The sequence below is a fragment of the Sarcophilus harrisii genome, chromosome 1 (assembly GCF_902635505.1).
Source record: "Sarcophilus harrisii chromosome 1, mSarHar1.11, whole genome shotgun sequence".
Lineage (NCBI taxonomy): Eukaryota > Metazoa > Chordata > Mammalia > Dasyuromorphia > Dasyuridae > Sarcophilus > Sarcophilus harrisii.
Genome location: NC_045426.1, coordinates 328,653,127 through 328,725,215, shown reverse-complemented (window position 1 = coordinate 328,725,215; position 72,089 = coordinate 328,653,127). Strand labels below are relative to the sequence as shown.

Genomic DNA, 72,089 nt, shown 5'->3' with positions numbered 1-72,089 from the left:
AAGAAATTGAAATGCATTTCCTTATTATGAATGATATTACACAAATGCAAAATACTAAAGTAAGGTGCACAAAAATACTTTTTCTAAGTATTTATATGAACTTCATAAGAATGTCCTTTTTTTTTTAACAAAATAGTGAAACTGAAAATCTTGGATTGTTTATTTATATATATATATATATATTTAAAATTTTAGTTTTTATTTTCAAAATATATGCACAGTTTTCAACATTCACCCTTTCAAAACCTTTTTCCCTCCCTTCCCTCCATCCCCTCTCTTAGACAGCAAATAATCCAATATATATTAAACATGTGCATTTCTTCTAAATATATTTCTACAATTATCATGCTGCACAAGAAAAATCAGATCAAAGAGGAAAAAAATGAGAAAGGAAACAGAAATTAAGCAAACAACAACAAAAAAGGTGAAAATACTATGTTGTAATTCACATTCAGTCCCCACAGTCCTCTCTCTGGATTCAGATGGCTCTCTCATCACAAGTCTATTGGAATTGGCTTCAATCACCTCGTTGTTGAAGAGTCACATCAAAATTCATCATCACATGATCTTTTTGCTGTGTACAATGTTCTTGTACATTGGTTGTACTCACTTTACTTAGCATCAGTTCATGTAAGTCTCTCCAGGCCTTTCTGAAATCATCCTGCTGATTGGTTCTTATAAAAGAATAATATTCCATAACATTAAATACAATAACTTATTCAGCCATTTTCCAATTGATGGGCATTCACTCATTTTCCAGTTTCTTGGCACTACGAAAAGGGCTGCCACAAACATTTTTGCCCATGTCAGCCCTTTTCCCTTTTTTATGATCTTTTTGAGACACTAGCCTAGCAGAGACGCTGCTGGATCAAAGGGTATCTACAGTTTGATAGCCCTTTGAACATAGTTCCAAATTGCTCTCCAGAATGGTTGGATCAATTTATAACTCTACCAACAATGCATTAATTTCCCAGTTTTCCCACATCATCTCCAACATTTATCATTATTTTTTTCTTGTCATTTTAGCTAATTTGAGCGATATGTGGTACCCTAAAGTTGTCTTAATTTGCATTTCTCTGACCAATAGTGATGTAGAGCATTTTTTGTATGACTAGAAATGGTTTTAATTTCTTTTTCTGAAAATTATCTGTTTGTATCCTTTGACTATCTGTCAACTGGAGAATGGCTTGAATTATTATAAATTTGAATCAATTCTCCATATATTTTAGAAATGAGGCCTTTATCAGAACCCTTGGATATAAAAATTTTTTTCCTGTTTTCTGCTTCCCTTCTAATCTTATCTGCATTTGTTCTGTTTGTACAAAAACTTTTTAACTTAATATAATCAAAATTATCTATTTTTTAAATTTATTTGCTTTTATTACACATTGCTTTATGAATCAAAAATTTTCCATTTTGCATTTCATAATGTACTCTAGTTCTTCTTTGGCCACAAATTGCTTCTTTCTCCACAGATCTGAGAGGTAGACTATTCTTTGTCCTTCTAATTCGCTTATAGTCTCTCTACTTATGTCTAAATCATGAACCCATTTCAACCTTATCTTAGTAAAGGGTTTTAGGTGTTGAGTTGTTTATTTTTTAAAGTGGTCTTCTTTGGAGATATTAAATTGGATCAACATTTATTTTTATATCCTTTCTGTGTTAGCAACTCCTTAAAAATCATCTATTCATTTAGTTTTTATTTGTGTGAAGAACAAAATATAAATCTAGAGCTGTATTTATACAATTTATTTTAACAATATTTTTCTATTTTGATTAACATATAATATATTATCTGAGTTCATTATTCAAGAGCCAAATCTGCCACATCTTCTTCAGAATATCCTGAAGAGTTGGGAATGTCTCTTCTCTAGAATTAGAAGCCATCAGTGGAGCTATCACTACTATAATAGCACCACAGAACATTCCACCCCTTAATATTAACAAGCTTTTACAAAGGGATATTTACTTTGAACATGCAGCAGCAACAAAAGTACAGACATTTTCCCCCCATAATACCTTGAGGTGTATCATCTTTCCTATGCTACCTTGGTCTCTGCAAAACATGGCTAAAATGTAGCACCATTTCTACATAGTATTGATGTCACCAACATCAAGTAGCACCATTACTAGATAAATTCTCATCTTAGTTACCACTATATTGTGTCTGAAAGGTCATTCCCGGTTTCTTGGTACAATCAGTGCTAGGCTAACTGCAAAACCCAACATAGATTCAGACTCTCAGCAGCCTAGACCATGGATGATTCACAGAAAATTTCTCCCCTAACCTGTCAAGACTCACAAAGTTGGAATATTCAGATCCATTTCAAGGCAGAAGACAGACCTATTTTCACAGGGACACATGTTGGCCTTAGAAGGGAGAAGGCTTGGGCCTTGTCTCTCCTTGGATACTATCAGTAGAGGGGTCAAGTCAAAAGCAGAACTCACCAAGAGAGAACAACCAACAAGATGGCCTTTTAAAGGCATCCTGAGTTCTGACTACACAGCCAATTGAAAAGTCTTCTCCTAATCATGTTACAGAATGTCTACACATGCTCCACCGTCTGTCCAAGGCACTTCCATTATATTTCATCACAACTCTCCCATAAATATGTTCCCCAGACTATTCCACAGGGGGAGTGTCTATCAGCCAAGCATACTAATGCATTCTATACATGTGCCAGTCTTAGAAAAGTAGAAAGGGGGTGGAATTTAAAATTCTCCATGATCAACAATTCAATATTCATTAAATGAGGAATATAGGCAGTCTCAAAAAGTCATACCCAAAATTTTATAAAGGAAATTATTTCAAGTTAGAATTAAAGGGTTTCAAAGAGATTGGTTTTATAATAAGGGTAATCCACTAGGTACCGATATTCAGGATCCTGAACAGGGAACCAATGGATTATAAATGTGAGGTAGGGTGAAGTTAGGGGAGTAGAGGAGCTGACGAGCTAGTAACAAATAATTTTTCACATCTATTCTTTTTTTCATGCCTACTTTTCCCTTGGACTATTAAAAGAATATCTTACCAAACCTCCCTTGTTTCAGTATCTCTGCCTTTCAAGCCATCTTTTATAAAGCTACCAGATCAATCAGTAAACATTTGTTAAGTACCTTTTATAGGTCAAGCACTTTGCTGATTAATTTTCTTAATAGATAGTTCTTACTGTTGCTCCCATAGTCAAAAACTTTCTGTGGCAATTTCCTTGCCTATTAAATTAAGTCAAATACCTTACCTGCTTATTTAAGCCTCTTTACCACAGAGCTGTACCATATACCTTCCTTACTTTATTTTTCCAGAACTCCATTACATATGCCCTATGGTCCAGGCAAATAATAATATTTTCTAAACTCTTAAACTGTTCTATTTTCATGCCTTTTTTTCCCACACATTCCATCTCTGTGGGAAAACCTTTCTCCCATATCCACATGTTGAGATAGATCTTCACATTATTCAAAGTCTAACTCAAATGTCATGTCTTCCATGAAAATGTCCACAGTCATTTTGGCAATAGAATGATCAGAGAATCATAGTTGTTAAGGACCTGTTCCAATTGCCAGTGTAGAGTATGATGCAGTAGAAATAACATAGGACCTAAGTTCAAATACTGATCTACTACTTACTAACTATATGACCTTGGACAAATCATCCATGAAATTAGGACTTGAATGCTATAACCTTCAAAAATCCTTCTCAACTCTGGATCTATGATTCTATCCTTTAACATATTTCTAATATATAGTTATTCAGTCACTATTTAAATACTTCCTGTGATGGGGAACTTACCACTAACAAATTATTCCACTGAATTCTTAGACAGCTGCTAGGAAGTATTTTTCTTATATTGAACTTGCAAACACTACGAAATTAATAAGCACCTGTTATGTGCTGTGGCACTAGGTACTGTCCTGGGTACTATGTTTATAACAACAAAATGAGATATTTCCTGCCCTCAAGGAGCTTACACTCTAATAGGGTATTCAAGATATAGAGAAGAATGGGGACCAAAGAAGAGAGTTATGAATTATAGTCACTGGATTGTGAGTGAAATTATAGTGCAAGTGAATGTCGCACCCTTTTCAAGAAAAATGATCCATAGAAAGAGAAAGAGGTAGAAAGTATAAGAAATATGGGAAGATGGGATACATAAACAAAGTAGGGAAGATGGTAAGTTTCACAGATAGGTCTTTGTATGATAATGGAGGGAATGATTTGATGATTTTATTCTGTGTTATACACAAGTTATTTATATCCTGACCTTTTTACTAGCAAAAGCAAAAACAAAAACAAAACCCTTCAGTGGACAAAAATCTGATCAGAAAGTAGCCCAAGTGAGCATCAAAGAAATTATGATATTAGAAGTATGAAGAAAAACCTGAATCTTTGGAGCTTTCAGCAGAGGAGAGGAGGGCTTTGGTACTAATGACATAATACAAAAGTCCACCAAAAAACATAGAGGTAATTCTTGGAAATTTTCCTATGAAGAAAAACACAGATCTCTAAGATTCTGACTGCTCTTCCTCCTTATGAAGGACAGATTTAGCTCAGCTTGAGGAGGAAAAGCTGTGCAAGAGAGGAGGAGGGCTAACAGCTTACTTCTTGGCTGCCAACGTGGAAGCATTAAATGTTCACAGCCAAAAGTAAAGCTGTTGTTTTTCTGGTCCAAATATTCAGCTAGAAATAAAGTTCTAAGCAACTATAATGATGTCTTTGACTTTCTTCTTTTAATAAAAATAAAGCAGTAAGTTAAATTATATTTGTCATGAAAGCAAAAGTTATTAAAACAAATTGAGTCTCCATGGGATTGGAAAGTGATTTATAGCAAAAGGTATTTGCTTTTCTAGATGAAGAGGTATCCATAGGTATCAGGGTTGGGGACCAATCTTATTTAACATCTTTATAACAGGAAATGTATAATATAATCTCCAAATTGTGTGCTTAATTTTTTTCCAGAAAGGTAGCAGAACATACTGAATTAGGCAACAGGAGACTTAGGGCTTAGTTTTGGTTCTAATTAGAGATGTAACTTAGACAAGTCATTCACCTCTAGACTTGGCTTCCAAATTGAACAGTCTGTGCCAAGCAAATGGAGATAAGTTACAAGAAGAACTTGCAAGGTTGTATGTGAGCAGCAATTGAGAGATGAGTTTCACTGTGGGTAAGTGCAAAGTAATATACTTGGGGAAATATAATCCAAACTATGTTTACGAGGTGATGGAATTAGAGCTCTCAGTTACCACCCATAAAAGGTACCTGGGAGTCATCATAGAATATTTCTTGAACCAAATGAACAGCTTTAAAATGGTTTGTTATTAAGGATTCTGAACAATTTTTTTTTTATTCACACTATCTTCATTAAGAAAAAAAAAATATATTGTCATTACACCTTTGTGATTCTAAACTCAATTATGGCTTGTGTACCTGAAGAAAGAAATCTGGAGAACGGTAATATCTTCAAAAAATGACAAAAATAATCCAGAATTGTAGCGCTGCACTATCAGAAAACAAAGATCAGCTGTTCAAACTGACAAGAGGCATATGCTCAGAGAATTATGCTCAAAGGCATAATTCTTTGTACATAAAATAAAGCACAATTAACTATCTTCAAATATTTGAAAAACTTCCAAGGGAAAGATTCATTATACTTCATCATGGTATAGTAGAAAAATCCTGGATTTGGAGTCCAGACCCCATTCAAATTCTAGCTTTGATATTTACTGACTATGTGATCTTGAACAAATAATTTCCACTCTCTAGGTCTCAGCTACAAAATGATGGGGTTAGGCTGAATAATTTCCAAGGGGCTTCCTAGCTGTAAATCTTTTAGGATGATCCCTAAAGATAGAACTTTGATCAGAAAATGAAAATTATAGAGAGGTAGATTTTAGCTCAGTATAATGAAAAACTTACTAATAGAAGGGGCTCCCCTGTAAGATAGTAAATTTCCCCATCAGTGGAGGTCTTTAAGAAGAGGTTGGATGGTGGATTATTAGGTTACTGTGAAGGTACTTCATGCTATACGAGGGGTTGGAATATTCTAGGGTCCTTTCATTAATTCTCTCACTGCAGGAATATAGGAGCAAACATGAAGTACATTATTATATATTCTTTGATCTTCATCCAATTCATTAATAAGAATATTGGATAGAACCAAAAATAATAGCCTGTGCATATCATTAGAGACATCCATTCTTATTAATATCAATATCCTCTCAATATGGTTGCTTCATCACTATCATTTATTCCACTATCATCCAGTGTACCATTCTCCATATTGCCTAAAAATACAGTGAAGTAACAAGGTGTGGTAGAAAGAATGGACCTGAAATCAAGAGATCTAAGTTTAAATTACAACTCTAATACTTAATAGCTGAATGATCATGGATAAATTCCTTTCTTTCTTTGAGCTTAGTTCTTCCTCTATGAAATAAAAACAACATAAATGATGTGTTTATGTACATGTGTATACATATATATACACATTATTATTTGTCATTATATGTATATACATATACATATGTAGGTATACATATATTGTGTGCACACAAACACACATATACACACATACACACACACATAGTTGCCAACCTTAAAACTCCTAAATAGATATTGTTCAATATAACATGAAAGATTGGTTAAAATGAAGAAATATCTATAGGATTCTCTCAATCTTAACAGCTTAGGAAGCTTATAGAAACAGAAAATGAAGTTAGTTTGGTGTGTGTTTTTCACCAACATAAATTATTCCATTCACTCTAAAAGAGCTGGAGTAGTAGATAAATAATTTTCTATTAGTGTATATGTAGAAACACATATGTGTATGCATATGTGTTTATGCATATATGTAGATATATTTTGTATATGTAAATTGTGTGTATATAACATAATGATACATAGTATAATATATAGTACAATAGAAATAAGTACAAGCAATTGACTTTAGAACAAATTCAAGTAACTGGTATTATCCTGCAAGGAAAGCTAAAATGCAGGACAATATAAGATTTGCAATATATGTTAAAGATAAATTTTATAAGTTTTTTAAGGTATTTAGGGTAAAAAAAATTAAAGTATGAATAAGATCATTTATTGGAATGGATGGTATAATTAGAATGGAAAGGGGAGGAGCAGCTCTGTTTTTGCTTCTCCTACACCAAGCAAAATTATTTTCAGCCCAGGACTGGGTAGTTGTTGCCAAGAATACAGCTATGAATGACCTTGTAATTCAGCATCATCACTGTGAAGCATTTTGCTATATGCTGTATCTTAGGACCTTCAGCTGATTGCAGTACATCCCACCACCTGGGATTTTTCTCAGAATCATGCACAAACAGAAGAGAGGAACACAAATACATGGAAAAGCACCAGGTAACCTGACTCCACTAACCACTGCTTTGCCATGAAAGGATCTCATCTGTTTCTCTTATTCCTTCCTGTGAAATGTCAGTTCTACAGCAAAAGAATCAGTTGAAGAAATATCAATCAAGGGCTCTTACTTAGTTTTGCTTTTTTGGACTGACTATCAGGAGTGTCCTGGAGGTAGCTCAAACTGACATGGGAGAACCAATTATTAATTTTCGAGGTGAGCATCGACCCCTTGAAAAACAATAATTTCTACAAATGGTGGCTTAATTTATTGTTTCATGGATTATCTAGACTAAAGAAAGTGGTAGAAGAAATGCTAACAATGAAGATTCAACTTAAAGTACATCATGCATATTTTTTTTTTCTTTCAGAGAGCCAGGACATCATAGTAATAGATGATCTAATGGGGAGAAGTACTGGTATACTCTTCACAGTTACTGGAAATAGCTGTTACCTTCCTGCCTCACAGATCAATAGTTCTGCCTTCTTGAATTGTGGTAATATCACAAGTTGATGAACTTGACTTTGATTCCTGACAAAATTCAAGAATTCATTTTTAAAGAAATGGACTGTGAACAGTTAGAAAAAGGAAGTAGTGATCATACTAAGAAATGAGTAAGATAATTTACACACATAAAAAAAATCTCATTTCCTTTTTTTACAGGTTTCTAGATTAAAACAGCTGGAAAATTCCATTAACAGAATATTTCTGGATTCTATCAAGGTATTTGAAAAAAACTGCTAATGTTACCCTTGTCAACAAGATGGTGAGATATTAACTAGATGATATTACAGTTAGGTGAATTCAATATTGGTTGAATGACAAGACCCAAAGAATTGTGAGGGATAGATAGATCTAAAACTCAAGAGTGGTCTCTATGAAATGCCACAGGGGTCTGTCCATGGCCTTGGTATTTAATATATTATCATTAAAGAAGTGGATAAAAACATAGATAGAGAACATACTTAGAGCTGCAGATGATATGGATTGGGACGAGACACATTGGTCAAAAGAAGTGACATTCAAAAATATTTCAATTGACTAGAACAGTGGACCGTATCCAAAAGATTAAATGAATTAAAGACAAATGTATGGTCCTATAATTAGGATCAAAAATCATTTTCAGTAGTATATAATGAAGAATATGTGGCTAGATAAAAAAAATCATGTTAAAAAACTGGGTTATTAAGAGACAGCAAAGTCAGTATGAGACAATGGTGTGATATGATACCACAAAAAGCTATGATGACCTTATGTTACATGAATGAATAAATAAATACTTATTAAGCACTTACTATGTGCAAAGCACTGGTGGGTTAAGCAATTGGGACACAAATAGAAAAATGTGACAGTCCCTGCTCTCAAGAAGTTCACATTCTAATAGGGAGAAAGACATATAGGACATAGTAGATCTGCAAGGCAGATGCAAATGTTCTTGAGGTTCATTAGGAAGACAGATATTAATGTTCTGGTGTTCTAGATGGCAAGGAAGATCAGGCTGATGCACAAACATATATTCTTTACTGTTTCTTTGATTGATAAGATCATATCTGTCTGATGTCGAACCTTCTTGTTAAGGACTTTGGTGGTGAGAACTTTCTTTTCCAGGTGGTCAGTAGCTGAGGCTGTGGAGGCGGCAGGGGCTGAAACACCAGCAGAAACAGTTCCCTGACAGATCTCCATAGGAGATCTCCTCTGCTGGACAATGAAAGCAGAGGTCAGACTGGGAGATGGGTCAGTGGCCCAAGGGAGTCCTTCTTTTCCCAGGGATCTGGATCCTAGGCCACTTTCATAGAGATCATGGTGGTGGTTAGGATAATCCACTCATGCTGTCTCTAGTACCTAGAATAAGTACTATTTTAGTTTTGTTACACTGTGCCCTGGTTGAACTATATCTGAAATACTTGTTTCAATATTTTGTGGCATTTTTAGGATATATAATGACAAATTGAATACAAATAGAGGACAACCAGGATGATAAGATAACTGAAAACTGTGAAGACCGTGTATTTTTAAAATCAGCAGGAGTCCGGAGTTCAGATTAGGGGAAAATCGTCAATCTTTATTCTCAGTGAAGAAGGATCGGAGGCGGAAGAGAATCGGCAATAGCAATGTGTGCAGCTGAGTCAAGAAGCTAGCTAGACCCGCAGCCACACGACCAGCAGCCTGGAGAATGGAACCCAGGCCCAATCTCTCCCAGCTTCTCTTCCTGTTCCTCTCTCTGCCTCCACCCACCAAAATCGTCATTTCCTGTACAACACATCAGGACTTGCACAGAGAGTGGGCAGGGACCATTCTTTATCCAATCATGTATATTAATAGAGTATAGCCCAATTACTATTTAGCCTCATGTACTTGGGACCTAAGTGCATAAACTCAAACTTCAGCCCATTACAGAAAACCATGTCATATGAAGATCAATGTCATACAATCTTCATAGTCCTTAGCATTTAGTATATTATCTTATATTTAGTCATATTTGACTATTTCATTTATCATTTTGTTTTGTTTTGTTTTGCTGAGGCAACTGGGGTCAAGTGACCTGCCCAGGGTCACACAACTAGGAAGTGTCAAGTGTCTGAGAGCAGATTTGAACTCAGGTCCTCCTGATTTCAGGGCTGGTACTCTATCCACTGCGCCACCTAGCTACCCCTCATTTATCATTATTAATATCCTTTAAATATAGTGTATGTATATATAAATAAATATGTGTATGCATAAATATAAACATGCATGTATACATAAATACATATATATTATAGATAAATAAAATAAAATCGATATGTATACATATATACACATGTATGTATAAATTTATAGAATTAATAGGCTGCCATAGAAGTTATTAAGAAGTTCCCCATCTCTATAGATCCTCTAGGAGAAGTGTGATCACTTATCAGGGATATTGAAGAGTTAGTAACTTCTTCATAGTAGAATCAAACTAGAAGACCCCTGAGTCCATTCTAATAACTCCAAGATTCTATGATGATCCTAGTTGAATCTATCCCTTTCTTTTCTAAGTACTCCCAAATTATATCCTTAAGTTTTTCTCAGGAAGCAATTTCAATCTTGGGGTAGTCTAGAATCTACCAATTTGATAACTTTTGGAAACTGGGACAACTCTTAGCTACTTTTCCTTGTTGTCCACTATTCCTAAATAGACACAAATAATGATCTTACATTCCCCATTTGCAAGTTCTTCCTGCACTATATAGCATGTAACTTACCAGGCCTGGGTGTTTGAACTGATTTAAAGTTGCTGGCTAATATCTTACTTACTATACTACTTAATAAACCACTAACTTACAGTGGTCTTTGATATTATTTCCAGATTGAAGATCATTCTTCTTGACAGAGGAAATGGAAGCAAGTTGGCATTGAATATTTTCACTTTTTACCTGTTATATGTTAATATTGTTTCATCTGATTAGTTTTGATGAAATTATACTTCCTTCCCTTTTTTTTTCCCTCACAAACAAATGTTTAGTAAATACTTTTTCTTCAGTCTTCATTTTAAATAATTGCTCCCTAGGAAGGAAAGGATACATTTAGAAATATAAATACTTCAAAGCAAAAATATATTAATCAATCTATATTTATTATCTTTTTAACATTTATTAAATGTATACTGTGTGCCAGGCTTGTGCTAAACTATTTTCAGAGGCAAACTAATATTAGACTATAGGCCCCAAAGGGAGGCCTTTCTTTTCCTTCTTTCTCCAAACAAAAGCAAAATGTTCATTTTATTGTCTTTAACTTTTGGAGGAAGCGTCAACTTATTCAAGCTTTCTCTTGTCATAAGACCATTTTACTCTTTTCTATTTATCCTTATCTAGGTGTCTGTCTTGTCCAAATTTTGTACCTACCCTTCTAAAGTGTGAGTTTGTCAGATTACTATTTAGTCATTCTTGGCAACATCAAGATTATCAAATGGTAGCAAGTTACCTTCTAACCATTTAGAATCATTAGAACATAAGAACATTTAGAATTTAGAATTTAGCTCCAGTCAAAATAAGTGGGTCCCAATAAATTTTCTTGACTTAATAGAGGAGATAATTTTCGTTGCTAATAAGGTAGCACCATCTTGATTTAAAACAGGTTTATCCCTTAGAAATGAGTCACCTCCAGCCAACTTATCTAAAAGCTGACAGAGCTTAGAATTTAGAAAATATAATGTCTCAAATCCTCAAGAGAACAGAGATTGGCAGGCTTATATCCTAGGTATAAAAACTATGAACAAAATCATATGATCTAACCATACTGGAAGTAACAGAAGAGGTATAAGTGACTACCCAGATCTGCTAAACAGCCTTGATCTTTCTCTCTTCCCTCTCCTTCCTATTAGGCCAAGAGGAGAAGGGTCTTCTTTCTCTTCCTTAGGAGTAAAAACCCATTCCTCTTCCTCTTTCTATCTTCCTGGTAGGCAGATAAGCGGAAAACTTTGTAATTCCCCTCTGCCCTTCTGGGCAAAGGATAGTACTCCCCTTGGCTCCTCCCCTTCTCTCCAGTAACTGCATGGGAAGTCCCTTTGGGCCTGACAGACATTGGTAATTCTTATCTATTCTTATTAAAGAGATGCTTGTATGTCTTCTATTTTTAGATCATAATTAACTGTTTTATTATAAACTTGCAGAAATAATTTTGATAGGTTTGTATATTTTCAGTTATAAAATGACCCAATAAAACCTGGGCTTATTAGTCCCTATTTGATATTGCCCTTCCTCCAAATTCCCTGCCCTTCACTCATAATCATATGAAGTCAAGTTTAACCCATCAAATATCCTATGGTCAGTTACTAAAAAAAGAACCATAGAGGAAGACCCTTAACAGATTTGAGGTACAATAGTTCTGTCACTCACAGAGACTAGCTCTTCTACAGTCACATTTTTTTCTTTAGAAACCTCCTCCTTTTTTCTTCTTTGTGAAGAAGCACATTATGATTAGCTTGCCAGATTTTTTTTTTTTTTTAGAATCTTGCATCCCTCTAACAAATTTAACATACATTTGTTGAATTCTTATAACATGTAGGTCAAAGAATAAATCATGGAAACAATAACTATGTAAAAGTAACAATAAAACAATATACAATTTCTGGGATGAAACTAAAGTAATGTTCAAGGGAAAGTCATATCTAATAACAAAAATATTTTAAAATATAGAAAAAGAGAGGATCGATGAACTGAATGTAGAATTTTTTAATAATTAAAAAATAAGCAAATAAACAACTCTAAAATTAACACAAATGAGGAATTAAGAAAAATTAGAAGGGAAATAAATAAATTCGAAGGAAAAGCCCTTAGAAACAGTAAGCAAAATTAAAAGCTGGTTTATTTTTTAAAAACTAATAAAACTGATAAATTTTAGCTGATGTAATTAAAGAGAGTAAAAATCAAATTAATACAATAGCAAATGAGCAAAGTAAAATCACAACAAAATCAGAAGAAATAAGAGAATAATCAGAACATTTTACACAGTTATATGCTAACAGAACTGAGAACACAAAAGCAAGAGGTATACTTCAAAAATATAAAATATTCAAACTAGCAGAAGACCAGATAGAAAACTTAAATTACAAATAGATATAGTTGTAGAGGAACTACAAAAGAAGAGGGGGCCATGAGGGAACCCTGGTCCCGATGGATTCATAGGAGAATTCTATCAAACTTAAAAACCACTTATACTCATCCTTTACAAATTATCCTGAAAGACTGAGAAAACAACCTTCCAGAATCTTTTGCTAAGGCAAATATAGTCCTAATACCTAAGCCAGGGAAAGATAAAAAAATTATTCACTATGATCAAGTGGGATTAATGCCAGGATAATTCAACATTAGGAAAATAATCAACATAATTGATCATATTAAAAACCAAAATATCTAAAACCATGTTATCAAAATCATGTTATCATCTCAATAGATAGAGAAAAGGGTTTTGGTAAAGTACAATAGTTTTTTTTTTTATTCTAAAACTGTTATAAATTATAGAAATAGAGGGAACTTTTGTTAATATTTTTTAAAAAGCATCTCTCCAAAAACAAAAGCAAGCATTATATGCAATGGGGATACACTAGAACCTTTCCCAAAAAATACTAATGTGAAGCAAGGTCCATTCTTCACTCCATTATTTGATATAATTCTGGAACTATAGCAACAGCAATAAAACAATAAAAAGAAATCAAAAGTAGAGAATCAGGAAAATATTAAGTGAAACAATGAAGAGCTTTAGCAAAGTTTCAGATTACAAAATAAATCCTCAGAAATCAAAGGCATTTCTATCTAATAATTACAAAATATAAGAAGTAATAATAGAAAGGGAAATAACTAATCTATGAAATATCTGGTGTTTGACCTACCAAAGTACACAAAATTCTTATGTAGATTCTGTTAAATAGGTGGAAGAATATTCAATGTTTGTGGCTAGGCTGTGCCAATATAATAAAAATGATAGTACTTAATTTGTATAAATTAATAAATAAATTTAAAATTTTGTAATTCAATATCAATCAAATTACCAAGGAGATTCTTTATAGAACTTGTCAGAATAATAAAATGCATCCAGAAAAACTAAAGATCTAAAGTATCAAAGAAAATTATGAAAATGATTAAGGAAAAAAGAGGGAAATAGCACTTCCAGACCTCAAGCTATTTTAAAAAGTGGCAGTTATTGGGCACTGGTTAAAAAACAGAGAAAGAAGAGCAGACAAAAAAAAAAAAATCAAGAAAAACAGAAGTCTATAACTTGATGTTTGAACAAATTTAAAACATAAATTACCTAAGGGGGGGGGGAAAGCCTCCTTACTTGATCAAAATTGTTAAAAAATACTTGAAATCAGTCTGGCAGAAATTAGATTTAGATCAACATCCTACACCACTTTTAATAATATATTCTAAATTAATATGCCACCTTAATACTATAGCTCACACTATAAAAAATTTAGAACAGAAGCAAACCATGCATCTCTCACAAATGTGGGTAGGAGAGATATACTTTATTAAACAAGAGATAGAGGTAATTACAAAGTTGAAATAGTTGCCTTTGGTTACTTGATTCTGAAAAATTTCTGAGATGAAATTAAGTCACTTATGAGAAAAAGGGAGCTGGTTGAATGGGGGAAAAAATCTCAGTATCAAATTTCTCTGGCAAGGTTTTGGTATCCAAGATATATAAACAAGATATATGACTATTAACCAATCCTCAATAGATAATTCCTCAAGACTAATAACTAAGATATATGACTAATAAACATTCCCCAATGGATAAGTGGGAAAAGAATATAAACAAACAGTTTTCACAAGAAGAATTATTAAATATGCATAGGAAATAATGGTCAAAATCATTACAAATTGGGTAGAAATACAATTTTTTTTAAACCCAAGGTTTTCCCTCACACTCTGTAAATGACCAAAGCAACAAAAAATTTCAATACCCTATGATGGAGAGGTTATGGAGTGACAGGCAAATTAATATATTGTTGGTGGAGCTATAAAATACTATGACCATTTTGGAGCAATTTGGAATAATGAAAACAAAATGACTAAAATTTTCAAACCCTTTTGAACCAGAGACTCCATAATTAGGCTTATGTCACAAGGAAGATATCAGGAAGGAGATGGAGGAAATAAAGAGAAAATGAAAGAAAAAGGAATATGCAATGTATAATCTTAATAAAACAGTGAATTCTCCAAGGAATAAAATAGTCCAGATGGAAGACAAGATTGCATAGGAGGTAGAACAAAGAATTAAATAAAGTTTTTTTAAAAAAACAGTATAACTGGCGAAGTATTTGAAATTTCTATAAATGCGAGTAACAGAATTGGAGGGCAGAACTCAGTAAGACAATCTAAGGAATTTTGGTCTCCTGGAAAAATATGAAGAAGGAGTCTTGCATTGGTTTCTGGGTTTTCAGTGTCTGTTTCTATGGTGTATATTATCACTCTAATTTTCCTACCTCAGTCCAATTCCTGACAAAGTAAAAGTTAAAGAAATACAAACAGAATTTATATCACCTCAAAAATATAATACAACACTCAGTCCAAAAGTATACAAAGATAAGCCCCATCTGCCACACCAACTTTCTCATCTGTCCCCACTCCCACCTGGATGCTTTCTGTTATCCTTGGCATTTTATAAAAGTTTCAGCTCATTCTTTCTACTTTTTCCCATTCCAGACTCTGTCTTATAGGTCTATACCATTCATTTGCACTTGTCTTTGCTCCTTGTTCCACAGGATTGGAAGGGAAAAGGAATAAGCACTTGTATGGCACCTACTACAAGCCAGACACTGTGTTAAGCACTTTACAAATATTATCTCATTTAATCCTCTCAACAATCCTGTGAGATTTCTTCTGTCTATGTCAACATGATATACTGCAATGTACACTGGCCCATTACTCTAAAGATCTGAGTTCTAGCTTTACCTCTCAAAGAACTTAGCTATGTAATCTTTGGCAAATCACTAAATCATTCTGGGTCTCAGCTCCATCATTTATAATAGGAGGAGAGGTTGACTTGATGACATGAACAGCCCCAGCCAGCTCTAAATCTATGCTCCCTAAGGTTTTTTTTACAACACAAATATTTTATGGGTCTATGCTTTTTGTAAGTATGAATTTGGAACATTCCTTTTCTATCTCTAGCACTACCTTGAGGTATCTGTTTCAATTGCAGACAAAAGAATTGATTAGCATCTAAAAATTGTGTCTTGATGTTATCACTATTCATCCCTAACCCTAACCCTCCCCCCCTTCTCTCTCTCTCTTTCTCTCCTTCCTCCCTCCATAAACAGGCATTCTTTCCTATCTGCTGTGTTTGAACAAGGAAGAGACAAGCAGAATGAGGGCTTGAGCCAATGGCACTCAAAAAAAGATTCCCCAACATCTCTGGAGTAGTCCTAAAATCCTGAGAAGGAAATGTAGTCAGCCAGCTTCATACTCTGGGGACTAGACTTGTCAGGGAAAGTGAAAGTTAAGATAAGGATCCCAGATAGAAATCTATGAGATTGATAGATAGACAGACAAGACAGCCTGGAACACAGTTAATCCAGACCTGCTTGCTGAATGACTTATTTTTATAAAACTTAATGTTTTCTTCTTGAAGCATCCCTGACAATTTTTAGGATCTAGATTTCTACTACAATTGGACTCTTCCACTTCCAGAAAGAGCTAAAACTCAAATAGGTGTGTTTGTATAGATATCCACAAAGAGAGGTCCCAAAGGCATATCTTGGATTTGGGTCAACAAATTCAGATATCTAGCCACTTTGATAGAAATAAATATGAATTCTGCCATAAGACGGTTATATGCAAATTCAGACAAACCTACAAGTTTGGAATATTAAGAATAATGAATTGACTTTAATCACTGGGGCAACTTACTAATACATAAACTTCACATTCAAATGGTAGTTTCTTTTCCCCTCGTATATATAATACAAAAAAGAAACCTTACCATGGGGCCCAAAGAAAAAAGAAAAACAAAGAAAAGGAAAAAAAAAAAAAAAAGATAAGGGGAGTATATTCAAGGAGATCCCATATAATTAAGAAATGTTCACCTTTGCCAAGACTAACAGTTGTTATTGGTTTCCCCACAAGATGGGGCAGTGCGTACATTTTAACAGACTCCTGCTAATTAAATCTTCCATATGGATCTGATACTTTTTCTATGTTAAAAAGACAACTATACCCAGCTCAATTCCCTCCATATTTTGATTGGAACAAGTTATTTTGGAGGATTTAGGAAAAGCCTAGTCAAAATTCCCTCTAATCTTTGCTCACCGTCCAGTAGGACCTGCTTCTATACCTAACTCAATCACTTTGGACTTTGAGAGACTAGCCCATAACTTTTCTCTTGAGCTTTCTAGCCTGAAAATGATCCTAGCAGAAGACAGGTCTCACTTACTCTGAGGGCAATGTCTTATCACTTTCAAAGCTGTAACTGGTGCTGTTTATGCTTCTTTGAGGAAATGAAGTTTACATGACTAGATTCATGGCAAGAAAGAAAATGTTAAAACTGGTTGTATTGGAGGCTCACCAGCCCTGGAGTCAGATGGACCTGAATTCATATTTGACCTCAGACACTAACTAGCTGTGTGACCCTGGACAAGTCACTTAACCACAATTGCCTAAAAAAAAAAAATTGGCTTCTCCAACTTGAAATGACTTCTTTATTTTTGTGAATTCACAGCCAGATTACTGAGCCTAACATTCTAAACCATTCATCCTCTGGGCCTACTTCATCCTTTCAATCTTAGACCACCTTTTTATCCTCCATTCTTAGCAGATTAGTCTTCTGACTATCTCCCAATCCATCTCCCTGTTCCCCTCTACATGCTTTTGTTCAGGCTATTTCTTTAGTTGTATAGTTTTCTCTGAACTACTTCTCCAATACCATTCAGGGTCAAGTGCAATTCAAGTCCCAGCACCTCCTCCAAGAAGTTGTCCCTTGATAAATCTAGCCCATCATAATAATCCTTCATTCACTGAGCATTTTTCCAGCACTGTCTGTTTCTATACCATATTAACATCCCTTACTATATTTTCTAACTATTTAACATGTATAATTCTTATCCTTCCAAAAAGATGTTAAGTATTTTAAGGACAGAGACCATATCTTAAATGTTCTTTGTTATCTTTTAAATCTTCTGGTGTGGGCACATACACAACAGCTGAGTGAATGCTCAGTTTACTAGAAGGAATAGAGAGTATTCCATTTACCTGATCTCGAATGATAGTTACATACATGAATGAATGGCAAGTTCTAAAATCAAAGGAAAATAATAGTAGAAAGATCTTTGTAATTGGAACTCCCTGGTTGAGTTGAAATCCTGACTGTGGCATTAGTAAAAACATTTTCCTTTCCTAGATTTTGATTTCTTCATCAGCAAAATGGTAGGATTGGACTAATTGACATTTAGGGTTTTATTAGACTGTAATCTCCTAGAGTGTAGAGACTGTACCTGGCACATAGATGGCTAGTTGACTCATTGGGACAGCTAGATGGCACAGTAGATAGAGCACTAGACTTGTAGTTAGGAAAATTCATCTTCATGAGTTCAAATCTGGGCTCAGACACTAACCAACTGTGTGACCTTGGGCAAGTCAGGCAAACCCTTGTTTACCTGAGTAGTGTCATCTCTAAAAATGAGCTGGAGAAGGGAATGGCAAACTAATACTTTTGCCAAGAAAATCGCAAGTGTCACAAATGGTTAACATGACTGAAAAATTTCTGAGCAACAACAAAATTGACTATGGACTATTTTGTGATTCTAGTAGAGGCAATCAAATTTTTTTTTAAAAATCCAGCAACAATTAAGATCTATATATTTGAGCTACCCAGAGAATGCTTAGAGTCCTAAACCTTGGTCATGTTATTAGCTTATCACAGAGCTTGGCAGTTACTTCTCATGAAATGTGCAATGTGAAAATGAACTCTATATCATCCCTTATAATAAAATAAATTAGGTCCCTCCTTCCTCTGGCATGCATCATTCTATATGGGTATTAAATACCAAGACACACTATAACCATAAATAATTCTTGGAAACCTTCTGGGTGATGTCTCTCACAAAGGATGTAGAATCAGCCCCTTCAGTGATATGTCCAGTTAGCTGGAATTTAGGGCAGTCAAGAGTTATGCAAATGTGAGAACAATTACACATTTTTCCCACACTTAAGAAAAAACATGTACCTCCAAGGGAGGGAGGAATAAGGAGAGAAAGAGAGATTCAGATAACTCAGTCATGCAGCTGAAGTGAGAAAACTCAGAATTCAGTTTGGCACGATCTTCATTTTCACTGAAAAACAGAAATCAGGCCAAATATCCAGGATGTTTCAGAATTTTTTTTTTTTTTTTACTTGTAAATCCTTGACAGTAAGAGTATAATCCCAAAGAGATTTCTGCTTTTCTAAAGGTAACTCAATTAAGTCTGGCATTCTGTAGGAGAAAAATCACACCAAAAATCTGGCATTGTCAAACTGTCCATGAGTCATTGTCCATTGGCCAATTTGTGACCCAAAAATATTTTCCCAGTAAGAAAAGTAATAAATCCTATATGAACCACTTCAACAATTCTCAAAAGAATAGTGAAGACCCATAAAAAAATATGAGGCCATAAAAATAACTATTTTTCTTTAAGACAGAAAAATTTTTGAAGTCCAAGGACATTAAAAAAAGTATTCAAAAATTTGAAACATAACAAAACAATTATGCTTCATTTCCACATTAAGGGAGAAAAAGAGAGAAAGGGATAGAAATGAAAGAAAAATGAGAAGGAAAGAACAGAGCAGATGGATAATGACATAAAGGTGAGAAAAGAGAGAAACTCGGCAGACTCCAAAATGAGTTTACCAGGCATCATGGGGACATAATGATAAGAGGGCCAAACCATTCTGAATTCAAATCCTACCTTAGACACTAGCTATTTTACCCTGGTTAACTCATTTCACTCTGTGTAACATACTTTAGCCTCAACTTGTTTTTCTGAGCAATAACAATGGAAAATAATTGCGACTACCTCAGAGGGCTATAGTGAAGATAAGATGAAATAATAGTGCTTTACAAATACAATCAGTATTGGGAATACAGGCAGTGGCTAACTACTTGAGGTGATAAGAAGTCTGAATTTGTTATCAAGAAGATGAGGGAGGGTTCAAGCATTGCCTCTGACATATGCTAGCTGTGTAACTCTGGATAATTAAATGAACAGCTCCTAGCCTCATCTGCTCATTAGTAAAATTGGTGATAATAATATCTGTAGATTTATCTCACAAGGTTACTATGATAATTAATTGGTGTAATAATATAAGGTATTTAAAGCACTTTAAAATTGTACAACTCCACTGTAAATGTTGGGCATTCTTATAAATTTCAGAGTATGAAGGCAAGACTAGGAGAGGTGAAACAAGACAAGGCATTAATGACAGAGTCGAAAGGCTCACGGTCAGGGTGGAACTCTGAATCTCACAAGCCCAGTGGGAACTAATTCTGATAGAGAAGGTCAGAATAAAGCCATAGATCAGGATCCATAGAAGACCAAATACACACATTTTGGGAACCCCTCACCTCTCTGGCTCATTGTCTTCATTCAGAAGATCAGAAGCATCAGCTTTTGACACCTCAAACAGTAAGAAGCACAGCATAATGGATAGAGAGCTAAACTCAAAAGTCAGAAAGACCTCTATTAAAGTCCAGCCTCTGATACATACTGGCTGAGACCCCAGGCAAACTCTTTACGCTCTTAGTGCTCTAGACAACTCTCAGATTCCCAAATACAAGTTGCAGAGAAAATACCATTCAGCATTAGCAGAGGAAACTTCTTCATAAGGAAATTTCCTATAACAATGAAACCACAGACTTAGTCCATATCCCTAACTTCCAAAATGTAGCCACTAACTCCATTACAAGCACAGGAGTTCATAAGGTCAGAACATTTTTTAAAAGTGTTTATAAGTTTATACAAAGATTTTTTATTCTATATGTACTTGTATACTGGCCAATAAAGGTTCAGTCCTGGGGATATAAGTGTTTGGGGATATACTTTTGGAAGTGTCTGATGAAGTAAAATGATGAAGGTCTGGCTTTCCACTTAATAGCATGGACAGGTGATTGTTTCTAGCTCATTTATACATGGGAGAAAGGGCTTTTTGACTTGTGTCTGAGCCAGAACTGAGCATGCATATAAAAAGCACCACAATGTCTGAACAAGTTGTGGTATATAATTGTAATGGAATATTATTGTGCTATGAGAAATAACAAGCAGGGTGATTTCAGAAAAAAACTGGAAGGATTTATATAAGCTGATAAAAAGTTAAATAAGCAAAAGCAGGAAAACATTGCCACAGTAATAGCAATATTGTACAGTGAAGACCTATGAATGACTTGGCTATTCTCAGCAATTTAATGATCCAAGATAATTCAAAAGGATTCATAATAAAAAAAAAATGCTATTGTCAGAGAAAGAACTGATCTTGTCTAATTACAGACTGAAGCATACTATTTTTCTTTATTTCTGCTTGCATTTTCTTGCATAAAATGACTAATAAGGAAGTGTTTTACATAATTACACATATATAATCTATATCAGATTATTTAGCATCTCAAGGAAGAAGAGGAAGATAATTTGGATTCCAAAACTTAAAAAAAAAAAGTTAGATTATTTTCACATGTAATTGAGGAATATACATAACAGCAGAATAGGAGCTTAAACCGATAGTATTAAGAAAAAGATACCCCAATCCCTCAGGGGTAGTCCTAAAACTCTGAGGAAGAGATGTAACCAGCTTCATACTCTGGGGACTGGATTTGCCAGTGAGGCTGGAAGTTGAAATATGGATCCCCAGAGCTTAAAAAGGTGAATCAATCAAACAATAAACATTCAATAAGCTCCATCTCTCTGCTGAGCACTGGGTTAAAAGCTGGGGATACAAAACAGAAGTAAAGGACCCTCCCTGCTTTCAAGGAATTTACAATTAATGGAAGAAACAACATGTAAACTAATATGTACAAAACAAGCTCTATCTATCTAATAATTGGGGAATAATTAACAAAGGTAAGGCATTAGAATTGAGAGGGTAAGGAAAGGTTTCCTATAAAAGACAGGGTTTTAGACAGATTACATGGATAAAGACTTCATATATAATCAAAATTGTCTATTCTGCCTTTTGGAATCCCTTCAATTCCTATTATAGTTCTTCCTATAATTATCATTAATAAATGAACTTGTATCCTCTTGTAATTCTTTTGTGATATAACCTTTTTATGTTTAGATTGATTATTTATTTGAAGTCTATTGTGGTATATACTTTAAAATGTACTGGGCTATGGCATTTACTTGTTTCTATATCTTGCTTGTTTAGTCTATTCTATTAATTTTTCTATTTTTAAAAAATATCAAATCACTTAGAGGATTACTGCTTTATAACTTGAGATATGACAATTCTATGTCCTCTTTTTTCCTGCATTTTTCATAATTTCTCTTATAAATTTGACCTTTTGTTTCCATAAGTGATGTATTATTATTTTGTCTGGATCTATAAAGTCATCCCTTGGTAGTTTGATTAGTATAGCCATAAATCTACAGATTTAGGATAACTCATCATTTTTATTATATTGGCCCAGCCCAGCCATGAACAATGACCATGACTCCAATTATTTGTCTCTTTTATTTCTATAAAGTGTTTTATGGCTATGTTTATATGTCTGGGTGGGTTAACTCCCAAATATTTTGTGCATTTAGTAGTAATTTTTAATGGAATTTCTTTTTTTATCATTTCTGCCCTGGGTTGTTGTTGTTGTTTTTTTTGTTTTTTTTGTTTTTTTTTTTTTAGTAATGGACAGAAATGCTTACAATTTTTATATATTTTATATTCTTCCAACATACCAAAGTTCAACCCAATTACTTTATTCACTAATTCTCTGGGGTTTTCTAGGTAAATCATCATATCATTTACAAATGAATAATTTTCCTTTCTCTGTGCCAATATATATTCCATCTTATTTCTTTCTCTTGTTTTACTATTATAACTAAGCTGTCTACTAACACTATGTAAAAAATAACAGTGGAAAACAAAAGCTTTATAACCCCTTAAGGGATATAAGTATATCCCTTATAGAAAGGAATACTAGGCCATATTTTTACAGTCCAGAGATTTAAATAATCCCAAGGTTGTAGTCAGAGTTCTATTATAAGCCTCATTTTCAAAGATATTATACCTCCAAAGTTTGAGGCAAGAACATCAGAACTATCTGGATGGATTACAGCCATAAAGATCCTGGAATCTACCTGTGTATCAGACCTTAGGTTTAGATAGGAACTAGGCAGGCCAAAGCGACAAGGTCAGACAAATTTTCAGGATCTGATATAGTCAATACATCTGAATACAAAAAGATAAGAGTAGTTTGTTCAGGGGCCAACCACATAGGGAGGTTAATTTAAGTGTAGATGCCAAACAAGAGATCCATAAGGGAAGGAATAAAGGGGCATGAGTTCCAAAAGTAAAAATGACCATATGGCTGATTCAAGATTCAGGCTCTTCAATAAGGCTAGCATAACACTGATGATTATTGAAGGGCTAAGCAACAGGTTATTAGTGACAGTTTAGATTTTTTTTGTTGATTTGAAGGCAAAGGGTATACTTGTCATATGAAACACTGCAGGGACTTAGATTTTGGGGAATAAGGGCACAGAGTTAGAACTAGCAGTAAAATTGAATTATTGATTTAGGACTCCTTAAATTTCCCCTCCCTAAACTCCTTGATCTGGTTGAAGCTACAAGTGGGTGGTTAAGGAGACACACCTGTGAAGGTTAGGGAACTCTCTATCCTTAATGGTTAAGTCTGACATGAAGCTTGAGATCAATATGCAGAATATTTCCCCATATTCAAAGAGAGAGATCCTTAACTCTGAGAATTATCTACATATTGATCTGGTGACAGCATCAAACATGTAAGTACCATTTTTGCCCTTTTCCTGTATTAATTCTACTGGTTTGTTTATTTCAACTTAGTAATGTTATGTTACATTTACAAGTTATGAGTCTTTTGTATATCTAGTCAATCAGATCTGTTAGAATCCTTACAAAGTGATAAGTCAGTTGCCTAATTTAGCATGGTACTTAGCAAATTCTCTGACTCACTAAGGTATTTAAGTACTCATTGGAGTTCACAAGTATGGGAGATTCACAAAGTTAATTTTGTAACTTTGTGAATTCACACCTCCCTTAATCCCTCCCTCAGAGGAGGAGTCAACCTTTAAGAGATCATATATAAGAAGCTGACAGAGGCTCAGTCAGAAGTTAGTTTGGAAGATTGACAGAGAGGAGAGCATTCTGGGAGGAAGCCCACAAGCCCACTCTTGGAGATGGAGTCAGATTCATTCCATCTTCCACCTTTGTGCTGGCTGGAGGCTGAAGAAAGCAGAGGCAGAAGCAAAGGACAAAGCTGCAAGAGCTCTTAGAACCAAGGAGAGAGAGGCCTCTAAGAAAGCTAACCAGGCTTGGAAAGAGATAAAAAATAAACGTTTGGATTTTATCAGCTGGCTGTATTTGAAGTGATTATTACTTTTAATTGAAACTAAGGCTGCCTCCAGGAAACCTCCCCAAGAAACCTGCTCCCAGAGAGAACCATTATATCTTATTTATTTATTTACTTATTTTTAAATAACTTTTTATTGACAGAACCCATGCCAGAGTAATTTTTCACAACACTATCCCTTGCACTCACTTCTGTTCCAATTTTTCCCCTCCCTCCCTCCCCCAGATGGCAAGTAGTCCTATACATGTTAAATAGGTTACAGTATATCTTAGATACAATATATGTGTGTGCAGAACCAAATAGTTCTCTTGTTGCTCAGGGAGAATTGGATTCAGAAGGTATAAATAACCCGGGAAGAAAAACCAAAATGCAAGCAGTTTATATTCATTTCCTAGTGTTTTTTCTTTGGGTGTAGCTGCTTCTGTCCATCACTGATCAATTGAAACTGAATTATATCTTCTCTTTGTCGAAGAAATCCACTTCCATCAGAATACATCCTCATACGGTATCGTTGTTGAGGTATATAATGATCTCCTGGGAGAACCATTATATTTTAAAGAAGAGAACACCACAAGACCTATTTTGTTTCCAGTTCTTTGCTAAAATAAAGAGCTACTATAAATAATTTGGAACATTTAAGACCCTTTAAGAAAATCATTGACTTACTTGAGGTATGTATATAGCAGCAGGATCTCTAAGTTAAAGGTCATTTATTAGTATAACTCTAAATATTTCCAAAACAGTTTAATCCATAGGTCTACAAAGAGTGCACCATTTCATCATCTTTCTGCATCCCTTCTAACCTTAATTTTCCTTATCTTTCCTCATCCCTTAAGATAATTGTTGGGGTATTAGGCAAAAATCTAGGATTGCTTTGACTTGTTTAACTTATTATTAACAATTTAAAGCAATGTTTCATGTAGCTGTTAATAGTTTGCATTTTTTTAGAACAGTTTGTTAATTTTACCACTTATCCATTAGAGAATGGCTTTTTATATTACTATTATATTATTATATATTACTAAATTAGTAAATTACTAATAATTATAAATTACTAAACATTACTATTTAGATCTTAAAATATTTCTACCTTGTGGTCCACAGGACACTCCTCTTACAAAGGGGCCTTGGATATATGCTCATACAGACCCCAGCATTCAATTCTAGGGGAGTTTGACCTATAAAAAAGAATCAGGCTTTTCTCATACTCTGACTTTTATGACCCAACTCAAGATACCCAGGGAAAAGCTCTTAAAACTTAGTTTTGGCTTCTAAAAACTTTTCCCAAAGGAATTAATAATGTAGCTATAGGACAGCTATTTATTTCCTGCACAGCAAAATACAAAAGACTTGAAAGCATTTATTGATAAATATTTAAAATCTGAAAAACCTATAATAAAGAATCTATAGGAACCTATAAACAGATCTAGAAACAACATGCTATCTATTTCTGGAAAACGAACAGTTATAGGAATCACTTCTGCTAAAAACACCTGAACCTCTCAATGACTGGATCTCTTGAGCTTATGAAATAGCTGACAAGACTGGAAACATCTATGTCAGAATTCCTATGTTCTGGAAGAAAAACACAAAATAAAATAGGTGGCTAGGGACTTGACATACAGTCTCAGACAAAATACATGTACTTGCTATCTGAGCACACTACTTCCTTAGCTGTGGAAAAGGGGAAGAGGGAGGAAAATCCTCCTACCCTCTTATAGAAGTCTAAAGAAATATTCAGTCTTGCCATGCTTGATATAAAGGAAGAGAGCAAGAATGGAAATTTTTTCTCTTTTGTGCTTCCTGAAGTCAGCACCTTTTATTGCTCAGGCACTAATCATCCGAGAAATTTCCAATAATTGGGACCATTGATTGGGGCTAATAAGGGATTGCAGTGTCATTCCAAAGCACCAGTCCTTCCTTGCTGAACACCCCATGGAAGACCATGCATGCCTAATTCATAAAAAGTACCCTTTTTCAGCAGATAAGGAGATCTATTCACCTCCATTACACATTTAATATTCTTTAGATGATCTATAAATATTAGGGTAATGAGTATCATCCTCTTTTGAAGAAACTGAGGGAGGCTGTTGAAGAGCATAAAGATTAAGTAAGATCTGAGAGCTTTTGCTTTTCTTTTTACAAGAAAGATCTAAAAAATGTTTGTCTTCAGACAGCTGTTGGCAAGATCCAGTAAGTTTCAGGATCACAAAGTTAATTGAAGAGAAGAAAGAGCAAGTGTTTTGAAGCAAAAATAAGTATAATCAATCTTTAAACACAGCAAAAAGTTGTTCCATTCTAGGAAAGACACCTTAGGAGTTTAACTACATTCAAGATGAGTAAATTGAATTAAGAGAAATAGTAATTAAATCTGAAAAGGAGAGGTTTTAGAAAAAGCAATGTTAAGTGAAATTAAAACCAGTAATACTGAAAAATAGGTAGGAGTAGAAAAGGACTATAAAGGAGAAATAAAAGGAAACAAAGCCCTGCTGGAAATTTCAAAGCAGAGATTAAGAATGGAAAGAACAGAAGAATACAAAGTGGGGGTAGGAGAGAAAAGAAAAGTATATGGAACCCATTTTCATAAAAGAATAAGATATTTCAGTTCTGATGGCTCTGTGCCCAAAAGCCACAAAGCTCAGGGTACAGCAGACAGGAGAGGTAGGAGGAAGTGGGACATGCTAGGTGACTTTAACTTATTCTAGTCAATATTCTATTATAGTTCTCTGTAGTGTGCTTTCTAGAGCCCCCAAATTGGGGTGCCAAAATGTACTATGCTTTCTAGAGCCCCCACACTGGGATGTCAAAATATACCATCCGGACTAGCTCTCTGGAGGATCAGGGACCAGCTCAAGTCCTTGGTCTTAGTGGAGAAGGCGGGAGACTCACAAGGATGGTCAAAGATGGAGTCCTTTTTTTATTTAAAGTCCTCTCAACCCCTAAATATCTTAGTATGATTACAACATTACAGCACACTGAGCATGTGCCAACTATAGAACCATTATATCACCACATCATCACATCACACTGCGCAAGTGTTAACCATTAAGCACTCTGCTATTGATATGTAAATTCCTCTTCAAGTAGAACACAGGTTATCACACCCTCCCTGACTTTTCGGGAAGGCTGAGAGATATTAAGGGAGATGGGGAGCCAAAATAGACATTGTCAACAGATTCCCTCTGGGCTGAAAGGTCTTATACCTCACCCAGAGTTCCCTCACTGTCTGCGGCCCTCTACAATTCTCCCTTTTGCCATCATAAGGTGAAGGTAACCCCGAGTCTCAAAAGTCATCACAGCCAACTACTCTTCAGGAGATCCTTACCAATATGTAAGAGACAACAGAATCTATCACCAGGTAATAAATTTTTAGTGAATTTAAGACAATCTAGTTAGGTGTGGAAGGTCTACCATCAGCACTGGTGGAATTGAGATTTCTTGAAGCATTGAGGAATACTCCTGTGTCTACTAATTGCCTGGCTAAGGGCCTGCATGTCCAGCAGACTTAAGAGAACTTGATAAAGCAGTATAGCATAAAAGAAAGCTCATTGAATGAGTTAGGCAACCAGGGTTCTAGTCATATCTTTGTAAATGACTTTCTAGGCCTCTGACTAGATGGTTTCTAAGACTCCTTGCAGATATAAATTTCCATGATGCTTATTTGAAAAATTTTGATTCTTCACATCCTGGTTAATTCATACAAGTGAGATAGTGAAAGGAGGGAATATGCAGACATCCTGGGAGCCCAAGAGGTAAATGGGAGTTACTTGCATCAGTTAGTACTTGGGAACTCATGATGCATTCTACTTCCATACAGCTAGTGGTTATATCTTCTTTCATCTGTACTATGAAAATCTGAGGTGCTTTTTGGGTCGGCATTAGTCACTGAGAGAACAGAATTCCTTTGTATATATGTAGCATGAAATAATATGTAAATGGACCTGAGACATCAAGGGTTAAGTAGCCATAAAAGTTGACCAGACTACCCAGACTCAGATCACCTATATCCAGCAAACAGGGAAATATACTATATTCATAATAAAATTTCTATCAATATCCTCTAACAGATAAATAGAAAAAATGAAAAAAATACATTTAAGTACATTCTACATGTAAATATCTTATGGAAGGATATGAAATAGAATTATAGATGAAAAGATGAAAAGATTTCAGTGGAAAACCCACGGATCCATAAATAACAAAACTCCCTCCCCCCCGCCCCAGCCAAGACAAAATGTATATTGTGCTTTTAGTCCATACTTACAAACTCATGTTAGGCTGTTTTCATAATTAGCCTTTCTTCCATCTTTTATAGCTCTTCTAAAAATTTGAGCTCATATGATTTTTGCTTCCTACTCTTTTTTACTGAGACCATTCATAAATTCTGTCACAATTTCTGAGTTCATGGGCTCTCCAGTTCCTCAAGTCAATCTATTTTTTTTTATACTTTCCAAAACCTCCTAAAATCTAGTGTATCCATTTTCCCTATTATGAAGTCATAACCTCATCCCTTTAAGGTTCCTACTTCTATTATCAACTACTATTTCTTCTTTGCTTGACAAAATAAATGTTTTCTCTATCGCTTCCTCTGCCTTTCAAGAATAAAGTATTAATAGATTAAGTGAAGAAAACTGACCTACAATTATTATTATAGCAGTCAGTACTCCAAAATTTTTATGCTGATAGAGGTATCTAAATTATGTTTCACAATCTACATTAGGTAAATATTATTCATATCTTCCACTTGGCTGGAAAAATCTCAAAACAATTACTATTTTGGACTCTCTTTTACCTAGGTACTTTCTGTGTTTGCACTGTAAGGTTTATGCTTTTCTGCTGCAGAAAATATATTGTTAACACATGATGCACTCTTTTTAGATGTTTCATTCAAAGTATATTCTTCTGTCATTATGAATCCCATTTAGAAAGGCTCACTGACATATTTCCGAGAACATAATCTATGCATAAAGTTGCTTGCCCCAAAAATCCAGAGTATAACCAGAAATCAAGTGGTAAAGATGATAGCCTTTGAGTTAACATAAAGTCATTACAAAGTACTTGTACTAAACCACCAGCAAATAGTCAGATACACAATAGTGATAAGAAGTCAGGTCAAGACACTGATAAATTGTTGGAACTGTGAATGGATCCAACCATTCTGGAGAGCAATTTGGAACTATGCTCAAAAAGTTATCAAACTCTACATACCCTTTGATCCAGCAGTGTTACTACTGAGCTTATATCCCAAAAAGATCTTAAAGGAGGGAAAGGGACCTGTATGTGCAAAAATGTTTGTGGTGGTTCTTTTAGTAGTGGCTAGAGACTGGAAAATGAATGGATGCCCATCAATTGGAGAATGGCTGAATAAGTTAAGGTATATGAATGTTAAGGAATATTATTGTTCTGTAAGAAATGACCAGCAGGATGATTTCAGAGAGCTCTGGAGAGACTTACATGAACTGATGCTGAGTGAAATGAGTAGGACCAGATCATTATAAACTTCAACAACAATACTATATGATGATCAATTCTGACAGACATGGCTCTCTTCAACAATGAGATGAACCAAATCAGTTCCATTTGTTCAATAATGAAGATAACCAGCTAAACCCAGTGAAAGAGCTCTGGGAAATGAGTATGAACCACAACATAAGTATTTCTACTCCTGTTTTTGTCCACTTGCATTTTTGATTTCCTTCTCAGGTTGTTTTTACTTTATTTCTAAGTTTGATTTTTCTTGTGCAGCAAAATAACTGTATAGATATGTATACATATATTGTATTTACCTTATACTTTAACATATTTAACACGTATTGGTCTACCTGCCATCTAGGGGAAGGAGTGGGAAGGAGGGGAAAAGTTGGAACAGAAGATTTTGCAAGGGTCAATGCTGAAAAATTATCCATGCATATATCTTGTAAATAAAAAGCTATAATAAAAAAAAAAAAAAGTCAGGTCAGAGATTGCTGACTGGGGAGTCATAAGTAAAATGATAGCTGAAGGAATGACCAGTCCTTTGAAGGAAACACTAAAGAGGGAAAAAATGGAATAGATCAAGTGTTGAAGAGCACATCTAGTAAATAAAGGTAGGTAGCAAAGATTATGGAAAAAAAAATTTAAGTCAAGAGTTTATTTGGGGGCAGCTAGGTGGCACAATAGATAAAGAGTACCAGCCCTGAAGTCAGGAGGACCCGAGTTCAAATCTAGTCACAGACACTTAAGACCTAGCTGTGTGACAAGTCACTTAACCCCAACTGCCTCAGCAAAAAAAGAAAAAAAAAGGAAAAAGAGTATATTTGATTCTTTTGGCTTTAGTCAATGAAATTACATATGAGACTTAATTGGTCTGGGGAACTAAAGCTTAAAGCACTGCTGTTTCTTCCAGGTTGCCTGAATTCTACTATCCAGAACTGAAGGAATCAGGTGCTCCTCAATCAATATCTGTTTTTCTTCTATCTCAGTAAATACACTCAATTGCATCACTGCTTTATTCTTTCTTAATTCCCTTTCTATGCTATTGTAAAGTAAACCTCTTTTTGCTACATGATGGTCTCTCTACAAGTATCTCATTTCATTTCAATCCTAAACTTGAACCACTGGACTGGCCTACTTAGTGAGACTAGCCGAGAACCCTATACCTTTATCAATAAAATATTGTGCTAACTTAACTCAAAAAGGTTACAGTATACGTGATAAACAACATTAAAATTTCAGTGATTTGCTGAGCATGAATTCAATACTTCCTATAGTTTTAGACAGAGTAAGAATAAGTTTTGATTTTTTTTTACTAAATTATTTTAAACAATGATTTGTATTATATAAACACAAATTACTTCAGTCACTATCAACATTGTACTATCATCAAGTCTAAGACAGAACAGAGAAAATACCATTCTGAGTTCAGAGTAGTTCTAACATCTCCTTGTCTTTTAATGAATTCCTCCAAATGCCCCTTAATCCAAGAAGAAATATGGAGGAGAGAATTTAAAAGCCCAGGTTATAGTAATGGAATTCAAAACAGTACTAATAACTAAGTAAAAATATATTGACATGAGGTTAATGATCCCTGAAACTATTATCTCTGCCTTGGAAAACCACATGAAAAGGTCAGCACAAATCAACTAATTTTCTTTTTTTCTTTTTTTGCTGAGGCAATTGGGGTTAAGTGACTTGCCCAGGGTCACACAGCTAGCAAGAATTAAGTATCTGAGACCACATTTGAACTCAGGTACTCCTGTCTCCAGAGCTGGTGCTCTATTCACTGCACCACGTAGCAGTCCCAAAACAGGAAATCTTCAATGTCCAACAGAAGTTTCAGTTCAATCTAACAAAATTTTCCTGGTACAACCATCGAATAAAGGCACTGTCATGACTCAGATACAAAAATTTACAATATGTGAAACAATACTATATTGGGGAAGAGAAATCACAAGACAGAATAAAAGTTCCATTTGTACTTGTCATTTTATTATGCCTGATCTGTAAATCTTTAGGCAGATGAAAACTGTGACAGGATGGGCTTCAGAAAACAGAGTTAGGATATAAAGAAAATTTTAAAGTTCATTATAGACAAATTAAAAAAGGTCTTGAAAATCAACTTGTAATTTTTTTTAAGTTCCTTATAAAACAGTAAGCTTTCAAAAAAGGTCTCTCTTCATGCATATAAAGTCCACCATGCTTTTGGTCCAGAATACAATTGCTGACAGAAAGATGGATGCAGCCGAGTCTATGAACGTGTGTACTTGCCCCAGATATGCAACATAAACACTGAAGCAATGAACAGAAGACTCATTACCAATACTGGAACAGGACCACTGAAAAGAAAAAAGAAAAAAGTAATGATTAACTTTAGCAGTATAAAAAACATTTATCAGTTACCAGGAAAAAATATTTTAAAACTAAGAATCTTAATAACTACATCTTTGGGGAAAACAACAAACAACCAAAGCTCTTTAAGTAAATGTAATTTTAAAAAATTGCCAAATTAAAATGCTACCTTGAGCCTGGCAGTTCTAATTTATAAAATCAGAAAAAAATTAATTCTATGAATGCTTCATTCCCATGTAATATTTTAATTTCAACATAGTGTCATCATTAAATTTTCTTAAACCAGCTATCAGTATAAAATAATGACTGAAACATATAGTTAATAAAATGCTAAAAAATTTTATAAACAGTTATTTTAGACATATTTTATTTAATTTCACCACACACATTTAACATAAAAAAAAGAAGAGTAAGTATCATCAAGGCAAAATAATTAGCAGGATTAAAATATACAGCATAACAATGAACTATATTTACAATATGGGATGAGTTTCAAATACATTATAGCCAACAGATTAGAAAGAGATGAAATATGATGATCTAAAGAGGGGTCAAACTGGAGGATTCACATGCCCCACTGCCTAATGAGATAAATCTTATTATACATATATCCATGATTACAGTTCTATTGCTATGTTTGTGAAAGTATTAGATTATTTAATCCAAACCTCATCCTCACAGACACATTATTTAGAAGTCAAAATTGTATTATTCAGAACATTCCATAGTTCAAATTGCTATTCTCAGGATATTAGATGTTAATTCATCTGGATCAGTCTAATTCTAAATGTGTTTTTCAACTCTTAGCCATTTACCAAAACTGATAGATAGGATGTCAGACTTTAGAGGTATAAGTGACCTTCAGGGTGATCTATTTCACTTCTCTCATCTTCTAGAAAAGGAAGCTTAAGACCCAGAAAACTGAAGTGACTTGTGTTTTAAGTTACTCAAATTTGGATTCTGCAATTATAAATCCAGCATTCTTTTCACTATCCCATGAAAAACACTGAATCTCTAGGTTGAACAGGCTTGTAGATGTTGTCTAATCCCTCTATTACCTAAAAGTATGAACCTTCTGTATAAAAGAGTATGTAATAATTCATGCTCTATCTGAAGGCCTTTTAATGACCAGGCTTCATTTATTCTCAAAGCAGTCCATTCAATTTCTATTATGTTGTTTTTCTGTATATTGTACCAAAATCTTGTTTCCTAAAGTTTTTATCCATTGGACTGCAGAATTGGAGACCATACAAACAAAAAACAAAAAACAAAAAACAAAAAAAAAAACCCTCAATTCTCTTCCACTGCCAATATTTGAAGACAATAAGATTTACTGATACATTTCCAAACTACCTTTCCCCTTGCTAAATATTTCTACTTGCCTCAAACAATTAGAATACAGCGCGAATTCCAATCCTTAACTATCCTGATTGTTCTGCTATGGAAAAGAATGCATTAACTTGTGAGCACTTTTCCTAAAATATGTCACTTCAACTAGATGTAAGACTCTAGACATAATCTGATTAGAAGAAAATGCTGTTGAATTATTACTTTCCTTTTCCTGACACTATGCTCCTATTAATGCAGTTTATGATATTAGATTGTGGCTACTCATTGGATTGCCTCAAATTAAACCTAACCTCTGTTCTAACATCTCCCATATTTATTAGTTGAACCAAAGTAGAAGACTGTGTTTCTTGTTAAGTTTCGTATTATTACATCTGGCCCGTCAAGTTTGTTAACCAGCATGCTGGCTTCTCCCTCAATACCCTACATTTGTGTCCCCTATATTACCTGCTAAGTTAGCCATTTATGTGTTCTTCCACATCACAAATAAAAACACTGCACAAAACAAGAGGCAGTAACTGACAGATATGTCTGAACCATTAACTGCTGACCAGCCTGGAGGGTGAGTCCTACCTCATCAACTCTTATAATACTTAAAATCAGGATTCCCTAATACAAATTCATTTCGATTCACATAAGGAATGAGTAGAGAACAGGCCAATTTCTTTCTTCAGATACAACATGAAGGTCAGCAAAAAGTCTAAGCATTCACAAGGTAGTAAATTTTCCCCCCCTGAGGCAATTGGGGCAAAGTGACTTGCCCAGGGTCCACAGCTAGGAAGTCTTGTGTCTGAGACCACATTTGAATTCAGGTCCTCCTAACTGCAGAGCTGGTGCTCTATCCAGTGTGCCACCTAGCTGCTGCCAAGGTAGGAAAATTTCAGAGGTGCAATTTGAACTCCTTTTTTTTTGACAGTTCTTAATGAATCTACTTCTTTATCTAAATTTATTTACTATACATGGAAGAAAAGCATAAGCAGTGAAATTCTAGCATCAAAAGCAAAAAAGCAGCAAATGTAAGAAAAGTGGAACTTAGCTTATATTCACTTTTTTTGTTTTTTTAACTTACACTTTGAGCCCAGGGGAATCTTCAGTGTAGAATCTCCACATACCCCCTGTGCCTGCTGAAGTAGTACGGCCTGCACTCCTGGTCCCACAGCTGGCATTTTTCCTACCCAAAAAGTAAATAAACAAATAAATAAAATTCAGTAGCATGTATTCTCCCCTCCACCCCCCAAAATAAACTTACAACATTTTAGCAAAAATAAGTCTCCATTTTGTTCTTTTGACAGCAAGGGGGTTGAACAACTGGTCAGAAGGAGATACAGGAGTCTCCCTAGCTGGCACAAGGCGGAGTAGGGGAAAGGGCAGGACTCTTATTATTTTGTCCAGACTCGGATCTATATCAAAATCCTATGTGTCAGTCCCACGGTGAGGAGGAACAGTAGCATACTAGAGTTTGCAGCTGCAGAAGAGCAGGGACCTTTGTCACAATACCAGGGCACAAACAGGTCATTTACAGACCAAAGCACAAGGCAAGAATAATAAACACTCCTTTCTTTAGATCACACCAACTTAGAGGAACTGAAAATTTACAGGTCTCTAGAAGTATCTCTGAAAATAGCTATACAAAACTGCTAACACTTGGGATATCCAGACAACAGAGCCCCAGTTTAACAAAGAATTTAAGAAGTTAAGAAATAGAATGGAAAAATAAGTAAACAACAGGAAAAAAAAAATCTGACCATAGAAAGTTACTACAGTGATAAAGAAAATCAAAACATATGTTCAAGGAGGCAGAGCCAAGATGGCAGAGTAAAGGCAAGAATTTGCCCAACCTCTCCTCTAAACAGCTCTAAATCCTTTTAAATAATGACTCTAAACAAATTTTAGAGCATCAGAATAGCCAAAAATACATAGAACATTTTCCAACAGAAGGCAACTTGGAGAGTCAGCAGAAAAGGTCTGTGACAACACAAGTGTGCAGTCCTGGGGCAGAGCCTGCCGGCCCATCTCTGAATAAGCAGCAGTGCTGGAGGCTTTGGGACCTCTCTGCCTGGAGAACCGGGGAAGTCTCAGAAGGTCAGTGGAGGGGGTCTGTGGCAACAAAGTGGGAGTCTGGTGTGCAGGCCCAGCACATTAGATCTTACAGTGGGGCATGGACACTTCTAACAACTCCAGGACAGAAAAGAGTACTTGAGGTCAGATTTCTAGAAGGATCTCTGAAAATAGCTGCATAAAACCCCGAAGCTTGGGAAAGTGCACTCCCCACTCCCCTCCAAACAGCCCTATTATAAACAATGAGTTAAAAGTAAATGATGGGCTAGGAAAACAAGAAAAAAAAAAAAAAAAACCCTTTCTGACCATTGAAAGTTATTATAGTGACAAGGAAGATCAAAACACACACTGAAAAGATAATGACAAAGTCAAAGTTCCATCTAAAGGTTCTAAGAAAAATAAGAACTGGGCTCAGGCCCAACTGAGAGGTGCAAAAGGAAATACAAAAAGCTAATAAGGAAAATGTCTTAAAAAGCAAAATTGGTCAATTGGGAAAGGAGGTACAAAAGCTCACTGAGGAAAATAATTTCTTAAAAAAATAGAATTGAGCAAATGGAAACTAATGACTTTATGAGAAATCAAGTAAAATCTAATAAAACAAAATAAAAAGGAAAAAAAGGAAGAAATGGGGGGAAAAAAGTGAAATATCTCACTGGAAAAGCAACTGACTTGGAAAATAGATCCAGGAGAAATAATTTGCAACCAAGAATCATCAACTCAACAAAATGAGTATAATCCTTCAAAGGAAAAGGTGGTGGTCATTCAATGAAACAGGATTTTCAAACAATTCTTGATAAAAAGACCAGAGATGAATGGAAAATCTGATTTTCAAATAGAGGACTCTGGAGAAGCATAAGGAGATAATCAGTAAAGTGATATCATAAGGGAATTAATAAGGTTTATCAGTTTACATTCTTTTAACTCATTAGAACATTTTCATTATTATGACAGTTAGAAGGAGAACATATAGCCAGAGAACACAGGTGAGTTGAATATGAAGGGATAATATCTTTTTAAAAAAATAATGAAATTAAAGGATGAGAGAAAAATGTACAGAGAGAAAGGGAAATGGAGAAGTAGAATAGTACAAATTATCTGCCATAAAAAAAGAGGCAAAAAAAAAAAAAAAAAAAAAAAAAGCTTTTACAGTAGAGGAAAAGAAGGGAAAGAGGAATGAGTGAACCTTACTGTCCTCAGAACTGGCTCAAATAGGAAATAATATACATATTCACTAGGGGTATAGAAATGTACCTTACCCTGAAGGAAAACTGAAGGGGAATGGGATATGGGAAGGGGGGAGGGGAGGAGGTGATAAAAAAGGCTTATTAAGTGAGGGAGTGTTTAGTAGCAAAACATTTTTGAGAAGAGACAAGATGAAAGGAGAGAGAGAATAAATGAAGGGAAATACAATTAGCAATAGTAATTGTAAAAAACATTTTCAAAGCAAGCTTCTCTGATAAGGCCTCATTGCTCAAACATAGAGAGAACCAAGTCAAATTTATAAAAAAAAAATTAAGAACTATGCCCCAGTTGTTAAATGATGAAAAGATATGGTCTGTGCCCAAATGGCTACAAATTATTTCATGGATATCCTTTGACCTAACAATACCACTACTAGGCATAAATACCAAAAGAAAAAACAGAAAAGGAAAAAAGAAAAAAAAAAGAAAAATGACCTGTATATACAAAAAAAAAAATTATAGCAGCCCCCCCCCCCCCCCAAAAAAAATAAACAAACAAAAATTAGAAATTGTGAGAAAGCCCACCAATTAGGGGATGGCTCAATAAACTTTTGTATGTTTTTTGATGGATTATCATTATTCTCTGGGAAATGATGAGGACAGTCTCAGGAAAAACAAAAACAAAACCTGGAAAGTCCTCCATGAACAAAGTGAAATATACTGTATACATAGTAATTGCAATGTTCTATGATGACCAGGTGAAAATGACTTTGTAATTCTTAGTAGTACATGTATCCACAACTATTCTGAAGGAAGCATTCTCTATTTTTCTCTTATACATTAAAAAGAAAAAAATATGAAATGGTTTCAGACCATGGAAGAGCTCAAAATATGAAAATAAGTAAGAGCAATAGAAGAAAATTGGGTCGAAATAAGTGATGTAAAAAAAAAATTATGAAAAGACTCAAAACTTGGTAAGACACACACAAAAAAAAGAGTGAAGAAAGTAACATTAAAAAAAAAAAACAGACTGGGTCAAAAAGCAAAACTAGGAGAAGAATGCCTTGAAAAGCAGAATTGGGAAAAAGGAAAAAAGAAACACAAAAATACTCCTTAAAAAATAGAATTGGCCAAAGGAAAATGAAGTACAAAAGCTCATTCCTTAAAAATCAGAATGGAGCAAATAGAAGCTAATGATTTTTAATGAGAAATCAAAAAAACAATACAAACAAAACCAAAAGAATGAAAATATAAAATGTGAAATGTGAAAACCAAATGTGAAGTATCTCACTGGAAAAACAAATGACAGATCCAGGAGCGATTATTAATTAATTTTTTGGATGATGAATCATAAACAAATTTATTTTAAACAGGTCTTTAGCATACATATAATTTTACTATTTATTAAAGATGAAAGCATGTGAATGAGATGAATATGCTTGTTTTTATATAAAGAATTAAAACTTGCTATAATATTTGACCCCCTTTTACTGTTCGAAAATTTTTTGTAGCCCCCATGTTCAGTTAAACAACTCCATATGAGGTTGTGATCCACAGTTTAAGAAGCTTTGTACTACAGAAAATCTTTTTTTTTTTTAAAGTAAGGATATGGTATTTTCACTAAGTATTTATTTCTTTTTCTTTTTTCTTTTTTTAATAGCCTTTTATTTACATGATATATACATGGGTAATTTTACAGCATTAACAATTGCCAAACCTCTTGTTCCAATTTTTCACCTCTTACCCTGCCCCCACCCCCTCCCCTAGATGGCAGGATGACCAGTAGATGTTAAATATACTAAAATATAGGCATAAAATATAGGGATTGGGAATTCAATGTAATGGTTTTTAGTCATCTCCCAGAGTTCTTTTTCTGGGCATAGCTAGTTCAGTTCATTACTGCTCCATTAGAAATGATTTGGTTGATCTCATTGCTGAGGATGGCCTGATCCATCAGAACTGGTCATCATATAGTATTGTTGTTGAAGTATATAATGATCTCCTGGTCCTGCTCATTTCACTCAGCATCAGTTTATGTAAGTAACTACAGGCCTTTCTGAAATCATCCTGCTGGTCATTTCTTACCAAACAATAATATTCTACAATATCCATATACCATAATTTATTCAACCATTCTCCAACTGATGGACATCCATTCAGTTTCCAGTTTTTAGCCACTACAAAAAGGGCTGCCACAAACATTCGTGCACATACAGGTCCCTTTCCCTTCTTTATAATCTCTTTGGGATATAATCCCAGTGTACTACAGAAAATCTTGCGAACCAGAAGTACCACTAAGAGGCTCTTGTAATAGTTCAAATTAGAAGTTACGAGACAAAATTTAGAATTAAGAGGGGTGGCTGCTTGAGTGGAGAGAAGGGAGTGGATGTGGGATGCATTTTGGAGGTTGGATCAGTAGAATTTGGCAGCTCACTGAATATTATAGTAGTGAGGAAAAGAAAATCATGCATCCTTTTGAAGATGCCGGAGTGTGAAACCTTCAATAGAAGGCCAAGAAAAACTTGGAGGGTGATTTTAGTATTGGGTTTTACACATGTTCAATTTGAGATGTATTTGATACATTGGAAATATCTATTAGTTAGTATTTAGGGACAGGAGCCAGGAAGGGTAATTTAAAAAGAACCTTTACACCATGTTTCAAAAAAATTATCAAAGAAAATTCTTCTGGTATTCTAGAAGCAGAGGATAAAAAAAGATATTGAAAGAATCTAATGATTAGCCATTGAAAGAAATCCAAAAATGAAAATTCCAAGGAATATATATCCAAATTCTAGAACTTCAAGGTCCAAAAGAAAATACTGCAAGCAGCCAAAAAAGAAACAATTCAACTATCATTCAGACATAGTCAGGATAACACAAGATTTTGGAGTTTCTGTATTAAAGGACTGGAGGTCTTGGCATTTGATATTCCAGAGTGCAGAAGAGCTAGAATTACAACCAAAACTGAATACAATTTTTTGGGGGGAAATAGATACTCAATGAAACAAAGAGCTTTCAAGCATTTCTAATGGAAAGACCAGAGCTGAATAGAAAAACTGACTTTCAAATATCAGACTCAAGAAAACCATTAAAAAGGTAAACAGGAAAAAAGAAGTACTAAGGAACTTAAGATTAAGTAGTTTACATTCCTGCATGGGAAGATGATACAACCCACAAAAACGTCCTCATTATTGGGGTGGCAGAATTTATGGAGAAGGCACAAAAGAGTGACTTGGGTATGAAAGAATGATATCTATATCTATATCTATATATGAAAAAGGAATGCTTTGGGAGAAAGGGTAAAGAAGAGGAAGAATGATGGAGATTAATTCACATAAAAGAGGCAAGAAAAAACTTTTATAGTAGAAGGGGAGAAAAGATAGGTAGGGGGAAGGTGGAATAAGGCAGAGAGTAAGTGAACCTTACTCTCATAAAAATTAGCTGAAAGAAGAAATATTTTTCAATAACCAAAAATATCTCTTACCCTACAGGAAAACAGAAGGAGCTAAGAGAAGAGGAAACAGAAAGGCAGAGTGAGAGGGAGAGGATAGAAAAAGCAAAGCACTTTTGAGGAAGGACAGGGTGAAAGGAGAAAGAGAACAGAATACAGGGGAGAGGGATAGAATGGAGAAAAATGATCAGCAATGATAACTATGAAAAAAAATTTGAAGTTTCTCTGATATAGCCTTCATTTCTCAAATATATAGAGAAATGAGTCAAATTTATAAAATAAGAGCCATTCCCCCAACTGATAAATGATGAAAAGATACTAAGTTTTCAGATGAAGTAAGCAAAGCCATGTGAAAAAAAAAATGCTCTAAATCACCATTAATTGGAGAAGTACAAATTTTAAAAATTCTGAGATACTAACCTCATACCTATTAGATTGGATAGTAGAACAAGAAAGAAACAATAAAACAAAAAAATAAAAACAAATCTGTATATTTATGTAGATCAATTTGAATTATGTCCAAAAGGCTATAAAACTAAGAATGGCACTATCCCCAAAGAAATAAAAAACAAAAAGGGAAAAGACCGACCAAAAATATTTATAACGGCTCTTTTCTAGAACAAATTTAGGGGATGCCCATCAACTGAGGGAGGGCTGAATTGTGGTATTTGATTATAATGAAATACTATTTTGCATTGATATGATGAGTAGATGCTTTCAGAAAAACTTAAAACTTTCATGAGCTGATGAAAAGTGAAATGTACTATGTACAAAATAAAAGCAATATCAGAAGATAATCGGCTATAAGTGACTTAGACAACTATGAAGGACTTAAGATAAAAAATGCTATCCATCACCAGAGAAAGAACTGATTGTGTTTGAATATAGATTGAAGCTTAATTTTTAAATTTATTTTTCTTCAGTTTTTTTTAAAATCTATTTTCCTATACAACATGACTACAATGGACATGTTCTGCATTATTAAAAATGAATGATCTGTATCAAGCTAATGAATAACTGTAACAAACTGCTTGCCTTATCAAGGAGAAGGGAAGAGAGGACAGAACTAGGAACTCAAAGTTTCAAAAATGAATGTTAAAAATTATTTTAGATGTAACTGGGGGAAAATAAAATACTTTATAAAGAGAGGGAGAGAAAGGATTTGAGAGAGAAAGAGAACATAGGAATACTGATGTACTACTAGTGAACATGAGAACTGTGGAATTATGTTCCAAGCCATCAAATGATATATAACTGGTAATACAAATAAGAGGTCTATACTTCAAAACAGTGAAAGAAAAAGGAAAAGGATCCCTATACACAAAAATACTTATAGACCCCCTTTTTTTTTGGGGGGGGGGGTGAGGGAAGCACAAAGAAAACTGGAAATTAAGTGAGATGTCCATGAATCTAAGAATGACTGAATAAATCATATTACATGAATGTAATAAAATTCTATTTTGAGGAAGGGGAAAGTTTCAGAGAAACCTGGGAAGACTTGTATGAACTGATCTAGAAGGAAGGGAACAGAATGAGAACATTTTATGTAAAGACAAACAATTCTGAAAGACTTAACAACTCTGATCAACACAAGTCTAGCCATAATTCCAGAAGGCCATTAACCTTATTACCCATTTCCTCAGAGAGGTGAACAATCATCTTTGGACATGGCCAATGTAATAATTTGCGTGGGCAATAATTAGAATAAAATGTAATATTCTATATGAAAAGAGATTATGATCTGAAATACAATGGTGGTTCTGTTGTTGGGGAAAGGGGACAATGTTGTAGAGGTCAAGTCCTCAAATATATATTACTACCACTCACACAGCTCTCTCTCCTTTCTGTTGATTACTATGGCTTCCTATAGTTTTTAACACAAAATTCAAATAATTTTTTATTGTTTTATCATTATTTTTACAGAGATAGACCTTGTAAACCATATTCAGCAAGACTAGTTTCTAGAGGAAAGGGGGTATATTACATAAAAATTCCCACAAGAAATCTGAATGAAAAAGTCACCAAAAAACCAAGTCATTATTTTAGACTTACATCAATGTAAGTCTAAAACTTACAACACTTGAGACAGTGATGGGCCCAGAATAAGTATTCGATTAAAAAAATTTAAGGCAGCCATAATTTAAGGTTCTTAAATAACACTTTTAAAAATTCGAGGGTATGAAAGTGGTTATGATTTTCATAATTACTGACATGTGTAATGAATATACTAATAATTGAGACTTCTCAGAACTGTCTTTTCTGGGTGGGCTTCAGTCTTATAATGCAGCTTGAAGTCATCGGATCAATTCTTGACAATGCTCTCCTGTGTATGCTTAGAGAAGTGAATAAAAAGATAGCAGAACTTGTTCCTGTCACAGAATTCTGGTATTGTCCCCTACCAAGTAACAACTCTCAAGATTTGAAACAATTACTTAAGATCTATTCCAACAGGACTGGAGATCACACACATTTTCCTACACCTGTAGCTTTGTCATGGAAACCACTCAAGCCCTGAAAATGATTTTATTGTAATCCACATTTTTCCTCCCTTCCCATTTATGATTTATGTATAAAATCTCTTTTTTCCTGCAACAGCAAAGGTCTCTAACCTAGGAGACCTTCCAGTTTGCAAACTGTATTCCTCATTCTCAAAGTGATTAAACTGTTATTTGATCTCTACAACCTGTCTTTTGGCCTGCTTTGTGGACCTCCAACTATTCAGTTTAAAGATCAAGGTAGTAAAATTTTTGTTTACAAAGATGATCTTAAGAAATGAGGCATAATTGCCCATTTACCATTCTCTTCATTAATTCTCCAGATTAGAAACAATCAGGTCAAGTTTCTGTGGCAAGCACTGATCTAAGTACAGGAGGTAAAAAGAAAGGCTAAAAAGAACCCCTTCTTTGATCATATCATTCCTCAGCTAATCTGCTTCCTATTGCCCCCAGAAAAATAAACAACAAATACCTAAATCTGATATTTAAGGATTTCCAGATACTATGGCTCCAACTTACCTTTCCACTCTTATTTCATGACTCTCCTTCATGCTTCATATGCAAATTATTACTTTACCAGTCCTTTTTTTTTTTTTACCAAATTTTTTACCAAAATTATTACTTTACCAAACCTTTTTTTAATAAAAGCCCTTCTCCCACACATTTGGAATGTCCTCTCTCTCCTTATTTCTACCTCTCCATCAGATAACCACTCTCCTCTGGGAAGCCTTTCCTACTAATCCTCATCCCTGATTAGTACTCTCTTCTTCCTTGAATTACATTGTATTCATTAATCTTGGTGCATGTTGTTTTGCCTCGGTCCAAGCCCAAGTAAAATATAAACTCCTTAAAGACGGAAATGATTTCCTCTTTATCTGTTCTTCCACCTTTCTAAAACATTACCTGCAAAATATTAAATATTTGATGAATCGAACAGTTTCAAATCGGGTCTCCTTTGGTTTCTTTCTCCATGGAAGCACAATTCTAATGCCTTCAGCGTACTGGTTGTTTCCAACATATCCCACCTACAGCTTGTCTGTACACAGTTGCTTGTGGTCTCTCCTGCAGGGCAGGGGCTGTATTTTGCCTTTCTCCATGCCTCCATCGATTAGCGGGGTCCGCACGCCCCCAGACGTCTACACACAGTTCTAGGCATGTAATAAGGACTTAATAAATATTCACTGACTGACAAACTCGTGCCATCTCTTCTATGTGAGCATTTGATACGTATACCCAGAGTTTAGGACAGTGTCTGGCACACAGTAGGCGCTTAATAAATAGTGGCTAATTATAAAAAATAGGCGCAGTAGCACAACGTGTTGTAAATAGCAGAGCTTAATAATAAACTATCCACGGACCTAGCGTTAAGTAATTAGGACACAGCCCTCGACTTCTCGGAGCTGATAATTAAGCACAGACACGAGAGCGATTCTGCTTCAACATCTACTGGCCTAAAATCGTTGAGGCCCAGGGGTGAGACAGGCCTCGCTGCTTACCTTTGTCTGACTGTAGACCCCGCGGCCCTGGCGGCCACAGCTTTGCTGGGAGACCGGCCCGAGGCGCCCACGTTGGTACCGCTGGGAGTAGGGCCCGGCTGTGGACGGAGAGAACAAGACCGTGGAGCGCCACGTAGACAAGTCCCAGCCCAGCACCACCGTCTGCCCCCAACCCAGGGAATCCCACCCGGAGGCTTCTCAGCAACCCCGGATTCTTCAAATGCTAGCAATGACACCCAAGCCAAGTGGAACCGGACCGAGGGGAGAGCTCTTACCATCACTGGAGCTGAGGAGGGAGCAGACCCGGCAGCAAAACGCCCAACTTGTGCGGCGGTTACCGTCACCAAAAGACTCAGCCGCGGCTTGGCTTTTCAGCCGGAGGGGCGACCGCTTCCTGTGGTGCTTTTTCAAGTGCCTGATTCAAAATAGGCAAAAATCTCAGAAAAGAATAAAAATGCTTGGCGTTCTGATATGTGTTTTCTCCACTAAACAAGAAGGAGTATATGAAAATTAGTTACACCTCTGAAAAACCAGACAACTAAAAAAAACAGGCTTGAGGATTTCCGGCAATGTGAGAGACATCACAAACTTTTAGCTAACGTGTCCAAATTCATTCAGGCCCCAAGAGGGGCGGAGCTATTCTCTCCGAAGATGGGTCAGAGAAATCGATCCAACGCCACGCCAGCACCAGGTCGGCTGCGGAGGGGCGGGGCTGCGGAGGGGCGGGGCTGCGGTGCGGTGAAAGGGGCGGGTCTGGTCTTCGAGTCTTCGCCACGGCAGGCGCTTCCGGAAGCTCGGTTCCTCTCGGGTTTCCCGGAGGGGTCGGCGCAAGCGCGAGCCCAGGGGGACTCCGGGGCCGGCGGCCATGCAGCCTCGGGGGTCGGAGGGCCGCGCCCGCGGCCCGTCCGTGCTGTTCGTGCACCCGGACTTCGGCGTGGGCGGCGCGGAGCGACTGGTGCTGGATGCGGCCTTGGCGCTGCAGTCTCGCGGATGTCGCGTCCAGGTGTGGACGGCCCACTATGACCCGAGCCACTGCTTCTCCGAGAGCCGGCAGCTGCAGGTCCGCTGCGCCGGGGACTGGCTGCCGCGAAGCCTGGGGTGGGGCGGGCGCGGCGCGGCGCTGTGCGCCTACCTGCGCATGATCTATCTGGCGCTCTACATCTTGCTCCTGAGCGGCGAGGAGATGGACGTGATCGTGTGCGACCAGGTGAGGGCTGCAGGGGGCCTGAGGGAGAGTGAGACCCAACTCAAGAGTAGGGATTCGAATAACTCTTCAAGTCAAGTCAAATCATTTATTAACCGCCTGCTTTAAAAGGTACAGCTTTTTAAAAGCCCGCGTTCTCGATTACTTTTCGTGGTGCTATGGGAAGAAGGCGGAACCCGGAGGCAACAAAAATTGAGTTCTGATCCGACCCCGGACGCTTGGTAGTTATGTGACCTCAGGGCTCTGCCGCAGTTTCCCCAATAATGACTTTCCTCCCAGAATTGTGAGGATCCTTCCTTCAGTGAACATTTACGCTACACACTGGGATTCCAATAAGCTAATATTTGTAGAGCAAGTACTACTGCTTCTGGCACATAGAGGGAGTTAAAAATAAGTTTACTTCTTAATTAGAATGATTTCTCGCTTTTAGTTATCGTTGCTTTATCTTCTGCATAACCCGCTTATGAACGAGGGTCTCTCCCTTAGACCGAGTTCCTTGAGAGCAAGGGACTATCGATATTCCTTTGTTTATATCTCTAGCTATTAGCAGGTACGCTGCTTGGTACCACGTCCAAATCTTGTCCCCAGTGCTTTCCCTTCTAGATTACTATCCATCTCCGAATATGTTATACACACACGCACAGAGCTGTTTGCATGTTGCCTCTCCCATTAGAATGTGAGCTCTTTGAGGGCAGAAACTCCTCCCCCTTCTCTTCCCCCTACCCACCCCGCCCCCCATCTCCGACCCAGCACGCCTGACACAAAATAAATATCTTATAAATGGTTGGTGACTGTTATTATCTGATACACTCATAGGAAGTGTTGGAGAGTGAACTCGAACCCAAAGCTTTGGACTCTAAATCCCATTCCCTTTGCTATACAAGTGCATTGTATAAATGCCGTGTGTGAGAAAGGAATCTGGATTAAGTTAAGTGGGGCAGGACAAGGTACAAGTTTTATAGAGCACCGGAAGTAGACATAATCCCAGAATTCCACGCTCTACTTTGCCATTTAACGGCTTTGAGCAAGAGATTGCCCATCTCTTCAGTTTCTTCAACTGGTAAAAGGAAGGAATTGGGCTAGATGATTTCTAAGACTCCTCCCAGCTCTAACATGATTCTATAATTTGCCACATACCTCACAATAAGTAAGTTGAAACTTCCAGTCCTCTTTTTGAAATCTGCCTTGCATATACTTTTATTACCATGCTTTTGCATTCAATCTGAATCATGTAATTCAACTCATTCTATTTGCAGATGAAGACATTGGAGCAACAGGAGGGAAATGATACTACTCTTTTGCTAAGAGAACCGCAGTATGCCTTTTTTTAAAATTTTAAATCAGAGTTAAATTACCCTAGAAGACTTCAAAAATGTCCCTTGCTACAGTTTTCATAGTAAAATAACTGTTTCTTGGAGGGAAAAAATTGAATTGCAAGTAATGATAGCATGCCTTCCTTTCTGGCTTCCATCAAATCCCATCTTCCTGGGGGAGTAAAACGTTACTAAAGAGTTACTAAAACGTAACTCTTAGCACCATCTTTCCTCCCATCTCTTGCTCTCCCAAGTACCTTCATTCTGAAATTACTTTAAGGGTGTGTGTGTGTGGTATAGTAGTAGTTTACCTATTGTTTCTTTCATTAGAATCTGATTGTTTGAGGGTTGAGAGAGACCATGTATTTGAACACGTTTTGCTTTTGTTTTTCATAGCAGGGGCACAGTGCCTAGCATATAAGCATATAATATATGCTTGTAGACTGTATCTTTCAACAAGTTATTAAATCTTCTTTGGGCCTTGGTTTCTCCATCTGTAAAGTGGGAAGGAGTTGACTAGAGGATCATGTACAAATTTTGATCTTGACTCCGTTTTTTAAAAAATCTACTGTGCAAAAAAATCCTATGTAAGGTAACAGACGGGATCATATTTCCATTATAGAGAGTCTTTACTTTCACTAAAAATGACTGACAGATAAAATACCTTGACCCTTACATACATACTCATGGCCTAATCAATTTGATTCTTAGAATCTAAGAATTGGAAAATTCTTCACGAAGGATTTTTAACTGATCAAGAATCCTTCTATAAGGTTTTGCTTTAAGACTTCAGTGTTTAGTAATTTATTGTTCACTGGGACAGCTCATTCTGTATTTGAACAACTCTAATGATTCTGGATGATGATCTTTTGTATTGAGCTGAATATTTTGCACCTATTGTGCTTGGTTCTTCCTTCTGGGACCAAACAGACCTGCCACTTCTAAAGGACACCAGATTTTGATTCAAAGAATGCAAGTTTGAATTTCCAAAGTATTTGGTGAACTTGGGCAGGTCATAATTTTGGTTGGATCCAGTTTCCTCATCTGAAAAGTGAGATTGGATTTGGTGATTTTTTTCCTCTCAGTTTAAAATACTTTCCCAGTAAAATCCAAATATTTGAAGATAGGTCTGTTTCCGCTAAGCTGAATACACAGTATTTCTTCAGTGGATCTTTTAATGATGGAAAGACTTGGGATTTTAACCTCTCTCATTTTTATTTCCAAAATAATGAAATTGGACGTGTTGATATCTGTGATCTTTTTGTTTTTAAAATATATTTTTCCTAGAAAGGAATCCTTTAAAAAGTGAAATTGTTTAAGATATAAAATGAAAGCATATAACAGGCCTAGCAGACAAAATTATTCAGTTAATAAACATTTGTTTAGTGTCTACTATGTACCAAGAACTGTGCTAAGGGTTAGATAGTACTTAATAGGTGATTTTTATACAGTATCAACATAAATTCTCTTCCTCCTATCCACACATTTTTGTCTTGTTTTCCCAGTTTCTCGATCAGAGGAACTGAGTGTATTTAGCACAAACATCAGCCCACAGTAGTGGGAAATAACATTGTTTGAGAATGAATAGATCAATGAAATTTTGCAGAGCTTAAGGTTTTTTTTTTTTTTTTAAGAGAAATTAAACAACATTAATTTGGAAGTTTGCAGTATATTTCTAATGCTACAGAAAATTAGGTAAGGAATACTAAGTATTCTCTAGGTTTTTGTGAATTTGGGGGTAAGTTTAGAAATCATTCACCAAATCTTATTGCATTCTATCCCAACTTGCCTCTATTGTTTTCTACCATTGTGTTCCTGAGCTATTCATTTATCCTCTCATAACTTTACTTTCAAACTCTAGAAAAATGAGGGACCTGGACAAGATGACTTTAAAGGTCCATTTTACCTCCAAATTTATGATTCTGTATATGCAGTTTTTCTATAGGAAAGGGACATGAAAATGTAAGAAAGTCCCATCATATTTGTGATTTTAAGTATGCACAACACAAAGTAGATAGTTTTCTTGAAATAAATAAAAATCATTTTCTTAACCAGTTTTCATTTCTGCTTTAACTAGGTATCTGCTTGTATCCCAGTGTTTAGACTGGCCAGACATCGGAAGAAGATACTGTTTTACTGTCATTTTCCTGATTTACTTCTTACTCAGAGAAATTCTTTTCTTAAACGACTCTACCGAATCCCAATTGATTGGGTGGAAGAGTATACTACTGGCATGGCAGACTGCATTGTGGTTAATAGCTCCTTCACGGCAAATGTTTTTAAAAACACTTTCAAATCCCTAGTGCACATAAACCCAGATGTTCTCTACCCTTCTTTGAATGTCAGCAGCTTTGACAACACAATGCCTTCGGCTATAGATAACTTAATTCCCAAAGGAAGGAAGTTTGTTTTTCTTTCAATCAACAGGTATGAAAGGAAGAAAAATCTAACTCTTGCTTTAGAAGCATTACTTGAACTACGTGGGAGATTAGATCTTCAAGACTGGGAAAAAATTCATCTAATTATGGCTGGTGGTTATGATGATCGAGTCCTAGAAAATGTAGAGTATTATAAAGAACTAAGGAATACAGCCAACCAGTTTGACCTTACCCATCATGTCACATTCCTGAGGTCTTTTTCAGACACACAAAAAATTTCTCTTCTTCATAATTGTACTTGTGTGCTTTATACACCAAGCAATGAACATTTTGGCATAGTTCCTCTGGAAGCCATGTACATGCAGTGTCCTGTCATTGCAGTGAATTCAGGTGGACCTCTGGAATCTATTGTAGATAATGTAACAGGGTTTTTATGTGAACCTGACCCAAAACAATTTTCTAAAGCAATGGAAAAATTTATCAGAAATCCTTCCTTAAAAGCCACAATGGGGTCAGCAGGAAGAGCCAGAGTGAAGGAAAAATTTTCATTAGAGGCTTTTACAAATCAGCTATACCAATACATAAGTAAATTGTCAGAATAATTATATATTTTTAAAACCTTTTCTAGAGGCAATTAGATGGTACAGAGGTTTTAAGGCCTGGATTTCGAGTCAAGCAGACTCAAGTTTGAATTCTACCTTGGCCAGTTACTAGTCATGTAACTCTGAGCAACTCATGTAACCTCTCAGCCTCAGTTTCCTCATTTGTAAAAATAGTAATAATAGCACCTACCTCATAGGGTTGTTGAGGATCAAATGAAATAACACATGTAAAGTGTTTTGCAAACCTTAAAGTACCAAATAAAGTGGTTAATATTGGGTTACTATTGATTGACTAATTTTGATTAGATTGACTAATCCAATTGACTTGGGTTCCAAGACTCAATTGTACTTCCAAAAAAAAAAAAAACCAAAATTTTCTGGTGCAGAGTGGATTTATCTTTTACTAAAAACAACAGACGTAGGTCTAATCTTTTTCATCCTATAAAGAATTTTAAAAGGAAACAAAACCCTAGAGATCTTAGTCTTTAAAATATTAAGGCATAAAAACTGAAAAAAAATTCCTCAAGTTTTAATTTTATCTAGACAAGTATTTAAGTTACACACTCACATGCACGTAAGATTGTGTAAGATTAAATCGTCGTAAAATATCAGCAATAATATTTAGTATTTCTGCACTAAAAATACTTGGTCAGTTTTACAAGGTCTCCATACTTAGAGGAATATATATATATTTTGGAAAAGATTAATTATCACATTATAAATAATGATATTTTTATATACTGTTTTTGCTTGCCAAAAGGTGAAAACAAATACATGTGACGAAACAAATAAAAATGGTATTTTGTAAGCATTTTTTTTTTAATTTTGGGCTGTATTTTTCAGTATTGCCAATAGAGAAAACATCTTAGTACCAAAGTTTGAAATGACAGAATTTAAAAGTCATAGAAGAGATATCTGTAGTGTCACATTTTTAAAATATCTGTAACAAATTATATTAAAAGATGACAAGAATATGATTTTTTTCTACAAATGCAATGAAATAGAAAAGAAAAACTAGTTCTCAGTGAAAAATAATGTATTGTGTTCCACAAACATTTTGTACCTTCTATGTGCAAAACATTTTATGGTATCAGAAGAAATACTTAAGTAGATTCCTGATCTTCCTTGGTGAACACTTCTTCCAGTTAGTAGATTATACAAGCTATCCATTGCCATTTGTAAAGGGCTGAAACTATGAAAAGGTGTACTTGAATCAGCAATGGAGCACTTAAGGCTAATTACCTATTTGATATGAGACAATGACTATTAGCATATGTTTTGGATAAATGGCTCTTCTCACTGGTGCTTACTGAATGTTTGGTGTTAAGATAATCCTAGGCAAGGATTAGAGAGTGGGCTAAGAGAGACTACTCACTTGGCAGCAGGACTAGGAGGAGAAAGGTGAAGATTCTGGACTCCAGAATTGAGAAGAGATCTTTGGCAAAACTCCGAGCAGTTTGCCTGCTTCTTTCACTCCTCCCCCTAAACACCAAGGACTCTAATTTATCCTGGCTCTGGCTGATGCTGAGGCCTCCAGGGAACTGGCTTGGATTTAACATTTTGGTGCCCAACGTATGAACCAAGGAGCCTAATTTCACTGAACAAGTGCCTGTGACCAAAAAATAGGATGAGTATTTTAATAGACAAACAAAAAATTCCTTTGTTAAGGAATTCTTTGTTAAGAGCTAAACTAATAACTCATTTTCTAGCTGAAATGGGGCAGATATTAGGAAAAGATTCTCCTGCAACCCTATCCCAAGGGAGATCTACAGGAAGCATACTCAGACTGATAAAGAAGCAAGATTTGATTGTAACTTGGGAGCAGATTGATGAACTTGGGGATACATTAGAATGCATGTGCCCTTGGTTCTTCAAGGCAGAAGAAATAGAGGCAGATAATTGGAAACTAGTAGGAGATCAATTATGTGAATATTACAATGACAAAGATCCTGGTTCAATTTCTAAAGAAACATTCTATGCATACAACTTAATACATTTGGCCTTAAAGAATCCCATAAGTTCTAGAAAAAAGAAATGTTTTAAGAAGAGTCAGATGAGGAAGTGTGAGGAGAGAGAAAAAAAAAGGAGAGATTAATGGAAATCTCACCAAAGGGCATGGGGAATTAAGTGAATTTAAAGAATGTGATTCTCACTCTTACAACCTAGCTTCAACTCCACCTACACCGGAGCAGATCCTTGACCCTCCCCCATCAACTTCACCTTCCTGGGTGGAGGGGGGGTGGAGGTGGGAGGAGGTGTGGGAGGGGCAGTGATATCACCAGCACCTCCCCCCCACCAATCATCCCCTCCTATGACTAGATTACAAAAGGCACTACTTAAAGCCAAAGAGCAAGGGCAGAATACACTGATTTGAGAATAGAAATGTATCCTGTGATTGAACAGCTTAACTCTTCAGGTCAAGAAAGCAGAAGATACACTTCTTTTGATCTAGAAATCATCAAAAACTTAAAAAAGGTTTGCACTTTTTATGGGGCTACATCATCTTGTGTTAAGATTTTATTACAGAATTTGGCTTATGAGATTTTAACCCCTAGTGATTGGAAATCTATAGCAAGGACATGCTTAGAACTTGGACAAAACTTGTTGCAACTCTGAATATAGTGAACTCTGTGGGATACAAGCCCAACGAAAGAGTCAAAGTGGAGTTCATACTTCAATCACCTGTGACCAACTAACAGGTGTAGGTTCTTATGCAGACACTTCAGCACAGATTAATTACCCCATAGCAGCATATGAGCAAATTGCTTCTGCTATCAAAGCATGGGGTTTTATCCCAGGTAAACAGGACAGAGGAGAGGCCTTCACAGAAATAGCACAAGGGCCAAATGAACCCTTTGCTGATTTTGTGGGACGTCTGCTGACCGCTGTCTTATGAACTATTGGTGAAAATGCAGCAACAGAAATTAAGGCAACTTACCAAAGAAAATGTAAATGAGGTTTAGAAAAGAATTATATTAGGACTACAGAAGGATGCTCCTTTAGAGGAGTTCATAAGACACTGTTCCACAGTGGTCACAAATACCTTTTATATCCAGGCTATGATGCAGACTTCCCAAGATCTAAACATGGGAAGACTGGGTCCCTTTTGGCAAGGGACTTCCAGAGAGACTCATCAATGCTTTCAGTGTAATAAAGTAGGGCATCTGAAAGCTCGATGTTGGCATAGAGACAGAGTGAGAAAACAGGGTAGAAGAATAAGATCCAAAACCCCATGTCCAAAATGCAACAGAGGCTTCCATTGGGCATCAGAATGTGCCTGATTCAGGAAAATGGGATGAGGGGCCTAGCCCCAGGGCCCAAAACAAAAAATACTTGGGGCATGATGGCAGCCAATGTTACACCCAGAGAGCATTTAGAAGTTAAGTACTCAGATATGACCAATCACCCCAGAAGGAATCTGATGGGAGAAAGGGATTACAATTGGGGAGAATAAAGTTGTGTGCAGCTGTGACAACTGAGATACCCCCTGGAGAGGTGAAATCTTTTTTTCTCCAGCCTATGGATCCTCTGCCTCCAGGTACAATAGGCTTGACCATTTCACCTCCTGAGAGTACTTACAAAACAGTGTTCATTCATACACTGATGTGGGAAACTGGGGAATGTGTAGATATAATTCCAGTCACTAATACAGGTAGACAATGTGTGACTTATCAATCAGAAGTAATAGCATCAGGTTTACTGATACAGACTCCTAATAGGCAATCTGATTGATAATAGTTCCCCAGATTCTGACTCCAGCAGAGTCCAGAATTCTGAACTGCAGCAGTTACAGCTGACTGTGCTATGCTCACTATATAAATGGCATACCACTGGAAGAATTGGTAGACACAAATGCAGATCATATAGTCATTGGAGGTGCCAACTGGCCCAGTCACTGACCGAAGATTAAGGCAGACACCTATATGTCTGGCGTAGGAGGATCAATAGCTGCTGAAGTAAGTGCTATCCCTTTGAGATGGAGTTTTGAAGGCAAAACAGGAGTTTTTCCTCCTTTAATAGTTGAAAAAAATCCCATCAATCTGTGGGGAAGAGACATTTTACAATAATTAGGATTACACCACATAATGTAAATATAATTCACTGAGTAATATTTTTGGCAGGCTACCTTTTCCAGAGATATTTAGAATATGGGCCAAAGCTAAAAAGGAGGGAACAAAGTTATTGTTAATTTTGTAGCAAAAGCAGGAATATTTCGCACCCTATTCCTATTACATAATTTTCCCATTATCTGACATACCAAGGATTGAGGATAAGTTATGAAGAAATGAATGTTTTAACAGGTCATGAAATCATAAAGTTGGAGGGTTAGAAAAACATTGAGTGTAGTTTAGCTTTCTAAGAATTGTTACTATTCCTACAAGTACACTAATTTTTTATTATCTTATTATTTACAATTGCTACTATTATTTCTAATGAGAGGATCAAATGAAAGAATATAGTATCCCAAAAAGTCTTAGTGTAGTTTTAAGCTTTTAATAAAATAAAAAAGAACTAAAAGCAAAAAACAAAACAAAACAAAAAAAAAAAAAAACAATAATTAGTATTACAAATGAGTACTTTGTTTTTTTTAGGCAGAGCTGCTGTTGAAAACCTGCCAACAATTTCACCTGTTTCTATTCAATGGAAAACTGATACACCAATGTGGATAGAACAGTGGCCCTTAGCTAGTGATAAAATTCAGGCCTTATTAGATATAGTTCAGGAGCAACTTGACCAAGGACACTTATGACCTTCTCCAAGTCCTTGGAATTCCCCAGTATTTGTTGTAAGAAAGAAATCTGGAAAATGGAGGATGTTGACTGATTTAAGAAAAGTAAATGAACAGATGGAAACTATGGGAATTCTTCAACCTGGATTTCTGTCTCCTACTCAATTGCTTAGAGAATGGCCTCTTTGGATTATAGACATTAAGGACTGTTTCTATTCTGTCCCTCTAGATAAGGAGGATATGAAAAGGTTTGCCTTTTCAGTGCCCAGCGTTAACTTAGCTGAGCCTTATAAAAGATATTAATGGACAGTTTTGCCACGGGATAAAAAACAGCCTAGGTTTTCTGTGGTGTCAAATGTATGTTGCTGCTGCTCTTACTCCAGTAAGAAAAGCATTAACAAAAGTAATGTTATTTCATTACATGGATGATACATTGGGATGTGCACCTGAGGAACAAATGTTAGAAGCATGTCTACAGAAGACCATAGAAGCACTAAGAAACTACAAATTGCATATCACTCCAGAAAAAATTCAGACATGTTCCTTTTCAATATTTAGGATATGAAGTATACCCTAAGGTGCTTACAGAACAAAAATTGTCCTTAAGAACAGAGAAGCTAAACACCTTAAATGACTTTCAGAAATTGATAGGAGATATCCAATGGATGCGTCCAGTGTTATGCTTGACTACCTATCAATTGCAACCACTATGACATTTTAAGGGGAGACAGTGTTTAAACTCAGCACACCAGCTTACAAAAGAAGCTCAAGAGGCTTTGAGAGAAGTTGAACTGGCTTTATCCAATGTTGAAAGAGTCACTCAAAAACCCTTGGAAATTTCAGGTTTGCTACACAAGAGGCACCCACAGCAGTCCTTCATCAAGGAGACAGTGTGATAGAGTAAGTAAACCTCCCAGCACAACCAGAACAAAGCCTTACTCCTTACCCAGTGCTTGTGGCTAGAATTTTATTAAAGGCCATTAAGCAAGCAGTCCAATTATCTGGGATAAGACCTGACAAGATATATTCCTTTTATATTAATGCACAAATTAACGTATGTGAAACCATCCCAGAGTGGCAAATTTTATTAGCCATGGCTCGAATTTTCACACACGGGTCTCCATTAAAGATAACCAGACTATTACATAATTGGCAATAGATCCTTGAAGAAAAGGTTTCTAAAGTTCCTCTTAAAGGACCAACTATCTTTATAAATGCATTCAAACATAACATTGTACTCTCGTGACAACTATAAAGAGAGTAGTTGAATTTTCACACATGGGTCTCCATTAAAGATAACCAGACTATTACATAATTGGCGATAGATCCTTGAAGAAAAGGTTTCTAAAGTTCCTCTTAAAGGACCAACTATCTTTATAAATGCATTCAAACATAACATTGTACTCTCGTGACAACTATAAAGAGAGTAGTCAGAACTCCTTTTCAATCCACTCAGCAGAATGAATTGTGGGCAATCATTCTAGCTCACTCTTATTATCCAGGAGATATAAATATAATAGCTGATTTGGCCTATTCAATAGGTGTGGTACAAAGAATTGCCTCAGCCCAAATAAAATTTGTAGCTTCCAATATATATCAGCTCTTTAAGGAACTTGCAAGTGAGAAAGACTCCAGGTAAGATTTATATCTTGCATGTCCACTCATAGTGGACTTCCAGGTTCTATTTTTGATGGTAATTAAAAAGGCAGATAGCCTTCCAACTATGTTGGCCAATACTCCTTTATTTCAGGAAGCCCAAGAATTTCATTCTAAACACAGGCTACTCGAGCTTTACGTTTACAATTTGGAATAACAAGAGAGGAAGCTAGGAGCATAGTAAAAGCCTGTATAGCTTGCCTTCCTTTCCATTCTCCTATTCTCCCTCCAGGGAAGAATCCTCGTGGTTTGAGACCCAGTGAAATTTGGCAAATGGATGTGACCCACTATAAATCTTTTGGTCATCTGTCTTTTATTCATGTTGTAGTAGACACCTTTTCAGGATTCACTTTTGCAATACCAGCAGCAAAAGAGACAGCCCGAGTCGTCACTGAATTCCCTATCCAAGCATTTGCAATTATGAGTGTGCCATGAGCAATAAAAACAGATAATGGACCTGCATGCACTTCTAAACATTTTGCACGCTTTTGTGCACAGTATCAGGTTTTACACACCACTGGCATACCCTTTAATTCTCAAGGACAGGCAGTAGTAGAGAGGAGAAAGGAGACATTAAGATGCTCCTCCAAAAATAAAAGGGGGAGTCACAGGTAACCCTAGAGAACTTCTAAATTTAGCTCTTTATACTATTAACTTCTTGATTTTTGACAAAGATGCAATGGATCCTACAGACATGTTTTATAACTCACCAGAAGTGCAGTGTCCAGTGCGAGCGGCTCCACTATCTTTAGATAATCTCCAGGTGATGTGGAGAGACCCAGAAAGTGGTGAATGGAAGAGACCAAATAAGGTTAACTGCTTGGGGGAGAGGGTTTGCTTGTATCTCTACAGATGGAGAAGGAATCAGATGTGTGCCAATGAACCGTATTCACATTGTCCATTGGAGAAAGATAGAGCAGACCCTTGAAATGAAGGAGAAGACCCAAGAAACATCAGGTGGTTCTGTCTCTGTGCGCACCACTGAAAGAGCCTGGCAGTTATGACTTTTGACTCATGGATATCAGAAATTGTTGGACTTCAAAACCCTTAGGAATCATTGGATTCTCTGAGACATGATAAGACTGTTGTAGGACTTCAAAATCTGCAGGAATCATTGGATTCCCTAACACTTAAAAAGACTGTTGTAGGACTTCAAAAACTTGCAGGGATCATTCGATTCCCTGACACATGAAGTAATGGACAATAGATTGGTTTTGGACTATCTCTTGGCTTCTGAAGGAGGCATATATGTGATTTACATACCCTCTTCTAGGACTTCTGGAAATCTTTTACAACACCATGCTGATTCATATTATTTGTTATATCACTACTTGCAGGTACAATTCGTGTTTTTTACACTACATTGAGCCTGCACTGGCTGTGCGGAGAGCCATCACTAATAGCCTGTGCCTTATTGCTATGTGCTTGTGTAATACCTCCCATGCTGATGGGTTTGTGTATACCTGTTTCTAGTAAGACCCTTCAGCCCAGAAACCTGCTAACAATATCTGGCTTGACTCCCACTTCCCTTTGGTGTTTTTTATCTCTCTTCCTGAGAAGTCAGGGAGGGCATGATCATCTCCTTTTTAGTGCTTTCACCTCCGTGATCACCTCTTTTTTGGTGTTCTCACCTCCCTGAGAAGTCAGGAAGGGCATGACCACCTGTGTTCTAAAACAAAAGAAAGCAGGAGATGTAAAGGGCTGAAACTTAGAATAGATGTACTTGAATCAGACAACTGAGCACTTAAGGCTAATTACTCATTCTATATGAGACAATTACTCTTTTAGCATATGTTTTGGATAAATACCCTTCTTACCATTGGTGCTGGCTCAGTGTTTGATGTTAAGATAATCCTTGGCCAAGATAAGAGGGTGAAATGAGAGAGATGAGAACTTACTTGGCAGCAGGACAAGAAGGAGAAAGGTGGAGATTCTGGACTGCAGAATTGAGAAGACATCTTTGGCTAAATTCTTGGCAGTTTGCCCTCCCACTAAAGACTAAGGATTTTAATTTATCCTGACTCTGGCTGATCCTGAGGCCTCCAAAGAGCTACCTTGGATTTAACAGCCATTCATCCTAGGTGGTTCTTAACAATGTCTTTCTGTAAACTGAGAATCACTCAATGTACTTGTGGCCTTCCTCTGGTTCTTCATTACCAGTGAAATACTTAGGATGTCCATCTTTTATTTTTTCAGTCTTGCCATATGGCCAGCTAACTTTTTCAAGTCCTGCAATGCCTTCAGTGTGATGTTCTTTATACCATTTATCAGATGCATATTGTTATTCATGGAATATTGTAACCTATGTGTGCTCACACAATTGATGAATTATCCTATTACTCTTGTGTGATTCTGATGTCATTGAGAAAAACTACTTAAAAATTTTTAGTTCTTGTTACAGCAAGCAGTTTGAGATTGAAATTGCTCAGCATTTTCCCACATGAGATCAGTTCAGTTCATTTTCCTAGGTGAAATACTGATAAACTAATGCAAAAGGGTGATTAGTTAGTTAGATTTAGAATCAAGAAAACTTGAGTTCAAATCTCTGTTTGATAATCATCAATAAGTCTCAGTAAATCTCCTTACATCTTTGTGCCACAGTTTTCTCATCTATAAAATGAGGGGATTGGACTCTGAGTTTTGAGGTCTTCTACCTATAAATCTATGAGGCCAAATTGCTCATAAATATTAATGTTATAATATAGGCAATGTTCTTTATTTACTTTGTTTTTCCAGTGAAAGTGAATAGGGTGATCTCTCTTAAGGACTTTTACCTAGAAGGTTTGGAATAGCATATTACCTTAACACATGATAAAACACCTTATTTGAGGAGAGCTGGAATTTTTTCTATCAAGATGGGAAGATCAGGGTTCAGCAGAACCCTGAAGTTCATGACAGGAATGATGATTAATAAATCCAATGAGAAAATATAGTGATATCTTCCATTCTCATAGATAATGGTTCTTCTAACAAACTGCCAACATTAGGAGCAAATACAATCAGAGGTAAAGGTAGGCTCTATATCTATAGACAGTAAGAAAGGAGGGTTCTGTGAAAATCAGAGGATGGCAGACTAATATCTCAAAATGTTCAAAAGTATAGCCTATGTTCGGAGGACCTGACGTGCCTAATACTTTGAGATATTAAACAGGGTGCTGAAGATCCAGCAATCTAAATCTCAACGATCCAGGAGGGTTTAATTTGAATAGGTGGAGGTGAATGTAAGAATCCCAGAAGACGCATGAGAGGACCAAGCAAGATTGACCTTCCCACCCTAAGGCACAGCCTATACACAGAGATGAAATCAAAACATTGACCAGCATCAAAAATTATCACAAATATTGAGGAAGAATTGGATTTTCTACATGAATTACATGAATGCTTAGCATCAATGAAGCAAAAGAATTTTTTTAAAATATTATTTTCAAAATATATTCATAGTTTTCAACATTCATCTTTGTAAAACCTTGTGTTCCAAATTTTTTTCTCTCACTTTTCCTCTCCTTCCCTTAGACTGTAAGTAATCCAATATATGTTAAGCATGTTCAATTCTTCTACATGTTTCCACAATTACGCTGCACAAGAAAAATCAGATCAAAAAGGAGAAAAAATGAGAAAATAAAAAGCAAGCAAACAACAAAAATAGTGAAAATACTATGTTATAGTCCACATTCAGTCCTTAATCTGGGTGCAGATGGCTCTCTCCATTACAAGTTCATTGGAACTGGCTGAATCACCTTGCTGTTAAAAAGAGCCAGATTCATCAGAATTGATCATCTTATAATCTTGTTGCTGTATATGATGTTCTCTTGGTTTTACTTACTTCACTTAACATCAGTTGATGTAAAATCTCTCCAGACCTTTTTGAAATCATCCTGCTGATTGTTTCTTATAGAACAGTAATACACCATAACATTCATATACATGACTTACTCAGCCATTCTCCAACTGATGGTCATCCACTCAGTTTCCAGTTCCAGCAAGAGAATTTTTTTTAATTATTTAAGCTTTTTTATTTTTAAAACATGCATGGATAATTTTTCATCATTGATCCTAGCATAGCCTTGTGTTCCTAATTTTCCCCTCCTTCCCTCTACTCCCTCCCCTAGAAGGCAAGTAATCCATTATATGTTATACATGTTAAAATATATGTTAAACCCAATATATGTAAACATTTATATGATTCTCTTGTTGCAGGGGGAAAAAAAATCAGATCTAAAAAGAAAGAAAATGAATAAGAAAATAAAATGCAAATGAACAACAAAAAAGAGTGCAAATGATATGTTAAGATCCACCCTCAGTTCCCACAGTCTTTTTTCTAGGTGCAGATGGCTCTTTTCATCACGAGATCATTGAAACTGTCCTCAATTGTCTTGTAGTTGGAAAGAGGCATGTCCATCAGAATTGATCATTGTATAATCTTGTTGTCGTGTACAATGATCTCCTGGTTCTGCTCATTTCACTTAGCATCAGTTCATATCAGTCTCTTGAGGCCTCCCTAAAATCATCCTGCTGGTCATTTCTTACAGAACAATAATATTCCATAACATTCATATACCATAACTTATTCAGCCATTCCCCAGCTGATGGGCATCCACTCAGACTCATTTCTAGCCACTACAAAAAGGGCTGCCACAAACATTTTTACACATGTGGGTTCCTTTCCCTCCTTTAAGATCTCTTTGGGATATAGACTTAGTAGAGACACTGCTGCAGGGTCAAAGGGTATGTACAGTTTGATAACTTTTTGAGCATAGTTCCAAATTGCTTTCCAGAATGGTTGGATCCGGTCACAGTTCCACCAACAATATATTAGTGTCCCAGTTTTCCCACATCCTCTCCAACATTTGTCATTATCTTTTCCTGTCATTTTAGTCAATCTGTGAGGTATGTAGTGTTATCTCAGTTATCTTAATGTGTATTTCTCTGATCAATAGTGATTTAATTTAGAGCACTTTTTCATATGACTAGAAATGGTCTCAATTTCTTCATCTGAAAATTGTTCATATCCTTCAGCAAGAGAATTTTTAAAAAATAATTTCTGGACAAAATAATTGGAAGGAGAATAACTTATAAGAAAAAATTACAAATTTTGTCCAAAAAAAGAACTTGAAAAATAGTCCAGTGATTTCATGAGCAAAATATAGATAGTAAGAACTAGAGTAGAATATTGAAAAATAGAAAATACAAAATATTTAACATAAAAAAACTGACTTAGACAACAGATCAAGGAAAGATCATTTAAGGATTACTAGAAAGCATCATCCAGGGGGAAAAAAAAACTGGCTATAATGTTCTAAGAAATCATAACTGAATACTGGCCAGATCACTTGGAACTAGAGGAATAAGTAAAGATTTAAAGAATACCCTGATTGCCTCCTAAAAGGAAGGAGTCAAAGAAATGTCAGTCAAAATCCAGAGCTCCCATAGAAAAGAAAAACTGCAGAACTCTCTAGAAAGATGTTTAAATACCAATGAAGTATGAGAATCACATAAAACCTTGACTTCTCTGGAATAAAGAACTCTAAACCATTTCTGATTTAAAAAAAAAAAAAGACTATTTGGACAGGATATTTGAATACAAACATGAGTCCAGAGAACCTAGAAAAGTAAATTATTTGGGCAGTTTGAAATTGCTGTATGATAATGTAGTACTAACATTCTGTCTACTAAAGGAGAACAAACAAGTATCCTTTTAAAGCGGGGGAGTCTCAATTTATTTTTGAAAAAATCAATTTTGTTAACTATATTTCAGTATAATTGAAATAATACATATTTTACTTATGTATTTGAAAATAGAGAACATATCCATTGACATACTTAGGCATTCCTAAGCAAAGAAGTCCCTGGAAGGAAAAAAAAAATTGGAATCCCTTAAAGCCTTCATAAGGCTTTAAAAAGAAAAAGTTAAGAAAGAGTTAAGTAAAAATAGAGGGACTTTTGATTATTTTCTGAGAGTTTGAAAAGGATTAAGAGAAGGGAGGATAAAAGAATGTACTGTTGTAGGAAGGAAGAAAGAGGTGGTATTTGATGTTTTCCATAATTGGAGTGTGAGAGAAAATTACAAACATGAAGGAAGGGAAGAGAGGGGAGCATAAAATGAACCTCTTATTTGAAATGAACAAAGGAAGGTTGAACACAAGTACATGCAAATCATTTTGATATAGAACTACATCTAACTCAACAGGAAAACAAGGATAGGTATTTACATATATGAGTCATCTTCATAGAAATGGTAAACCAATTGGAGTGCATGACATCATAAGAAAATGGAGATCATAATATGGATGATGAGGCAGGTTAGCGTAAGTGGTATGAAAACCAAGGAGAGAGTGATCAGTAATGTCAAATGCAGCAGAAAGGCCAAGAAGGATGCAGTCTAAGGAAAGATAAGATTTGGCATTTCAGAAATGAGTGGTAATTTTTAAAAGAACAATTTTAGTTAAGTGACAAAGCTTACCACAGCATAGAGCACATAGCACATAATACTACCTTTTCAGAATTAAATTCCTAGGAGGAAAAAAAGCTATTGCCTCTATTTCTAGTTATCCTTTGCAATACAGCCCCTGACTTTGTTTTAATATAAAGTTTTTAAAAACCATAACATCCACAAACCTGAAACACACTTACCTGCTCATTCACTGCATTTAGGAAGAGTAAACATAACTTTTGCACACCAAAATAATGAGGTATACCTGTAAGGAACATGTGGCTGAAACAATTCAGTTCCAGAATTAGCTAGATCTAGTCCTAGAAATACCTGATTAAACTATTTATTACACCCACAAAACATTTATTATGCCTTAGTATAGGTGATAGAACAGACAAACCCCTAGGCACAATAGAGAAAGTACTGTAAGATTCCATGCTGTAAGCAATAAAAAGCAAAGATTGCCCCTTCTACCTTTTGCATAATGATTTAGCTAGTCAAACCGGACAAAACGAATTAAAGCCCGTCTTCCCGAAATTAAGTGAGCTATTGCTGAACAGTTGACAGACCGAACTCGTCTGTGTAGCAAAACAGTGAGATGATTTTACAATAGAGGTGAAAAGCCTATCGAACTTAATGATAGCTGGCTGTCCAAGAAACGAATTTAAATTAAACTTTAAATTTAACTCAAGTACTAACAGACATTATTTAAATTTAAATGTTACTCAAAAGAGGGACAACTCTTTTGATATGTAGACAAACTTTTCTAGAGGATAATGAAATATACATAAAACATTGTAGGCCTAAAAGCAGCCATCAATTAAGCCTAATGTCATTTTTCCTTTTGTGGAACCTGTGCAGCTAAACTCAAATATTAGAGCAGGGGTCTTCAAACTACGGAGGCGGGCCAGATGCAGCAGCTGAGGACGTTTATCCCCTTCAACCAGGGCTATGAAGTTTCTTTATTTAAAGGCCCACAAAACAAAGTTTTTGTTTTTTACTATAGTCCGGCCCTCCAACAGTATGAGGGACAGTGAACTGGCCCCCTATTTAAAAAGTTTGAGGACCCCTCATTAGAGCTATTTCTTTCTTGAGTTCATAGTCAACTTTTTTTTTCTATGCTACCAGGGGTAATCATCTTTGAAATGGCTTCTGGAAAATGTGTCCCTTTTTCCTGAACTACGCTTTGAACTCTCTAGAACTAATTGCTTGATGGAGTGTCTTCTGGGTGAATAGCTCAACTGTTAGATGCCATAGTCAATGATAGGGAATAGGAGTGGCTATCTAAAACCCCTCCTTCACCTGCCTCATGGAGTAACACTCTACAGATGTTCCAAGCCTGGACTGCTGAACTATCAAGTTCATTGACTCCAGGATAAAGCATTTAAATGTCTTTTAAAAATTCTTCTACTCTTCAAACTTCCTTTAATTTCATCAAAGAAAGATGTTCACAGTTCGTAAAGGTATCATCAGGTGTTAATTTCTTACTAACACATCAATACCTTCTTCATCTGTAATTAGATCCTGTGACTATCGAGTAAGTTGGGAGTAAGTGGAGAGGGAAAGATGAGTAGAACCAAACCTTCTTTTTCCTTTTTACATCAATATTATAACACCTCATCATCTGTAATTATATCCAGTGACTATATAAACAGAGCAGGAAGCTTGGGGGAGATGAGTTTCCCACCTATTTCCCTTTAAACTATTATCCTCATTTTACATATAATAGAACATTGTAGAATATCTACAATATACTACAGTTTCTGGACTGAAAGTTCTTAGTATTGATTTAATCACATTTCTGAACCATAGCAAACAAGCAACAAAAACTGAGACCCAGACACGAAAAGTTACTTTCTCCTATAAAATAGGTAACAAACGTATTATCACCATTTTATACAGCAGCATGATACAGTGGAAAGAATATTAGCTTTTAGAGTCAGAAGATCTGGATTCAAATGTCCATTATGCCGATTATAACCTATGTGACTCTGAGTAAATCATAGAGCTTCATTGGATTTCTATTTCCACATCTGTAAAATGGGGATGGGTGGGGTGAAATTGGGTTCTTTCCAACTCCAAATCTATGAACCTTTGGTTCTATGTGGCTCAGAAAGTTGAAATAATTTGCTTGAAATCATATTACTAAAGAGTGGCAGAGACAGGACTTGAAATGAGGTCTTTTGGCTCACAGTCCTGTGTCATCATTTCTACACTACATTGCCCCCATGAGAGAAAAATGGGAGATTTAAAAATGTACAAATTCAAGTTCACACTCTTGCAAAATAACTGTCTTTGGCTCAAAAAGTGTGGATTGCTAAGTTCCATTTGCAGCTAAGTGTCATGTCATAACTGTAAAAAGATGAAGGAACGAAGGAAGGAAGGAAGGAAGGAAGAGAAGGGAGGGAGGAAGGAAAGAAGGAAGGAAAGGAAAGAAGAGAGGAAGGAAGGAAGAAAGGAAGGAAAGAAGGAAGGAAGGGAGGGAGAAAAGAAAAGATTAAAAAGACCCACCTAAGAGAAGACACTGCCAGAACTATGATACCCATTATCCATCAATGTCATGTACCAGAAACCACATCCATAGGCTGCTTAAATAACCATTACTAACTTTTCTGGGAAGAGAATGAAAATAATGTTCTTGTATCTCTGATAATTTTTTTTTACATTATCTTAACTGGTACAGGCAACCAGGTCACCTCAATTGCTTGAAGTTTTTCTACCTGTCTAAACTCTGAGAAAGTTTTAAAAATCTAATTGCAACAAAATGGAAGGCAACTTTCTGCCAGTTCAGTTAACTAGAAAGGGGAATGTATTATCTTCTAACATAAATTGTCGCAGAATTAAAGAAAATCAGCCTTGGGAGCTGATCTGATTACTGTCAGGGAAAATGCTCAAGCTCAATCACTGGCGATTGTCCAATAGCCATCACTGAATAATCATCACCTCATCATTCAGCCTCTTCCACTGACATGCAAAACAACATCCAAATATTCATTGCACATCTGTGCCGGACAGATTATAAATTAGCAATTCAAATAGAGTCAATGTACAGGCAGCTCCTGCAAAAGCGTCTGTTTGGGTGAGATGCCTTGTTGTCTGGGTTGGATAATAAGGCAACTCTGTCTAATCTTGGAGAACAATCAACCCATCTTGAGAAGGTGACTGCCTATGTATGCTCTTGCCCTGATAGCATTAGAACAATGGCCCCATAATGCACTTGACTCAGCTGGTAATAAAATCCACTTTTGATTAGTAGCCATGGCTTGTGTCAATCAAGTATGATGCACCATTGTCCTCTGGTCCTAAACACAGTTTATTTACAGGAAAACAAAGGCTTTTTGGGATGTGGCTGCTACCCAGAGATTGCAAAATAGATTGAGCTGTCAGCCACACACACTAGATGAAGATTAATGAGTTGTGCAGACAATAAATATGAAGCAATGACCATAAATATGCTAATCGGTATTATCCATATACACCATAATTGCAACAAAAATTAAAAGGTGGTGTGAAGGAAAAGGGTCACAGGGTGACACATAGATAATCTTGGATGCTTGAGATCCTTAGTGCTGTTAGATTCTCTACAGGTTTACATTCTCCAATTAAACCCTCTGAAAGATGAATTGTTTAAAAGCTGTTTGAATAATTTCCTTTCAAACCAGGGGAGAAAGTCTATGAAAAAAAGTTACTTTGTAGAAAGATGTTACTAAAATGAGAAAGGAGATTATCAAAGCCTCTATACCCATTAGGTACTTAATAAATATTTGTTTAATTTAAAGAGATTAATATCTTTGATCAGCTGTCAATCAACATTATGAGAAACATATATTAAAGTAGCACATCAATCAGAATCTCAAAAACACATACTTCAAAGTCACAACAATCTACTTAAACATACAAGGGACTCAAAATCCCCTTGGGAGAAAGTGGTGGTGTGAAATAATCAAGTAGTATGCTACCCTGTTTAATTGGTTGCTGTCCTTAAAAAAAGAAGAAAATTCTAATAATATCAGAAGCAGAAGAAAACCATACCTTGACTTTTGTTCCATTCTACCAATGTAGAAAAGACCATTTTTTCCCCCTTTTTAGGAGGGAGGGGAGAGGTCAAAATCACTTCTCTCTCTCTCTTTTTTTTATTATAGCTTTTTATTTACAAGATATATGCATGGGTAATTTTTCAGCATTGACAATTGCAAAACCTTTTTTTCCAACTTTTCTACCTCCTTCCCCCCACCCCTTCCCCCAGATGTCAGGTTGACCATTACATGTTAAATATGTTGAAGAATAAGTTAAATACAATATAAGTATACATGTCCAAACAGTTACTTTGCTGTACAAAAATAATCGGACTTTGAAATAGTGTTCAATTAGCCTGTGAAGGAAATCAAAAATGCAGGTGGACAAAAATAGAGGGATTGGGAATTCTATGTAGTAGTTCATAGTCATCTCCCAGAGTTCTTTCCCTGGGTGTAGCTGGTTCTGTTCATTACTGCTCTATTGGAACTAATTTGGTTCATCTCATTGTTGAAGAGGGCCACATCCATCAGAATTGATCATCATATAGTATTGTTGTTGAAGTATATAATGATCTCCTGGTCCTGCTCATTTCATTCAGCATTAGTTCATGTAAGTCTTTCCAGGCTTTTCTGAAATCATCCTGTTGGTCATTTCTTACAGAACAATAATATTCCATAATATTCATATACCACAATTTATTCAGCCATTCTCCAGTTGATGGGCATCCACTCAGTTTCCAGTTTCTGGCTACTACAAAGAGCACCTCTCTTTTATATTAAATAATTTATAATTTAAAATTGAATTGATTTTACTGTCAATTTTTGCTAGCCTTGCCCCAAGAATTGAGACCATGAATGAATGACGCTCAAGCTATTTTGAAACTGAGAATCAAAGCCAAACAAATTCAATCCACCTTGCTAAATTATTTTAAAATAATAATTCTTGGATCATTTCATAGGATCATAGAGTTAGAGCTAGGAAAGAATTACAAGTCATCTAGTTATAGTATCAGAATTCAAAGAGCTGGAAAGGCTTTCAGAGATTATCTCCCTTCACTTACAGAGTACACTTCACTGTACAGAAGTGTACAAAGAGTACACTTTACACTGTACACTATACAGGGGACATTAACTTGACTAAGGTACAACAGGTAATAAATATTGGAAATGGTATAAGAGCCCAAGTCACTTGACTTTAGAGCCAATGCTTTTCTTTTGTATCAGACCATCTCCTAGTCCAATGTTCTTTACTGAGTTTCAAATTACTTTGTTTATATGCCATAGTGCATTTTTGGAGTATCCTCCTTTGGTGTGAGGGTGGAGTGGAGGGGGAGGGGGTGGAGAGGTAGGGAAACAGTGGCAATGAAGTCAGAAGACAGCCTCAAAATCCGGTTTTGCAATGGGTTTACATCTTAAGAAATTCATTAACCTCTCTGGGCCTCAATTTGTCTATCTGTTAAGTGTGTGATTTGGGCTAATTGACCTCTAAGATGCTTTCCCTTCATATAATTTAAGTTTCTTGAGAGTAGGGACTATTTTATTTATGTCTTAAGCAGCTTATCAATGGGACTGGGTCATGAGTGGCTGCTAAATATAGAGCCTAGGTGAGACAAGGGGACCCTGCCTCAAAAGAAAAAAAAAAGTAACTTGTCAAAGATCACAAAGGGTAAATGTTACAAGTGCAAACCCAGATCTTTTTGACTCTTGTTCTAACTGATTTATTATATATAACAAGACTCTATATGTCCCAAAAGCTGTTCCCCTACCTATAGAATATCCCCAAGGGGAGGCAGAATAAACATCTCCTGTCTCTTCTCCTCCCTCCTCCCCTACTTCTCCAAGCAAACCTTTAATTCATCAGAAGGAAAAGGCTGGCCATTCTGTTTTTTGTTTTTTTTTAATAAAGAGAAGGGATACTGGGTCTGCTCCCTTAAATATTTTTACTTTAGACGATGTGATTAGATTCAATCTAACTTCTGGTCATTTTTCATTATTGGGGGAAGCAAAACCCTAAGCTTTATATCCAAGATTTGACTCCTTTCCCCCACAAATCATCTCTACAATGAATACATATAGCAATTGTAAAAGAAAACCTATTTATCCAAATATATAGCAAAATAATTCAAATAAAATATACATAGGAGAATATATAATAGACAATACAGAATGGAGGAGCTCTCTAAAGGGGAAGGAAGTCAGTTCAATTGAGAGTCCTAGATCTCACTCAAGGGGATTCCCACAAATCTCTAGTATAGCAAGCTGGGGACGGGTATGATGAAGACTATCTACTCATTTTATGTTGGCTCCTTCCAAAGTCTTTTCTTTAAGCAGCCTAAAGTATGATTAGCCTCATTCATCTTCCCTCTCAAAACAAAGTAAAAAAAAAAAAAAAAAAACAGATTGTGTGCAGGGTCCAAAACAGCTCAAAATTCGGAGAACTCAGAACAACTTGTCAGATTTGAAGAGAACTGAAGAAATCTGGAGTTGTCCTGCTCTCATAACCAGGGAGCATTAGTCTCCTCCAATAAGGAGAGTTGCATATCAATGGACCTACAGCCTGGGGTTGCCCATAAATGAATACTTATACTTTTTGCCCTAGAAAATAAAATTGGGAAGGAATTGGGTAACTTTAGCTTTGTGAATGGATAAACATATTGTGATACCTAAATGCAATGAATACACTAAAAGAAATGATGAATAGAAAGAATTCAGAGAAATCTTAGAGACCTGGAAACCATGTAGACAATAATGTCAATCAACAAAAATACTGTGTACCCTAACTCTAATCCTAATTGTTATCCTGTCCCTGAAGAAGAGATGAGAAAATGCATCTTTCTTTCTTTCTTTTTTTTTCAGAGGTGAAGGGGACTATACTCATTGAGCATTGCATATGATTGTCAGATCAAATGACTAGTTTTAAACTGAATCAGATTTCTTTTGTCTTTCTTTTTAATGCTTTGTTATAAAATTTAGCTCTCTGAGTAGTAGAAAGGAGAAGGATATATTTAGAAATAAAGATATTGTAAAAACAAAAATAAAATTTAAAAATGCTAAAATAAAACTGGATTCTAATTCTGGATAGGAATTTCTTGAACCTGCTAAATAGTTCTGGAGTTTGGGTGAACTGGGGATTATTCTTACAGTACAAAGAAAGCATCAAGTGAAGTTCTCTGGGATTAAAGACTATTAGAAAATCTTAACATCTCAGGAAGCACAAAAGTGTACTTTGGCATTTCTGGATGCAGGGTCAGGCTAGGTTTCAGTGATTCAAAGGAAATAAGTATAGGCTTCTAAGACTCAGGGAAATTAGAGACAGGTTTAGATAAAACAAGAAACATGATCAGAGCTCAGATGTAAAGTTTCATTAGTGTGCCTTCTTTCTTTTAATGCCCACTCAAAGACTTGTCAGAGAAGGAAATATATTTCCCATTACCAGAAGTGATCAAGTAGATGGTGCAATCTTTAATCAAAGATGTTAGAGAGGGGATAACAGGCAATGAAGTGGGGGCTGGGCTCAAACTGACCTGAGTTAAAATCAGATGGAGGCAGTGGGATCTTGGGCAAGTCCCTCAACCCCATTTGCTTCAGGTACCTCATTACTAAAATGAGCTGGAGAAGAAAATGGCAAACCACTTCAGAATCTTTACCAAGAAAACCTAAAAGGAACCACAAAGAGGTAGATACAACTAACAACTGAATAACAACAACATCGAGGGGATTCTTTGATGGGACCCAGAAGTTCCCTTTCAACTCTCCTTCTGTGAGTTAACTGGGCAGTACACAACCCGTGGCCTACCATGCCTTCTCAGTCTGTCCCCGTTGCCTAGACCCACTGAGAGTACCACCACTCATTGAACCGGCTTTCTGCCTTCTGACCTAGACTGCTTCCTTACCACCCTAAGGATGAATTGTCTCACCTCCCTGACAGTGGCCACAACCGAAGCCCCAAGGACTCAGTTATCTATTAGCCTGGATTTTTTTTTTTAATATTATTTATATTTAGCCCTGGAATTCTTCCAGTGAGCTAACTAGAATCCCCTTTCCTAGAGGATGTCTTTTCTGGGTCCTACAATCACAGGTGGAGAGGTAGGAGTTGGTACCTATTAAGATAGTCCTTGGAGATTTAGGGGATTGTATCCCAACAAGCCAGAATGTTCACCTGTCTGCTATTTATAGTAATGCTACCCAAGCACCTTGGCAGATGCTGGTTTATACATTGTACTTTGCTTTCATGGAAGACAGGTGGGATGACAGGATATGGCTGATGTGATAAGTGTCAAACTTAATCGGAAGGCAGGACCACTAGACTATACATATAGGTCCCTCCCTGTACAATATGTAGTACATATTGACTTAGAAAACCACATATTAGCATTACCTACATTCTATTACATTTTAATTATTTTGTTAAATATTTTAATCTGGTTTGGTTAGCACTTGGGTGTGTTGCCTGCTGCAGCAGATACCTCTGTGTTAGATTAGAAGTGGCAGTATCTTTGTGAATCTGGAAAGTGAATGCCTGCAATCCATTATGGCAATGCTGAATATTCTTGCCTTTTTCATTGTGAGATTGTAAAGGACTAGAGACTTAACAATGATAATAATGGTAATAGGGCCCAGTCTCAGACACTTACTAACTAGGTAACCTTGGGCAAATCACTTGATCTCCATTTGCCTCAGTTTTCTCATCTGTAAGATGGAAATAATAATAGTACCTACTTTCCAGGATTGTTGTGAGAATAAAATGAAAATTATATTTATAATATATAATATGTAATGCCTGGCATATAGTAGGTGCTAGATAAATGTTAGCTATAATAATGATAATAATAGTTGATACTTACATGGTACTTTCCAATTTACAAAATTCTGATACAACGATGCCACAAACACTATTACATCCATTTTATAGGTGATGAAACCAAAAAAGTAAATCACTTGCCTATGGTCAAACAATATTTTTTTTTTTTTGAATCTCAGCTCTAAGTTCTACACTCTTTCAAATGATATTTACTTTGTACTTACAATCATGAGTCACCAGAGTAAGATTTGGATTATAGGTTAGGGAGCAAGACATAAAGAACTTTTCTTTCTAGAGGCAAGAAAAATGGCAGAGCCCTCAGTTTTCTCAACTATAAAGGATCTATTTCCCTAGGTTTTGATGATCAAATGAGATAATAGTTATGAAGTGCTTAGTACTATGTCTGGCACTCAATAGGCATTTGATAAATGTTTCCTTCATCCCTTCCTTCCTCATGTAGATTGGTACTAATCTTCCTTTAGGAAGTTCCCATCAATTCCTAGTGAATATGACTAGGAGTTGTAGGTATTTAAAGCAAGTGTTCCAAACTAGAGTCCATGCGTTTGTTTTTTAAAAATATTTGGATAACTATTTAAATAAAATGGTTTTCTTTGTGGTCCTATGTATTTTCTCTCATGCATTCAAAAACAGACTTCTGAGAAAGGGCTCATAAGTTTCATCAGACTGCCACAGGGAGCACAGAAAAG

The 72,089-nt window shown here is 35.9% G+C and overlaps 2 protein-coding genes across 2 annotated transcripts; one reads left to right on the top strand and one right to left on the bottom strand.

The window, feature by feature from the left end:
- Positions 1 to 31,843: 31,843 nt before the first annotated feature.
- Positions 31,844 to 44,904, bottom strand: SEC61B (SEC61 translocon subunit beta). Its single transcript, XM_003761838.4, has 4 exons — positions 44,529 to 44,904; positions 44,254 to 44,351; positions 34,642 to 34,743; positions 31,844 to 32,212 (listed from the first exon to the last, which is right to left on the bottom strand). Exons 1-4 carry the CDS (start codon positions 44,529 to 44,531, stop codon positions 32,125 to 32,127), a joined length of 291 nt encoding a protein of 96 aa, XP_003761886.1. The 5' UTR covers positions 44,532 to 44,904; the 3' UTR covers positions 31,844 to 32,124.
- A 68-nt stretch (positions 44,905 to 44,972) lies between these two features.
- Positions 44,973 to 50,558, top strand: ALG2 (ALG2 alpha-1,3/1,6-mannosyltransferase). Its single transcript, XM_023497695.2, has 2 exons — positions 44,973 to 45,460; positions 48,848 to 50,558. The coding sequence occupies exons 1-2, from the start codon at positions 45,119 to 45,121 to the stop codon at positions 49,748 to 49,750; spliced, it is 1,245 nt and encodes a 414-aa protein (XP_023353463.1). The 5' UTR covers positions 44,973 to 45,118; the 3' UTR covers positions 49,751 to 50,558.
- The last annotated feature ends 21,531 nt before the right edge of the window (positions 50,559 to 72,089 follow it).

Excerpts from the sequence above, each read along its gene's own strand:
- SEC61B (XM_003761838.4), bottom strand. Across the intron at positions 34,744-44,253 it reads GGGTCTACAGTCAGACAAAG|GAAAAATGCCAGCTGTGGGA; the intron begins GTAAGCAGCGAG and ends CTTTTTGGGTAG. Across the intron at positions 32,213-34,641 it reads GATTCCCCTGGGCTCAAAGT|TGGTCCTGTTCCAGTATTGG; the intron begins GTAAGTTAAAAA and ends TTTTCTTTTCAG.
- ALG2 (XM_023497695.2), top strand. The coding sequence starts at position 45,119 with ATGCAGCCTCGGGGGTCGGAGGGCCGCGCCCGCGGCCCGTCCGTGCTG. Across the intron at positions 45,461-48,847 it reads ACGTGATCGTGTGCGACCAG|GTATCTGCTTGTATCCCAGT; the intron begins GTGAGGGCTGCA and ends TGCTTTAACTAG.